The sequence below is a fragment of the Acomys russatus genome, chromosome 19 (assembly GCF_903995435.1).
Source record: "Acomys russatus chromosome 19, mAcoRus1.1, whole genome shotgun sequence".
Classification (NCBI taxonomy): Eukaryota; Metazoa; Chordata; class Mammalia; order Rodentia; family Muridae; genus Acomys; species Acomys russatus.
The window spans coordinates 11,189,550-11,250,497 of NC_067155.1; the positions used below are offsets into that span (position 1 = coordinate 11,189,550).

Sequence of the window (60,948 nt, forward strand, 5' to 3'; positions counted from 1 at the left end):
CTGAGTTAAGAGTAATTGTGTGTGTGTGTGTGTGTGTGTGTGTGTGTGTGTGTGTGTGTGTGTGTGTATCCATGCTCCAGAAGCCGGGTGCAGTAGCACAGGCCTGTAATCCCAGCACTCAAGAGGCAGAGGCAGGTGGATCTCTGTGAGTTCGAGCCCAGCCTGGTCTATAAAGTGAATCCACGACAGCCTGTCTCAAAAAACAAAACAAAACAAACATACATACATATATACAGGCTCCCCTCCACCTTTTTATTTTTTTTTAAAGGCAAGGTCTCTTTATGATAGAGAGTCTATGAAGCCCTGGCTAACCTAGAACTCACTCTATAGACCAGGCTGCTGCCTGCCTCTACCTCTGGCTAGGATCAAAGGCATACACCACTATGTCCTGGTACATGTCTCTATAATTTCATTTAGATGACTGCAGACCCTAGAAAAGCTGCTGTAGCCTTTGAGGAGAAAAAAAAAAATGTTACTAATATCAACCTTTCCCTTCAAAAATAAATATAAATATATAAACATCTGTAAGACGGCCTCAGAATCATTAGCCATGCTCTCAACTTCACAGGGAAAAAAAAAATCCAGTTTACTGTGTTGAGTCAGCAATGAACAGAGATTAACAGTACGTTGGTCTCAAAATATTTTTACATTTAATTTTTCTCCCATCTGTATGTAAGCAAAGAGTTGGGTGGAACATGGGAACATGTAAGCACTTATCTTTTGACTGAGCTACAGCCCCAGTCCATGTTTTAACTGAAAAAATAAATAAATAAATAAATAAATAAATAAATAAATAAATCTGGTAGGACAGGCATCCATCTAGCCAACACTTAAAATCGGAACCAAATGCCTGACAATGGGAAGAAGCCAATGTTCTCCAGGGATAGGTTGATCTGTGCATTGATATATACGCAAATAAAAAGGAAATTGGCGGGGGGTGGGGGGGTGGGGGGGGGTAGGGACAAGATGGCTGAACCATTAAGAATGCTTACCACCAAGCCTAAAAGCCTGAGTTGGATCCCCAGGACCTACGTGGTAGAAACCGAGGACAGACTCTGACAAGTTGTCCTCTGACGTCCACAGGGAAGTCAGGAGACAGACAGACACACACACACACACACACACACACACACACACACAGAAGCCCAGGGGAGATGGCTCAGTGGATAGAGCACTTGCTGTGCATGAGTGAGAACCAGAGTTCGGATCTTCGGCACCCAGACAACACCTGTAACACCAAGGTTGGGGAGCAGGGACAAAAAGATACACTGGGCTCAATTGCCAGCCAGCCTTGGCTCAATAGGGAGGCCCCGGTTCAGTGAGAGACCCTTATCTGGGTCTGGGCTGGGTGTGGTGGTAAACACCTTTAGTGACAGCCCTCGAGTGCCAGGGACAGGAGGATCTCTGTCAACTCAAGGCCAGCTTGGCCTACATAGAGAGTTCTAGAGCCGGGTGTGGTGGCTCACGCCTTTAATCCCTGCACTCGGGAGGCAGAGGCAGGCGGATCGCTGTGAGTTCGAGGCCAGCTTGGTCTACAAAGTGAGTCCAGGATGGCCAAGGCTACACAGAGAAACCCTGTCTCGAAAAAAAAACAAAAAAAAGAGAGTTCTAGAAAAAAAATAGTAAGCCGAGAGTATTTAGGAAAACACTCACATGTTGATGTCTGGCCTCCACAGGCAATCTCTCACATGCGCACGCACATTACACACATTGTACATACACACGCACAAACACGCTCACGCACCAGAGATATGTGCTGGGATGGGACATTCCGCTTCTGAACATGGCTCAGATTATAAAATCCACTCGCCCTGAAGCCACTTTTGGATCCGAACAACTGGTCCCCAACTGTTATGACCTCACTCCTTCTTACTGTGGTCCTGGCTGGCCTGCTTCCCAGCACACTTGCCGAAACCTCTCTACCTAAGTTAACTGTCCAGAGAACATCGCCACATCCGTCTTCCTGTTTAAACTCTACCAAGCTCAGAAAGCATAGCTAAGAAGAAAATACCCTTCCTTCTTTTCCTCTTCTCTACTCTCCCTCTTCCTTGGTCTGCTTAACCTCTCCTGCAGAGACTCACCTTTAGAAAGAAGTGGGGATCCTGCTAGTGGCCCGGGTCCTGGAGGGTTTCATCGGCCAGCAGAGACTGGAGGAAATAGGTCCCCTCACGTGGAGCGACTTTAAGCCTGAGCTGAGAGTGATGTCATGTACCGTGTGGCCTGGATCTCGAAGGGTAATCCCAGGAAAGGTGGGGGACTGAATAGGCAACAGGAGGTGACATTGGCTGGGGGAAGGGCGCCCGTCTGCTTAATCCTACATCCGCCACCCCCACAGTGACATCTTGGCAATTAGGGTTGATGAAAAGGAAAGGGAAGGGGGGCAACCAGCAGCCCTCACTCCTCAGGGAAGTCTTTCCTTAGGTCTAACAAGTGGAACTCCAGCTTCGGCTGCTATCTGGAAAGAAATGTCTCTTCAAAAGCACAGAGAGGCCGGGCAGTGGTGGCAGACGCCTTTCATGCCAGCACTTTGGAGACAAGAGGCAGGCGGATCACTGTGAGTTCGAGGCCAGCCTGGTCTACAAAGCGAGTCCAGGACAGCCAAAGGCCACACAGAGAAACCCTATCTAGAAAAACAAATAAACAATCAAAAGTTCAGAGAGAGAGGTGCCCAGTGTTCCTGGGAGACTGAGAAACAAAAGGCATGGGGCTTTCTGGATTATTCTTTGTAGCCCAGGCTGGCTTTGAACTTGAACTTGTAACTTTGAACAGCTGGAATAGCTGAATGACAGACCTTTGTCCTCTGTAGGTGAAACAGTTCAAATCTGTAGTTCCTCCTGGTATGTCTGTCTGTCTGTCTGTCTGTCTCCCTCTCTCTCCTTCAGCTCTATCTCTCTATACCTCTACTATCTCTCCATTGCTCTGAATCCTATCTACTGTCTCTAATCTCTGTTGCTATATCCTTTTTTTTTACTTTATTTATTCACTCACTTTACAGCCTGTTTGAAGCCCCCTCCCTTCTATCCTCCCAGGATCATACTCACACTCACCTCCCTCCACTCCCTGCATCCTTCTCCTCAGGGAAGGGGAGAGCCCCTCCCCCAATGGGTACCAATCCACCCTGGCACATCAAGCTACGGCAGGACTAAACCCATCCTCTCCCATTGAGGCCAGACAAGGCACCTGCGTTATAGGAAAGGGATCCAGCGGCATCTGCCTCTATAACTTTTGTGGTTGTTGTTTTGTTTTGGGTTTTTTTGTTGTTGTTGTTTTTGTTTTTTGCTTTGTTTTGTTTGTTTTTTCTGAGGCAGGGTTTCTCTGTGTAGCTTTGGCTGTCCTGGACTCGCATTGTAGACCAGGCTGGCCTCGAACTCACAGGGATCCACCTGCCTCTGCCTCCCGAGTGCTGGGATTAAAGGCGTATGCCATCAGCACCCAGCTCTGCCTCTATATCCCTCCCTCTGACCCTGTCTCTGAGTCTCTTTGTGTCTTTGTCTAAGCCTCTTCCAGGGTCTCTATGTGTCTGTCAAGCTCTGCCTGCATCTCTGTCAGACATTCTGTCTCTAAGTCTCTCTGTGTCCCCATTTCTGATTCTTTTCTCTCCCTGTCTCTCTCTCTGTCTTTAATCTCCGACTGTCCCTGTATGTCCGACTGGCTTTCTCTATTTTGTTTTGGTTTCTTTATTTATTGTATGTCTATGGGTGTAGTGTTTGCACACCTGCATGCATGCTCTCTGAGGGCCTGGTGCCTGAAGAAGCCAGAAGAGGGCATCAGATCCCCTGGAACTAGAATTACAGAAGGTTGTAAACCATTATTACAAACTGGGAATGGAGCCTGGCATGGTGGCGCATGCCTTTAAGCCCAGCACTTGGGAGGCAGAGGCAGGCGGATCTCTGTGAGTTCGAGGCCAGCCTGGTCTACGAAGGGAGTCCAGGACAGCCAAGGCTACACAGAGAAACCCTGCCTGGAAAAACAAACAGAACAAAAACAAATTGGGAATGGAATCTGGATCCTCTGGGAAAGCCTCAGTGCTCTTAACCACTGAGCCATCGTTCCAGCCCCTTACTGCATCTCCTTCTGTCCCTGACTCCCTTTGTAAAGCAATTTTGCATTCTCTCTCTCCTCTCATCTCCTACTGTATCTCCTCCCTTGCTGTCCTTCTGCCTGTCTACCTAAACCTCTCTTTGTTTCTTGAAAGCTTCCTTCACTGCTACACACACACACACACACACACACACACACACACACACACACCTTATCCCCCCCCCCCTTCCCCCCTGCCCCACCATCACCCCGCAGTAATTCCCTCCCTTGATTTTTTTTTTTTTTTCCTCCCTGTGTACCTCTCCTCATCTCTCTAGGTATTAGTTAGTATCTTCCTGGGTTCCCACTCAAATCTGTTCTGCTTCTCTGAACACTCAGCCACACACTCAAGCTCGCACAGCCAAGCTTGGCTCTGTAATCCCTGCTCGCCACTGGGTCACCGCTCGCTCCTCACGTAGGGCCCCTCCTCCCTCCCTCCCTCCCTCCCTCTCCCCAGACCCCTGCTAAGAGAGATTAGGGCCTCTGAGCCAGAAGGGGAGTGAGCAGATCTCATTAGCAGAATGACTCAGAGGAGGCCTAACAAGAGGCTCCACCCTCAGCTGGCGATGCAGATGGGGAAGAAAACAGAGTGGGACCCATTCACTTGTCTTCTCTGCATTTCTGGCATAAAGTTCATGCAGAATGCATGAGCGACAAGTGGGTTTTCTGGTTTAGTTGGGGTTTTTGTTTGTTTGTTGTGTGACCTCTGGAAGAGCAGTCAGTGCTCTTAACCTCTGAGCCATCTCTCCAGCCCTGCTGTTTTGTTGTTTGAAGCTTTGTTTTGTTTTGAGACAGGGTTTTTCTGTGTAGCCTTGGCTGTCCTAGACTTGCTTTGTAGACCAGGCTGGCCTTGAACTCACAGAGATCCACCTGCCTCTGCCTCCCTAGTGCTGGGATTAAAGGCGTGCACCTCCTTTGGTTGGTTTTTTTGGTCCTTGGTTGTTTGTTTTTTGTTTTGTTTTGTTTGAGAAAAGGGAATAGAATGCTGCAACTAAACCACCTGCCATGAGCAAGGCCCTAGGTTCAATCCCTACATTGTTGAAGGAAAAAACAAAAAACAAAAACCACTGTTTCCCTAACTTGGCTCTGGATGCCTGTATCCAAACTATTAAAATGTGTCTCCTCTCTATAAGGGCTGTCTTATCATCCACAGTTATGAAGTCATGACATGTCTGTTTTGTTTTGCTTAACTACGGCGGCCATCATTTGTTTATCTGGGGAAGCCATGGTGCTTATGTGGAAGACAAAAGACAACCAGGAGATGATGGCGCACGCCGTTAATCCCAGCACTCCAGAGGCAGAGGCAGGTGGATCACTGTGAGTTCGAGGCCAGCCTGGTCTACAAAGTGAGTTCCAGGACAGCCAAGGCTACACAGAAAAACCCTGTCTTGAAGGGAAAAAAAAAAAAAAAAAAGAAAGAAAACACCAGAAAAAAAAAACAAACAAACAAAAGACAAGCTGCAGAAACTGGTTCTGTTCTTCCAACATGAGGGTTCTGGGGATGTAACGGGGCTGACCAAACTTGGTGACATGCACCTTTACCTGCCGAGTCATCTCCTTGGCCCTGGCGTGTGTGTGTGTGTGTGTGTGTGTGTGTGTGTGTGTGTGTGTGTGTGTGTGTGTGTGTCTGTGTGTGTGTGTCTGTGTGTGTGTGTGTAATGAATGGGCCAGTAGTGAAGGAGAGAATGAATGGGGCTGGCTGGAGTAGGTGAGGAAGCCCACCCTGGTGCCTCTGGAAACTGTGGAGGAGGAAAAGCCCGGTGTGGCGGCTCACGCCTTTAATCCCAGCACACAGGGAGGCAGAGGCAGGAGAATCGCTTTGAGTTTGAGGCCAGTCTGGTCTACAAAGGGAGTCCAGTCCGGGACGGCCAAGAGCTACACAGAGAAACCCTGTCTAAAAAATAAAAATAAATAACAATAAAACCACGGAGGAGGAACAAGTGGCTGCTGAGAGAGCAGCTGTCTTTCCCACAACCCTTGCTTAGACCTTCCTGTCCTTGCCACATCCAAGGACAAACCTTCACAGATAGCGCCCTGACCTCAGAGATATCTAGAAGCACATTCCTTTGCCTCGGTTGGTGCTTAGGTAGGGTTTTTTTGTTGTTGTTTTGTTGTGCTGGGGAGCAGACTGCCAAGCAATCCCCTTTCTTGTTTGTGTGTATATTTTTTGAGAGAGTTCTCATTTATATATATGTAAAAGCACTGGCTCACCTGGATGAACCTATGTAGACCAGGCTAGCCTTGAATTTACAGAGAGCTGCCTGCCTCTGCCTCTCCACTACTGACTAACATTACAATGTGTGCCCATTACATCTGGCAAGGAAATACTTTTTCTTTTTGGGGGGAGTGAGGTGGGGGTAGGGGTTCAAGACAGGGTCTCTCTGTGTTAGCCTTGGACTCACTTTGTAGACCAGGCTGGCCTCGAACTCACAGCGATCCACCTGCCTCTGCCTCCCGAGTGTTGGGATTAAAGGCGTGAGCCACCACATCCGGCTGAAAGTATTTTTTATTACATAGAATATCATAACTATGATCTCCCTTCATTCTACTCCTCCCAGCTCCATGCCTCTCTCTTCTCATCTCATCCCCTTGCTGTTTCTCACTAGAAAACAAACAAGCTTTTAAGGGATAATAAATAATACAATAAAAATATAATAAAATAGCTGGGCTTGGGGGGCGCATGCCTTTAATCCCATCACTCAGGAGGCAGAGTCAGGCAGATCGATGTGAGTTCGAGGACAGCCTGGTCTATAAAGTGGGCCCTGGACATCCAACGCTACACAGAGAAATCCTGCCTCGAAAAATCAAAATAATGCTGGGCGGTGGTGGCACACGCCTTTAAATCCCAGCCCTCGGGAGGCAGAGGCAGGCAGATTGCTATGAGTTCGAGGTCAGCCTGGTCTACAAAGCCAGGACTACAAGTCCTGGTCTACAAGTCCAGGACAGCCAAAGCTACACAGAGAATCCTTGTCTTGAAAAACCAAAAAAAAAAAGAAAGAAAAAGAAAGATCAAAATAATAATAAAATAACAATAATAATAACAATAATAATAATAATAATAATAATAATAATAATAATAATAAAAGCTAAGCATCAGAACTGGAAAAACAGAAGAAAAAGAGACTAAGAAAGCACAAGAAACAGGTGAGTTCCATTCCCACACTCAGGAATCTCATTTTTTTTAAAAAAGTGAGAAGATGCAAAATATGGGGAGGACCCGATGCAGACCCACACAGGCCCTGTGCATGCTGCCTCGGCATCTGTGAGTTCACCACGTGAGCTGTGATCCTGTTGATTTAGAGAACCCTGGTGTCCTCCATCGCCTCAGGCTCTTAGGATCTTTCTGCCTCCTCTTCTGCAGAGTTCCCTGAGCCCTGGGGGGAAGAATTTAATGAAGACACCCTTTTTAGGGCTGAGTGCTCCAAGGACTTTCTCTCTCTGCAGAATATCTGCCTGTGGATCTCTGGCTTTGTTCCCATCTGCTGCAGGAAGAAGCTTCTCTGACTACGGCTGAGCCAGACACTGATCTTTGAGAATAACCAAATGTCTTTAGGAGTCGTTTCATTAGTATTTGGGGTTGTTTGTTTGTTTCCCACCCAAGATGACCCGACCTGCGGGGTTCGACTAAAACTCGGGAAGGAGGTCACCTGTTGAAAAACGCAAGACACAAAGAAGGAGAGCAAGTCTAATTGATCAAACTCTCAAACTTTATTAGTCAGGCAGCAGCTTTTATAAGTCAGAAGGCAGGGGAGCATATTGCTATAGCAACCCAGCTGCAAGCCTTTCTCAAAACACAGGGAATTCCAGGCAGGGTCATAATGTCCTGCCGCACAGGGTATCTGGCTCCATCTTTGTCTAGTCTAACTGCTAAACCATAACAGGGTCGCTCCATCTCTATTTGTCTTTAGTCTAACTGCTGACCCACAACAAAGTCAGCTAGTTTCTGGTGAAAGGCACAGAGACTTAAAGGTGCAAACTTGGACAAGATGGCTGAACATTGGCCATATGGCCTATCATCCCTAACACCAAGACAGGGTTTCTCTGTGTATCCTCGGCTGTCCTAAACTCACTTTGTAGACCAGGCTGGCCTGGAACTCACAACAATCCGCCTGCCTCTGCCTCCCGAGTGCTGGGATTTAAAGGCGAGTGCCACCACGCCCAGCTAACATTTGGTTTTACCCTAGGTCTAGTCTCAGGTATTTGGTTACCCGAGCAGTGTCAGGCATTGGTTCTGGCTCATGGAGTAGGCTTTAAGTCAAATCACATATTGGTTGGTTGCTCCAACAAACTTGGCGCCACCAGGGCCCTAGCATATCTTGCATGCAGGACCCCATTGGTAGATCAAAAGGCATGCGGCTGGCTGGGTTGGTGTTTACACATAGCCTTTGGTAGCGTACAGAGGACATTAGAACACAGACATGAGGATTCCATGTAGCCACCAGCTGGACATCTCCATGTTCAACGAGCTGGGAAGGTGTTGTCTTCAGCAATGGGGCTTTGCTATCAGTTTGTGGAGAGCAACAGCCCAGTTTGTTTGAAGATTCCCAATAACTCAACTAGTTGTAGCCCAGGCCTGGTACTGGGAGCTTTATTTGGTGACAAGAGATGGCTAGCTGGGACTCTGTCTCCTCCATTATTTGGTAATTTCATATATGTATATATTTTAGGAAGCTTCTAGGGTATTAGGTTTCCATACTACTCTTCCAATGGCCCTTAATTTTAGCTCTCCACTTATTCCTCTTTTATTTCCCTGTCCCCTCCACTTCTCCTTCTTGGTCTTTTTTGGTTGGTCTATCCTTGATGTGAAAGTGTATTTCTTGGGTGCAGTAGAAAGAGGGAACCCGTTTTGCCATCCATTCCGTTAGTCTGTGTCGTTTTATTAGGTGATAGACACCATTGATATTGAAGGACATTAGTGACCATTGACGGTTGATTCCTGTTATTTTGTTGTGATGTCTACGTACATCTTCCCTGTTTTCGAGATAGGGTCTCGCTGTGTAGTCCTGGCTGTCCTGGACTCGCTTTGTAGACCAGGCTGGCCTCGAACTCACAGCGACCCACCTGCCTCTGCCTCCTGACTGGATTAAAGGCGTGCACCACCAAGCCCAGCCTCGATCTACGGGTTCATTTTCTCTTCCAGTTAAAGAGCTTAAAGGCAGAGAAAAACCTCTAGAGTGACAGCAGCAAGCAAATCCTCTCAAATGCAGCAAGCGCGGGCAGAGAGAATCATCATGTCAAGAGTGGCTTCTATGCTGGGCGAGGTGGTGCAAGCCTTTAATCCCAGCACTTGGGAGGCAGAGGCAGGTGGATCTCTGTGAGTTCGAGGCCAGCCTGGTCTACACAGCGGGTTCCGGGACAGCCGGAACTGTTACACAGAGAAACCCTGTCTCCAAAAACAAAAACAAAACAAAACAAAATAAAGGAGCGCGCGCGAGAGAGAAAGAGAAGGGGGGGGGGGGTGGGAGGCTTTTATTATGGATGAGGAAGTACAGGCAGCAAGCAGACAGAGATAAGAGCCTGTGCGCATGCGGGAGGGGCCATGGGGAGGACAGGACACAGGACAAGATGGAGGGACAGCTTCTCCTTGAGGGCTATTTTTTGGTTTGGTTTGGTTTGGTTTGGTTTGTTTGTTTGTTTTGAGACAGGGTTTCTCTTGTGTAGCCTTGGCTGTCCTGAACTCCGCTTTGTAGACCAGGCTGGCCTCAAACTCACAGCGATCCACCTGCCTCTGCCTCCCGAGTGCTGGGATTAAAGGTGTGCGCCACCACGCCCGGCTTTTGTTTTGTTTTAAATCGTTGAATTGTCTTCTTTCTCTAATTTAGGATTGGTCAGCTTGAATACAAACAGGATGCCTGACTGACCCACAGCTGTGGCGTAAACCCCACCCCGCACCTGGTACTGAACCCGTTGAACCGGTCCATCAGCAGGGGCCCACCTGTGAGGAGAAAAAGCCCAGGAAGCCTTTGAGTTGAGCTATCAGGCTTTTATCTGAGGTCAGGAGTGTGGGGAAGAAGCCGGCCCTGCAGTTAAGTCACCTTTATTACCTGGCCAATGCACTTCCCCCTGTCTGCATGCTTTCGTGGGAGGGACTCTAAGTCCTACTCATCCATGTCCATACACATTAACCCAAGAAAGAAAAGAGAGAAGCTGGTTGTTAAAGGATGTAGTTTAGGCAGGTGGTGGTGGCGCACGCCTGTAATCCCAGTGCAAGGGAAGGCAGAGGCAGGTGGGTCGCTGTGACTTCGAGGCCAGCCTGGTCTACAAAGTGAGTCCAGGACAGCTAGGGCTTACACAGAGAAACCCTGTCTTGAAAACAGAAAGAAAGAAAGAAAGAAAGAAAGAAAGAAAGAAAGAAAGAAAGAAAGAAAGAAAGAAAGAAGAAAAAGAAAAGAAAAGAAGAAGAAAGAAAGAAAGAAAAAGACCTGACTGCTGCTAGGTATGGGTGGAGGAAAACGTTTATTACAGATGTGTAGGAGAGCATAGGCAGAGGCAGACACATCTGGGATGATCCAGAGTGGTCATGACTGTGGTGGGGGAGGGGAAGGGGGCAGAAAGAGAGGGGAACCAAGTACCAAGTATAGCTGCCAGGGGTCAAAGCTACAAAAGGTACAGAGGGGTGTGTAATCAGAGTGTCTGGATGATATAAGGAAGAGCTTCTGGGGAAAGGGCAGCCCAGGCCCCTGGATTGCAGAGCTCAGGGTAGAGGGTGGGGTATGCAACAGGTAGGGACTGAGGAATGCTGGGAGAACATGGGAGCCAGGTCAGCTTTGACACGTTTAAATAGGCACCTCAGCTGCCCATCTTGGGTTTGAGACTTGACGGAAGTGGTGTTCACCCAGCATAGGCACAGCTGTAAGTTATATGATCCCCAATACAGGGCACAGCAAGAGCCACGTAGCTCCCCACAACACTGGGAACAGTCGAGAGATTCGGTATTCTGCTTCAACAGCTGGTTACCAGGTGGGAATGACGTAACAGACAACCGAACCAGACATCGATGATTTTTGAATCTGTAGGGAAGATGCCCTGAGGGCTCTGGCTTAGTCATTTCTGCCTTTCTGAACTGACCTCCAAAAAAGATGAAATTATTTATTCAGTCCCTCCCCACTTGCGGGGGCGGGGGCAGGGTGTATCACCTGCAGCACAGGCTAGCCATCAACTCAATACGGAGCAGAGAATGACTTTAAACTCTTCGACTTTTTGTTGTTTGAGACAGCACAGAGGGTTTCTCTGTGCGGCCCTGGGTATCCTGGACGAAGCTGGCCTTGAACTCACAGAGATCCACTTGCTTCTGCCTCCTGGTGGTGGTGGGATTTAAGGGCATTGTACCACCACCACTCAGCATTTCTTTGTTTTTGAGATGGAAACATTTTGTGGCCCTGAGTGGTCTGGAACTTACTTTGTAGAATAAATTGGTCTTGAACTCACAGAGACTCGCCTGGGATTAAAGTTGTGCAGGACCAGCTAGGCATAGTGACACACAGGCCTTTAATCCCAGCACTTGGGAGGCAGAGGCAGGTGGATCTCTGAGTTTGAGGCTAGCCTGGTCTACAATGCAAGTCCAGGACAGCCAGGGCTACACAGAGAAACCCTGCCTGAGGGGTGGGGGGAGAAGAGTTGTACAGGACTATGCCTTTTTTTGTTGATTATGAGACAAGGTTTCTCTGTGTAGCCTTGGCTGTCCTGGACTCACTCATGTAGACCAAGCTGGCCTCAGAATCACAGAGATCTACCTGCCTCTGCCTCCTGTAGCATTGCATGTCCTGGACTTTCTTTAAAGACCAGGCTGGCCTTGAACTCTCACAGAGATCTGCCTCCCCGAGTGCTAGGATTACAGGTATGCAGCACCACACCCGGTGAGCCTTTTTAATTTTTGTTTGTTTGGTTTGGTTTGGTTTTTCAAGACAGAGTTTCTCTGTGTATTCTTGGCTGTCTTAGACTCTCTTTGTAGACCAGACTGTCCTCAAACTCACATCAATCCACCTGCCTCTGCCTCCTGAGTGCTGGGACTAAAGGCGTGTGCCACCACGCCTGGCTTCCTTTTTTTTTTTTTTCCCCCTTTTTCTTTTTTCTTGTTTCTTGTTTCTGGTTTTGGTTTTGGTTTTTTGAGACAGGGTTTCTCTGTGTAGCCTTGGCTATCTATCCTGAACTCACTCTGTAGACCAGGCTGACCTCAAACTCACAGCAATCCACCTGCCTCTGCCTCCCCAGTGCTGGGCCTTTTTAATTTTTTAAAGACAGTATTCACAAACCAGGCCGTGGTGGTGCACGCCTTTAATCCCAGCATGAATACGGTCCTGCCTAAGGTCAGGCCAAGTCTCTTTCTACCTCTACAGTCTCTTTACCACTACCTTAAATAATCTAACATCTTCAGAGACCAGAAGAGGCCATGGGAGCCCTTCAGACTGGAGTTACAGGTGGTTGTGAGCCACCATGCGGGTGCTGGGAATCTAACCTGGAAGAAGCAACCAGTGTTCTTGACCTATCAGCTGTCTCTCCGGCTCATTTAAAATCTCTGGTTTTAGGAGGGCATTGGTGGCACAAGCCTTTAATCCAAGCACACAGGAGGCATGCCTGTCTCTGAGTTCAAGGCTAGCCTGGTCTAGGGAGTGAGTTCCAGGACACCCATGGCTACACACACACACACAGACACTGTCTAATAAAAATAATTTTTTTTTGTTTTTGGTTTCTGATATAGGGTCTCACTCTGTAGCCTAGGCTGGCCTGGAACTTGAAGATCTTACCCTATCTCAGGCACCCTGGTGCCTCTAGGAATTATAACATTACTTTACCATTCATTCTATTTGTTTTTAATTTAACATTTATTTATTTTCTTTTATATGTTAATGTTTTTTGTTTCGGGTGGGGGGTCGGGGGGGGGGGTTGGTTTTTCCAGACAGGGTTTCTCTGTGTAGCCTTGACTGTCCTGCATTCACTTTGTAGACCAGGCTGGCCTCGAACTCACAGCGATCCACCTGCCTCTGCCTCCGGAGTGCTGGGTTTAAAGGCGTGCGCCACCACCACCCGGCTAGGTGGCCCACACCTTTAAACCCAGAACCCGGGAGGCACACAGAGAGTGGCAGCCAGAGACACTAGGCTGGTTCCAGGCTATGGACGAGGGACATCCAGCTTCGAGAAGGAATAAGGATGCACACCTGGGCATCTGGCTGGAGGCCATTTCCTGCAAAGAAGACCCTGGGTGGAGGCCGCCCTTCTAAATTGGAGGCTCCAGAGGGCGAAGCCAAGGCTCTGTTAGCTTCCCAGCTTTCAGTGCCAAGCAGCAGCAATAGTTAGTTTCTCAGTGAAGAGCTTAGAACCCAGCAAGGTCGCCGGGCGGTGGTGGCGCACGCCTTTAATCCCAGCAATTGGGAGGCAGAGGCAGGCGGATCGTTGGTGAGTCCAGGACAGCTAAGGCTACACAGAGAGACCCTGTCTCCAGAAAAAAAAAGAGAGAGAGAGAGAGAGAGAGAGAACCCAGCAAGGTCACACCCCAGAGGGTGCAGAGGGTGGGAATGCAATTAGGGAGGGGCAGAAGGTTGGGCGGACCAATAGTGATCAAGAGAGACAGAGGCTGCATTGTGGGAGGGGCTGCGGGTGGGAGGGTCCCAACTGGGTGGGCCCAGGAAGCAGGTGGGCTTAAATCCTAGGTTCTCAGACTTGACCTTCGAATTGAGGCTACAGACAAGATGGAAGCATCTCTGCGTTCCCTGCGTAAGTCTGGGCCACTCAAGAGCCTGTTCGAGAGCCAGGTGAGGCGTAGGCGTTTAATCCCAGCACTCGGGAGGCAGAGGCAGGTGGATCTCTTGTGAGTTCGAGGCCAGCCTGATCTACAAAGAGTGTCCAGACAGCCAGGGCTCTGTGTAACAGAGAAACCCTGTCTCAAAAAACAAACAAGCAAACAAAAGAGCCTGTTCGGATGCTGCAGAGTGGGCAAGGATGTGATGGATTTGAAGCAATGGGGCTTCCCAATGTGTGATGGTGTCCGCAACCCGGTGGGAGCACATGGCAGAAGGAGCCATGCTTCAGGCTTAAGGGAGGGAGAGCCGATGTGACAACTTGTTAGGAGGCTCTTGGTGGGGTTCCTCCACGCTGCCTGTCTGCTTGGGTTTAGGCTGCTGTATTAACCTGGGAACAGTTTGCAAACTCATTAGTTTTGATTTTTCTCTTGTGAGCTTTTTCTTTGCTTGGTCTTCTTTGGGAGAGGGTAGTAATACATAAGTTCTTTAGAGGCAGGGTGTCATGGAGCTCAGTCAGTGAGAAATGTGTTTCAAAACACGGTTTCTCGGTAGACCAGGCTGGCCTCAACTCAGAGGTCCATCTGTCTCAGCCTCCCAAGTGCTGAGGTTATGGGTAAGTGACACCATACCCAACCATCTTGAGCTGTTTGTTTGTTTTGTTTGTTTTTTGAGACAGGGTTTCTCTGCGTAGCCTTGACTATCCAGACTTGCTTTGTAGACCAGACTGGCCTCGAACTCCTCACAGGGATCACTCTGCCTCTGCCTCCCAAGTGCTGGGATTAAAGGCGTGCGCCACCACCGCCCGGCCTCCATCTTGAACTCTTGTAATGGGATCATAGGCTTTCACCCACCACATCCAGACAAACTCAGTTGGTTTTTTGTTTTGTTTTGTTTTGAAAGTCTGATCCCAGCACTTGGTACAGAGCAGCAAGATCAGCAGTTCAAACTTGCCCTCCTTCTGCCTCAGTAGGGGTTAAGGGTGTGACTCTCCACAGAAATTCAGATTTGAGGCCGGGAAAGGGTTAACTGGGTGGAGCCGGAAATTGAAGAACTGAGGTGGACCCACTGGTCTCCCACCTTGCAGTTGGCAGCCCAGGAAGAAAAACAGAGCTTGGGGATGTGAGAAGGCTTTTCTCTGCAGCGGCTTATTTTATGTGCAGGTGGGAGTGGCCTGGGTGTTTGTGTGGAGGTCTGGGAACAAGTTTTCCGAATGGGTTACCCTTACCGTGAGGTAGGTCTCTCTGGATCAAAACTCAAGTCATCCTCAGGCAAAGGCAGACACATCACCTTCCACCTTCCCTCTTTCTCTTAGCCTCCTATACCCGGGGCCTCCTTGACCAGGGCTACAGTTGGGAGCAGCTTTGGCATCTGGAGAAATACTTCAAGATGGAGCCTTACCCTGACCTCAAGGCCCGTAAGGTCTTGGCCACCAGACTCAACCTGAAGGAGGAACAAGTTGAGGTCAGATTCCCCTCCCCCCGCCTTGTATACCTCTAGGCCAGTGGTTCTTTTGGGGGCACTGTTTGTGTTGTTTTGTTTTTCCGAGACAGGGTTTCTCTGTGCAGCCTTGGCTGTCCTAGACTCACTCTGTAGGCCAGGCTGGCCTCGAACTCATAGAGATCCGCCTGCCTCTGCCTCCCAAGGGCTGGGATTATATATCTTTTGCACATCAAATGCAGTAAGATTCATAATAGTAGCAAAAATCACTGTTATGAAATAGTAACAAAGACAATTTTATGCCTTTAATCCCAGCAGAGGCAGGCAGATGTCTGAATTTGAGGCCAGCCTGGTCTACAAAGCATGTCGAGGATAGCCAGGGATACAAGAGAAACCCTGTCTCAAAAACCTAAAAGACCAAAACAAGAAAAATAAATTATTATTTTATGATTGGAGTCACCACAACATGGGGAACTGTATTAAAAAGGACTTAAAGGGTCAAACATTATGAAGGTTGAGAACCACCTAGGCACTCTAGCAGGCTGGATTCCTTGTGGGTAGGCCCTCCCCTTCAGACCCCTCAGCATTCCTTAGGGGACGTCCCTTTAGGTCCTGGATGAAAGGAAAGCCAGAGTACAGTGGGGTTGCCTAGCCTTTGGGGGGTAGGTCCCCCCTCACATCAGCACAGGACTAGGGAGCACAGGGTCTGTCCCACTGATATGTTTCTGTGTATCTTTCCTCCCTGCAGACTTGGTTCATCCAGCGTTCTTTGGAGCAGGAGACACGCCCTCCCTTTGCCCGGCTGCAGCCATCCGCCCGGGATAACACCTTTTTTTGTCCTACCCACAAAGGCCACTGCTGCCGGACACCGAGCTGGAGGTACAGGCTTGTTCCCATCAACCCCTCGGAGCCCCCCTCAACCAGCTGTGAGCACAATTCCTGACTCTCAGTTGCCCCAGTGGGGCCACTCAAACATGTAGCAAGACATGCCCCCCCCTTCCAACTCCTGGCTGCACCAAACTCACCACAATGCCTCATGCTTTCCAGAGACTTGGGGGGGCCAATGCTTCTACACTTGGGTGCCAAGGCAGGAGGCATTGGACAGAAACGGTGTTGCAGATGACGAAATCAAGCAGAATCTCCAACCAAGACTTTCTGTAGACCCTCCAGGGCCACGCACCGCAGGCTGGAAGTTGCGGTTCCAATTCTTCTAGCACACCGCACTCCTCCCCACCCCACAGAGGCCACCTGTACCGCCCAGGCTAGTTATCAACTCATTATGTAGCAACGGGTGACCCCGATCTGCTTGCCTCCACTTCCCAAAGGCTGATTACAGTCCTGTATATACCACCAGAACGGCCATTTTTCCCCCCTGGGTTCTTTTCTTTTTTATTTTGTTTTCCTGATATAGGATCTCACGCCGTAGCCCAGGCTAGCTAGGGACTTGGAGAGTCGCTTCTGTCTCAGCCTTCCTGGTGCTCAAATGAACTGCTTTACACTGCTACCCTTGTGACCTTTCTTTGTGTGATTCACTTTGTATCTATGAATATTCCTGTTTTGTTTTTTTTGGGGGGGGGGTAAGGAGGTTTACTAGTGCTTCTTAAATTGCTTCTTAGAGACCTGTTTCTGGAGTTAGATCTGAGTGGCAGAGTGATAAAGTGAAATTATTGATAAATAAAATTTCTTTTTATTTTTATTATTTTTAGTTAGTTTTGTTTTTTGAGACAGAGTCTCTCTGTGTAGCCTTGGCTGCCCTGGACTCGCTTTGTAGACCAGGCTAGCCTCAAACTCAGCCTGCCTCTGCCTCCCAAGTGCTGGGATTAAAGGAATGTGTTGCCATGCCCAGCTCCAGCCTAGCCTCTTTTTTTTTTTTTTTTTTTAATATTTATTATTATGCAGTGCTCTGCCTTCATGTACACCTGCAGGCCAGAAGAGGGCATCAGATCACATTACAGATGGTTGTGAGCCACCATGTGGTTGCTGGGAATTGAACTCAGGACCTCTGGAAGAGCAGACAATGCTCTTAACGACTGAGCCATCTCTCCAGCCCCAGCCTAGCCTCTTAACCAAGCCTTGTCTCAACTAGAGAAAACCGTGGTGCTTGAGTTTAAGGTCAGCCCAGTCTATTTCTGCAATTTCCAAGCCAAAATATGGTATGGCGCTAACACAAAGTGCTGGGGGTTCCGCCTTTAGTAGCACGAGCTCATAACTTTAAACTCCAAAGACTGAAGCTTAGACGAAATCACTATTTTACAGCGCGTGCCTGTGATTCCAGCACTTGGGAGGGTGAAGTCTGGAAGATGAGCTGTTCAAGATTAGCCTCAGCTGCAAAGTACGGAGGAGCTAGGAAGCCTTTGATCCAAGCGCCTTCCCACTTAGAGGCGGAGCACGTCGCTGGGAGTTGGGAGATCAACCTAGCTGACTTGAGTTCCTGGGCACCCCACCCCCCCACCCCCGTCTCAAATACCAATCACAACACCTTTAATCCCAGCACTGGGAAGGCAGAGGCAGGCGGATCACTGTGAGTTCGAGGCCAGCCTGGCCTACAAAGTCAGTTCAGGACAGCCAAGGTTACACAGAGAAACCCAAACTAAACAAAACAAAAAACAATCACAAGTAATAAAAAAAGGGGAGGGGGAGGTAGGTTGAGTCAACACCAGGAGACAGCAGCAGCCGTCCCCAAGACTCCCCATCATCTCTTAGCCCAGGGACAAGCAAAGCCGAGTAGCTTTCTGACTCCTGCGCCCCACACACCCGAGGGGGAACCCTGTGAATATAACGGAACAGCCCCAGGGTCCTTGGGGACCAGGAAGAGGGTGTGTGGACAAAGTGGCAGCCAGGGAGGGACACGGAACTCTACTTTGGTCCCTGGCCTTGGGGTGGAAAGGAATGAATACCAGAAGATTCTAGATGAAACCAGGGCCTTTCCTCAGGGCTCTGGAGACTTGAAAAGGTTGGAGCCAAGGCTGCTGGGGAGCGGGGTGGGGGGGTGGAGTTTCAACTCCTTTAAGCAACTGCTCAGTAAAGGACCTTAGAGGCCTAAGGCCATACCCTGGATGGGGGCAAGGGGCGTGGCGGGCAGTCACGTGAGTGGGAGGAGTTGCAGGTAGGAGGGCTTCAATTGGGTGGGCCGAGAGCGGAGGTGGATTTAAGGCAAAGTCCCAGAGGAGATCCACCCCTCCCAACCGAGGAACTGGAGTCAAGCGAGCAAGGCAGCCAAGATGGCAGCAGCTCCTATGGAGACAAATCCAACGGCGGCAGTTCGGAGGTCGCGTGAGTTTGGGCCTTCAGGAGAATGTTTAGATGATGAAGGGGTTGGGGTGGGGAGGGGGATGGGCGGGGATACGATTCTCGGGACTCGGGCTTTGCAGAGCTGGTCTGAGCCCTCAACAGGTGTGGCCAGGCCTTGTTGTCCAAGATGGGACCCGGGCGGTAGAATTGGAGCGAGGACTGAAATGGCTGAAGGAGCCCATGGCGATTTGATCTCTATAAGGGTCAGCATCCTACCTAGTCATCAGCTGAGGAAAGTAGGAGAGTGTCGGAGAGCAGGCCTGGGGTAGCAGCCTGGTCCCTGCGGAGGGGGGTAGGAGGGAGGGGCGTTTCTTCCCCAACGCCTGCATCTTGTTTGAGTTGGTTTTTTTTTTGTTTTTTTCAGACAGGGTTTCTCTTTAGCCTTGGCTCTCCTGGACTCACTTTGTAGAGCAGGCTCAAACTGCCTCTGCCTCCCGAGTGCTGGGATTAAAGGCCTGCGCTACCACGTCCGGCGGTTGTTGCTTTGTTGTTTTGTTTGTTTGTTTGTGGGTGGGACTGGGGGGGGCAAGGGAAGGGTGATAGAATGAGGGTTTCTCTGTAGCCTTGGCTGTCCTGGACTCACTTTGTGGACCAGGCTGGCCTCAAACCCAATTGGTCCCCCTGCCTCTGCCACCACGCCCGGCTAGGATGAATGTTTTTTGAGGTAGCATTTTGTAAACCTGAAAGGTGACCCTGAACTCTTCTTGCTCCTGACCTTCCAAAACCTGTGCACTGAGAGTACAAACCCTGGTCACCACATGGAGGCAACTCTTGTTATTTTTGAAATACCACCATACTAATAGCAAACTCCCCACGCCCTACCTCATGTCAGAGTGGTGGCTGCAGAGGCCTAGAGAGGTGGGCAACTTTCAGGGTAGGTGGGTTCCACTGGGGGCCTGTAGGAGCCTCGAGTGTGGAAGAAGTGAGGCCTAGCCGCGCCGTGGTGACGCACACCTTTAATCCCAGCACTTGGGAGGCAGAGGCTGGCAGATCACTGCGAAGTTCCAGGCCAGGCTAGTCTTCAAAGCTGCTCCAGGACAGCCAATGCTGCACACGGGGGTGGGGGGGGTGGGGGGGGTAGGAGGCCTAAATGAAAAGACTCAGAAGACGCTCCCCCACTTTTTGTGAACAAAAACTCGAGACAGGGTTTCTCTTTCTCTGTGTACCCTTGGCCCTTGGCTGTCCTGGACTCACTTTGTAGACCAGGCTGGCCTCGAACTCACAGAGATCCGCCTGCCTCTGCCTCCGAGTGCTGGGATTAAAGGCCTGAGCCACCACCGCCCGGCTTAATGTTACCAGCCAGTCTCCTTTAAACCCTGCCCTCTTCACACACTCAGCTGGCAAAGGAAGGAAGCTTTTCCTCTAATCTGTTTTTCCCTCTTCAGCCAAGGAGGAACACCCTGGCTTGACCTGTAAGCAGTACCAGGCCCTGGTGAAGCACTTTGAAGTGGACCGCAACCCTAGTGAGAAGACCATGAAGGAACTGGCTGACAGGTTGAAACTGACGAAAAAGAAAGTTAAGGTCAGATTCCCTCCCCTCCCCCAACCTGATGGATGGTACCACCACCACCCCTCCTTACTACTCCCAGAGATGCAGGAGGCTGCAGGGTTCCCTGGGTGCCCTTCATCCCTGTGCTCCCATAGACCCAACATCAAGATAGGCCTTAAACCAATGTGGTGGCCCACATCTTTTTGTTGTTTGTTTGTTTGTTGAGACAAGGTTTCTCTGTGTAGCCTTGGCTGTCCTAGACTCACTTTGTAGACCAGGCTGGCCTCGAACTCACAGCGATTCGCCTGCCTCTACCTCCCGAGTACTGGGATTAAAGGCGTGCGCCACCACATCTTATTAGAGGCAGACAGATCTTTGTAAGTATGAAATCAGTCTGCTCTACATGATGTAATTGAAAGTTTGCCTGGGCTACTGTTTCCAGAACAGAGGGGGGAAAAGCCAGCTGGTGGTGACTGGGCACCCCTCTTTAATCCTAGCAGGCTGATAATTTGAGTTTAAAGCCAGCCTGGTCTACAGTGCTCTGCCTGTACACCTGCAGGCCAAGAGTGGGCATTATATAGATGGCTGTGAGCCATAGTGTGCTTGCTGGAAATTGAACTCAGAATCTCTGGAAGAGCAGTCACTGCTCTTAACCTCTGAGCCATCTCTCCCGCCCCTATCCAGAACACCTTTAACCCAGTGCTGAGGAGGCAGAGGCAGGTGGAGCCAGGCCTGCCTGGGCTATGCAGCCAATGGAGAGCACCCTGTCTCAATAAGCATTCAGCCCTGGCTATAGCCTCTGGGAGTTCCAGACCTCGGCAATTACCCAGACACCCCCACCCCTCCCCCTACCTGAGTCACCAGGTGTGTGGCCCTGCCCTTAAGTGTTTTCCCCCACTCCTTCCCAGAGCCTGTGTTTTCTATCTCCTCATCCTCCTTGCATCTCCAGGCTTGGTTCCATTATCGAAGAGGCATGATGAAGTTCAGCCAGTTTTGCAAGGACAACGAACCGAAGATGATGAGGGATTTTCCTGAAGCGAATAGACACACTCGATTAACCCTCTTGTTCTACCAATTCAGAAAGATGGAGCTCGCCCAGCAGCCCTCCCAAAAGGAGGAGCCAGGGCTCCCTGAAGCTTTGGATGCCTTGGAGAGGCTCAAGCTCTCCTCTGGCTACCAAAGCAGAGATGGCGGGTCACAGAATTCCTGACTCCCTAGTGTTGGCTCATGCTTTTGTTAAATGCTTTTCAACTTGCTTGGTGGGGGGTTGGGGGGGACTGTTAAGCTTTTATGCCTGTTGATGGGAGACTAATAATAAAGCCTACTACTCACAGAAACTAAAAATGACTGCTTTTTTTGTTTGTTTTTTGTTTTTCAAGACAGAGTCTCTCTGTGTTAGCCTTGGCTTTGTAGAACTCAGACATCCGCCTGCCTCTGCCTCCCGAGTGCTGGCCTTAAAGGCATGGGCCACCACACTCAGCTTCCAGCCCTTGTTCTTGCTGAGAACCAGGGTTCCAATCCCAGCGCCCACTTGGTGGTTCACACCCACTCAATTTACTGCAGCCTTTACATGGTGCGCATATATACAGGGGAAGATGCTCAAAGCAGTCAGCTGGGCCCCATGATAATTCTAAATTTATTTGGGAGCACGTGCCACACAGCGCTTCTGTGGAGGTCAGAGAATATGACAGTTTCTTTTTCCACCACTGTCTGGAGCCCTGGGGCCCTCTGTGTCTGTTTCTCTCCCTCCCCCCCCCCCCCCCTCTGTTGTCCCCAGGGGCTATTCTGTAGTCTCCACAGCTGGTTGGTTCCCTCACTTTCCTCCTCTACTTTGGCAAATACTCAATCCTCTTAAGTCACATGGCCTCAGCAAAACAGGGCGCATTAGTGGGGATTTGGAGGGACCTGTGACAGGCTGTGCGGAGGTTGGGGGACAGATACAATGTGACAAGGCTGCTTAGTAAAGTGTCCCCTGCTAGGGACAGATAGAGAAAACCATGCAATTATCAAGGGGACTTAGAGGACAAAGGGAGAAGCCTGGGGGGTGCAGGAAACTTGGAGCATTTGCTTTTGAAGGGAGGGAGGAGACCCGTGTCTGTATAGACCAGGCTGGCCTGTCTAAGTACATGCTGGTATTAAAGGTGTGTGCCATACCCAGCTTGGGGAGGCTTCCAAGGATTTAATCGTGTGTGTGTGTGTGTGTGTGTGTGTGTGTGTGTGTGTGTGTGTGTGTATGTGTTGGGCAGTTATCTTTATAAGACAGTGCTGCATTCCCAGGAGCTGAAGTTACAGACTGTTGCGCATTCTCTGCTAAGGGTTCTGGGAAATGAGCTTGAATCCTCTGATACTACGCACTCAGCTGCCCCTACACCCCGCCCCCAAATTTTTCTTAAGAGGTTCTCATACAGCTAAGTGACCTTGAATTCGTCCTCTTTCCCCCACCCCCACCCCCGCAACCTTTGGTTTTTTCGAGACAGGGATTCTCTGTGTAGCCTTGGCTGCTCTGGCCTCGCTTTGTAGAGCAGGCTGGCCTCAAACTCACAGTGAACCTCCTGCCTCTGTTTCCCCGGTGCTGAGATTACAGGCATATAGCCCCACCGTTCCTGATTAATATGGGGCCCTTCTTAACCTTTCTCCCCGTGCCTGTATAGCCCACATAACTGGTGGAAATTGCCCAGCTTGAGAGAGTCAAGTATATGTCTCATGACACAGGCAAGTGGACAACCAGATGTACTTTGAGCTCACCCACTACTCACGGCCCCCCACCCCCCAAATTAAAGTCATTGCACCCCGGAGGATGCGTGTTTTATAACCCTCTTCAAGGGTCCCAATGATAAGAGTATTGGAAGCAACATGAACTCCTCCTCACTACCCTACCCAAGAGCCCCTGGAGAATGCGAACTCCAAAAATAAAGAACCTCTAGGTCTCCCCAGGTGGTGGTGGCGCACACCTGTAATCCCAGCGCTGTGAGTTCGAGGCCAGCCTGGTCTACAAAGCGAGTCTGGGACAGCCAAGGCTACACAGAGGATCCTAGTCTTGAAAAACAAAAAACAAAGGAAAAAAAAAAGCATTGTCTATTCTTCCAAAGGTACTGGGTTCAATTCCCAGCAACCACATGGTGGCTCACAACCATCTATAGTGAGACCTGGTGCCCCTCTTCTGGCTTGCAGAGCAGAATAGTGTGTAAATAATGAATCTTTTTTGGTTTTGGTTTTAAGATCTATTTATTATGTATACAGTGCTCTGCCTGCATATACACATGCAGGCCAGAAGAGGGCACCAAATCTCATTATAGATGGTTGTGAGCCACCATGTATGTGGTTGCTGGGAATTGAACTCAGAACCTCTGGAAGAGCAGACAGTGCTCTTAACCTCTGAGCCATCTCTCCTGCCCAAATACATAAATCTTTAAAAAAAAAAAAAAAAAAAAAAAAGAGGTCCCCGGGAAGGTAGCCAACAGCAAAGATAGCTCTACCCACTCACTGCACGTCCTTGGAGCTCTTGACGTCCCTGAAGCCGGTTACGGGCAAGCACAGAGTTGGCCGAATTGACATTGTGGACAAGTGCTTCATCGGAGTGAAGTCCCTGCCGTCCTCATCAGGGACCATCTTCTACCATGCTCATTTAGACATAGAAATTGGATTGGAAGTGCAGAAAAAAAAATCAGGCAGGGCAGGGCCCAGGCTTCAAATCTGCAGTCTACAGCGGTTTCTAGGTATTTCGCCAGCGGTTCACCCAAGAACGAACGGGTGGGATGGATGGGAAGGTGCGGGTTTGCTTCCTCAGCCAAGAGTGCCCACTGTCATCAGTACAGTGAAGAGCTGGTGAGCACCAGCAGGCATGGCTGGTTACAAGGCTGCTGATATAGCCGGCTTTGTCCTCAAACTGAAAAACTATGGAACAGACCTTCAGAAGCAAGGTCACTCGAATAGTCTGTCGGAGGACCTGGCCCACCTTTCACCCCCTCACCCCACCCTCACCCCGCTCTGCAGCTCTCCCAGGTGTCAAGAGGTAATTTATACAAAATTGTAGCTTGTTCTCCCATCTTCTGGCTAAGGCTGCTGCTGCCCTACCGCTACCACCACCTGGGAGCATTTTGGTTGGTCCTTAGTCGCCTATAGCCTGCAAAAAGTGCTCACTGAATAGAAGGGGAGGTTGGGGGAGCGGGGGTGGGGGGGGGCAGCTGCAGAGAGCAGTAAAATGACAATTAAAAGAAGTTACATTAGTCTAAAAGTTAGGGTAGAGGAGTGGTCTGCTAAACACCTCAGGCTACACCTGAATTCAAGGCCTCCATTGTGCTGGGATTACAAGCAGGCAAACCCACGCTTGGCTTCACTGAGCTCTCCTGCCACCTGGGCCCCCTTCCTTCTTTCTCATCAGCCTCTGGCAGGATGGCCAGGTAGCACACTTCCTCGGCCTTGACCCAGCCTAACTCGTCACCCAGCCCAATCCTCTTAGAAGCCAGCCAGGTCAGAGAACTGAAGCGGGATGGTGGGGGGGGCACACGGGGGGGGGGGCTCTAAGGGACACAGCAACAGATGGTGTGACAGCCCCTCCCCGAGTCACGTCCTCCTCCCATCTCCAGCCTCTTTAAGTAGCTGTGAGCAAACAGTAAGTTCACAGCTCAGGCTTTCTGCTGCCCTCCGCTCTGCATGACTGACAGAAGTGCTCTCAAGAAATAAGTGACGCCTGAGCATCTACACCAGTTCTCAACCTGTGTGTCACGACCCCTTTGGGGGGATCACTACAACATGAGGGACTGTCTTAAAGGGTAGGGGAATCAGGAAGATTGAGGACTGCTGGGCTACTGTCAGATGTTTAATGAAAAGCAAAAAAAACCCATTTGTTCGTTTGTTTGTTTGGTTGGTTGGTTGGTTGGATGGTTGGTTTTTTGAGACAGGGTTTCCCTGTGCAGCCCTGGCTGTCCTGAACTTCCTTTGTAGACCAGGCTGGCCTCGAACTCACAGCCATCGGCCTGCCTCTGCCTCCCGAGTGCTGGGATTAAAGGTGTGAGACACCACATCCAGCTTTGCTTTGTTTTTCAAGACTGGGTTTCTCTGTTAACAAAGCCCTGGCAGTCCCGGACTCGCTTTGTAGACAGACCAAGCTGGCCTCGAACTCAAAGAGCTCTCCCCACCTCTGCTGGGATTAAAGACAAGCACCAACCACCACACCCGGCTCCTGTTTTATGTTTTTTGAGATACAGTCTCATTGTGTATTCCTGCCTGGTCTGGGAGCTACATAAACCAAGTGAACTTGAATTTACAGAAATCTGACTGCCTCTGTCTTTAACCCAGTGCTGAGTTAAAGGCACGAGCCACCATGCCCCAGGGGACAGGTGAGTGTCGTGGCTCACACCTTTAGTCCCTGCTCTCCAGAAGGCAGGTAGGATCTCTAAATTCCAGGCCAGCCAGGGCCTCCTAATGGACATTGTCTATAAAGAAGATAGAAGCCGGTTAGATCAGATCCCTGTGAGTTCGAGGCCAGCCTGGTCTACAAAGCGAGTCCAGGACAGCCAAGGCTAACACAGAGAAACCCTGTCTCGAAAAACCAAAAAAAAAAAAAAAAAAAAAAAAGAAGAAGAAGAAGAAGCCGGTTAGATCCTGCCTCAAAACAAAAGCCGGGCATGGTGGCACATGCCTTTAATCCCAGCATTCTACTCGGGAGGCAGAGGCAGGCCGATCGTTGTGAGTTCGTGGCCAGCCTGGTCAGTCTACAAAGCGAGTCCAGGACAGCCAAGGCCACACAGAGAAACCCTGTCTCAAAAACCCAAAAAATCAAAGTAAAACAAAACAAAAGAGAGCCATTCAGGAAAAGCCTTGTGCTTGAGAAATGTTTGAGGGGTTGGTTGGTTGGTTAGTTTTCAGGGACAAAGTGTCACTGTCCAAGGTGGCGTGAACTCAGTACTAACTCAGGCTGCTCTCTCTTCAAATGCTGTTAATTGCTGTGTGAACTACCTGCACCTGGCGGGTATACAGCCACCTGTCTCTGCCTCAGGGGTGAGGAGATTTCATGATGGGCCATCCTGTCTGGCCTAACCCTTCTAGACCGTACTTTTTTTTTTTTTCCTTTTGCTTTTCTTTATTTATTATAATGTATTCATACTTCATCCCGATTGTTATCCTCTGGCTTGTATTTTCCCGTTCCCGTCCTCCCTCCCGCCCTCCCTCTTCTACCCTATTCCCCTCCCCTAGACCTCTGACAGAGGGGGACCTTCTCCCCCGCACCGTCTGACCACAGCACGTACCAAGGCGCAAAGCTTCAAAAGCATATCTCAGCGATAAGGCCTTAAAGGACCCTCCAGCTTATTCTGCTCAACTTAAAGTCTCAGAAACGTGATTTCCGGTAACCGCTTCCGGGGTGGAATGCGTTCCTTCTGAGCAATCGGTTTGGTTCTGTGCTTGCGTTTGTTTTGACAACGGACCCCTCTTCCCAACCCCGGGTTGACGGGATTTCGCTCTGTGTGCCTGCCTCTTCCAGGCAACCTGAGCCCCGGACCCAGGGCTTGCCCGCTCACATTTGCCTCACACTAACCTCCGCCTCTTGCTCCCTTGAGGCAGCAGCTGGGTTTTGAGCAGACAGGTTTTCCTCAGCTGGGTTGTGCTGGAATTTCCAGCCTCCAGAGAGCCGAGATTACCCACAGGTGTGCTTAGCTAGGCCCACCTGCCCGCATCTTAGCTTATATTTTATAGTATTTCACCTTAAAAACAAAAATTGAGCAGGGCGTGGTGGTGCACACCTTTAATCCCAGCACTTGGGAGGCAGAGGCAGGCGGATCACTGTGAGTTCGAGGCCAGCCTGGTCTACAAAGTGAGTCCAGTACAGCAGTCAAGGCTACACAGAGAAACGCTGTCTTGAAAACATAATAATAATAATAATAATAATAATAATAATAATAATAATAATAATAATAATAATAATGATGATGATGATGATAATGATAATAATAATTTATTTTTATGTGTACAAGTGTCTTGCCTACATGTATCTGTGTGCCATGTGCGTGTCTGGAATTTTCTCTAGCTGGCAGTAGTTTATTTTAGTTTCCTCCTTTTACTGAAAATTGATTGTTAGCCAAGTACTGCATGCCTTTAATCCCAGTACTCGGGAGGAAGAGGCAGGCAGATCTCTTCAAGTTTGAGGCCAGCCTGGTCTGCAAAGCGGGTCCAGGAGAGCCAAGGCTACACAGAGAAACCCTGTTTCAAAAAAACAAAAACTCTGTGTATGTGTGTGTGTGTGTGTGTGTGTGTGTGTGTGTGTGTTCGCGCGCGCGCGCCATTATAGTTCCTCTCTCTACTCCTAATTTTTCCCAGAGTTCCCTCCATTTCCTCTCTCTTTCTCTCATTGGGAAAGAACGGGCTCCCAAGAGATAAACAATTAAACCTGACAAAATAAAATCTGCTAAGATAAAGCAAAAAGTTATCATATCGAATTGGGGCGTGGCAGCCCAACAGGGAGGAAGAAGAGTTCCCAAGGGCAGGCACAAGAATCAGAGACCAACTCGTTCTCGCAGTCAGGCATCCCATAAAAATGCTAGCTGGTGAGTCCAGGATGGCCAAGGCTACACAGAGAAACCCTGTCTCGAAAAACCAAAAAAAAAAAAAGCTAGCTGGTGGCTATAACACATACACAGAGGACCTGTTGCAGACCCGAGTAGGCCCTGTGCTTGCTGCTTCCGTCTCAGTGGGTTTATACGTCCCTTCGTGCAGCGGCACCCACGCCTCACCTCCCTCCGAGAGAGAGGCCCTGGCATATTAGCCCAACACAGATGGCCGCTGAGAGACTCCATCAGCGACAGGTGGACTCTGGGTGGAGCGCTGGGAGTGGTATGGAAGAATTGGGACATGAAAGGACTCAGAGGGTTCAGGAGCCCCACAAGGAGACCATCAAGGCCGGGGGACCTGGACCCAGCGGGGCCTGCAGAAATATGCAGTGAACCTAGCCAACGGACAGCTCATTCTACACGGTTATGGGGAGGGGGGGAGCAGGGACTGCCTCCGACATGAACTCTGGTACCCCCAATTTGATCACTGCCCCTTGGTGGGGAGGCCCAGTGGGCACACAGAGGAAGAAGAGGCAGGCTATCTGGATGAAACCGGATAGGCTATGGTTGTACGGTAGGGGAGGAGGTCCCCTTCTGTCACAGGTCTAGGTGAGGGGAATAGGGCGGAAGAGGGAGGGAGGGTGGGAAGAGGAATACACAACTGAGGGGATAGCAATCGTGATGTAATCTGAATACATTAATTTTTTTAAAAAAGAATAAAATAAAATATAAAATAACAAGAAAAAGAGGTCCTGGCCCTCAAAACCGGCTCCCTGCGGATCTGGAGGGTCTCTGCTGCCCCCTGGTGGTCACCCCGGCCCGTAGCTCTTTTCACAGCGGGTTCTCTGATCCCGTCTGGTCCCATTTAGCAAAGGCGACAATCTTCTAAATCCAGACTGGCCTCAGCAGGGGCCAAGGGTCAAGGGAGGACAGAATTAGGTCTAGTGTGGGCAGACGTGTGTCGGGCTACTGGAGAAAGAGGGTAGGGACAGGCATCTTGAGTAAAATGCTTATATGACCTGACAGACCCTGAGATCGGCTCAGAGACAAGAAGAAATTCTACAGACGGGGCAGAAGCCCAGGGAGTTCCTTGGTTTTGCTTTTTGCTTAGATATGACCTTATGTTTGGACAGAACCCAGACATCAGAGTACGCCTTTCAAAATACCTTTATTTATTTACTGTTCGTGCGTGTGGTGTTGGGGAGTGGGGCGCACAGAAGCCAGGGCACACTTTGGACAACTTTGTGGCACCAGCGCTCTCCAAGTTTGTTAGCTCTGGGTTTGCTGAACCGTCTCACCAGCCCTCTTTTTTGTTTGTTTGTTTGGTTGGTTGGTTGGTTGGTTTTGCTTTTTCACAGGGTTTCTCTGTGTAGCCTTGCCTGTCCTGGACTCACTTTGTAGACCAGGCTGGCCTCGAATTCACTGCGGTCCACCTGCCTCTGCCTCCCAAGTGCTGGGATTAAAGGCATGCATCACCATGCCCGGCTGAATACAGATACTTTTAGTGATGGTTCTACTGTGTCTCTAGACAGGATTTCTCTGTGTAACAGTCTTGGACTCACTTTGTAGACAAGGCTGGCCTCGAACTCACAGAGATCCGCCTGCCTCTGCCTCCCAAGTGCTAGAATTAAAGGCATGTGCCACCATGCCTGACTCACCAGACCTCTTTTTTACTTGGAGTGAGAAAAAAAAAAAGCCGGGCGTTGTGGCTTCCCAGCAACCACATGGTGGCTTACAACCATCTACAATGTGATCTGATGCCTTCTTCTGACATGCAGGTGTACATGCAGATAGAGCATTCATATACATAAAATAAATAAATATTTTTTTTTTAAAAAAGAGCATTGGCTGTTCTTCCAGAGGAACCTAGCTAGGTTAAGTTCCCTGCACCCAGGCAAATGTTTATACAAGTAAATTTTACATTAAAAAAAAAAATGATTAAATTTAGAATGTAGACCAATGCTTCCCAATAGAACTTTCTAGAGTGATGTAAGTATTCTGCACCAGGCCAGATGGGTAGATCCCCAACATTCTTTAACTCTGTATTGAGATAAGAGAGTGTTAGCCTGGAGCCCAGTGCCAGGTTTGAACTTGAGGTCTTCGTCCTTTGGCCTCCCAGAGTAGATGAGAACACAGGCCTGTGCCATCAGGCCTGAGGTAAGCCTTTGCTAAATGGGAAAAGGCAATCTGAACAGATTATAGGCTGTGTGGTTACCAACTACAAGGCCTCCTGTGAAGCAGGCAAACGGGAAATGGGAGAAACTAGTTGCCTGTCTTGGTGGTGAAACTTCCAGGCCTGACCACAAGAGGGCGCTGTTAGAATTCAGGGTTTTTGGTTTTGGGGGGGGGTTTGTTTTGTTTTGTTTTGTTTTGTTTTTTGTTGTTGTTATTGTTTGCTTGTTTGTTTTGTTTTTTCAAGACAATGTTTCTCTGTGTAGCATTGGCTGTCCTGGACTTTGCAGTCCAGACTGGCCTCGAACTCACAGTGATTCACCCGCCTCTGCCTCCTGAGTGCTTGAGTGCTGGGATTAAAGGCATGTGCCACCACGCCCGGCTCCTGTTTCTGTTTTTTCCCAGACAGGGTTTCTCTGGACAGCCTTGGCTGTCTCACTCTTTTTTTTTTTTTTTAAGACTACTCTGTGTGTAGTCCTGGTTGTCCTGGCCTCACTTTGTAGATCGGGCTGGCCTCGAACTCACAGAGCTCCACCTGCTTCTGCCTCCCCTAGTGCTGATATTACAGGAGTGCTCCACAGCGGCCAGTGTGTCCTGGTTTCTAAAGACCATGGCTCATGGAGTCGAGGCTAGCCAAAAGTTCCTGATGCTCTCCTGCTGCCCTATGGATTCCAGGAAAACAAACAAACAAACGAATAACATTCACGTCACTAAGCTTGGCAGCAATCACCTTTACACCTGAGCCATCTTGCCAGCCAGCCACCTTGTTTTTTTGTTTGTTTGTTTGTTCTTGTTTTTATTATGTGCTCTGTCTGCATGTACACCCGGAGGCCAGAAGAGGGCACCAGATCTCACTATAGATGGTTGTGAGCCACCATGTGGTTGCTGGGAATTGAACTCAGGACCCTTTGGAAGAGCAGCCAGTGCTCTTAACCGCTGAGCCATCTCTCCAGCCCAGATTTTTATTTTATTTTTAACATTTTATTTATTTATTATTTATAGAGTACTCTGCCCCCATGTGTGCCTGTGTGCCTGCCCGCCAGAAGAGGGCACCAGATCTCATTATAGATGGTTGTGAGCCACCATGTGGTTGCTGGGAATTGAACTCAGGACCTTTGGAATAACAGCCAGTGCTCTTAACCTCTGAGCCATCTCTCCAGCCCCCAGCCCAGATTTTAAAAAACTTCTTTTGGTTTTGGTTTTTTGAGACAGGGTTTCTCTGTGTTATCTTGGCTGTCCTGAACTCACTTTGTAGACCAGGCTGGCCTTGAACTTACAGAGATCCTCCAGCCTCTGCCTTCCAAGTGCTGATTTAAAGGCGTGAGCCTCCACCCCCCAGCCCCAAGATTTATTATGTACACAGTGTTTTGCCTGCATGTACACCAGAAGCGGGCGCCAGGTATTGAACTCAGAACCTTTAGAAGAGCAAGCAGTGCTCTTAACCTCTAAGACATCTCTCCAATTTGCCGCCTCCTTTTTGTTTTGTTTTTCCGAGACGGTTTCTCTGTGTAGCCTTAGCTGTCCTGGACTTGCTTTGTAGACCAGTTGGCCTTGAACTCACAGCGATCCTCCTGCCTCTGCCTCCCGAGTGCTGAAATTACAGGCATGCATTGCCCACCTATAGTCTTCTTATATCTCCAATAAGTGGCATCAGGGCCACTTCGGACACAAAATTAAACTTTTCCAGTCCCCCTGCCCTTCCCGACCAGAGGAAGGGCCAAAGTTCCTCAATTCAGAAGGAAGTAAACTATACAAGTGTCCTCATGTGACCTTTGCAATGGGAGGATGGCACCACAGGCAATTCAAGGCCTTGGTACACAACAAAAGAACAGAACTCAGGTGTTTAAACAAAATGTACACCCGAAGTCACAGTAGAATGGCTGAGAAAGTGCAGCAGGTATCTGAGGAAGTGCTGTGTAAGCATCAATTAACAAGATGCTGAGGGGGGGGGGGGCATGGGGACCGATGCCAGAAGCCTGAGCATCGGATGGACAACAGAGCAAGTCCAAGGCCATCCACTTGTCTGACAGCCTGACAAAATCGAGAATCTACTGGGAGCACTTGGGAGGCAGAGGCAGGCGGATCGCTGTGAGTTCGAGGCCAGCCTGGTCTACAAAGTGAGTCCAGGATGGTCAAGGCTACACAGAGAAACCCTGTCTCAAAAAACAAAAAACAACAACAAAAAAAAATTGGTAATTCCTGTAGGAGCCAGAGGGGTTGAGGACATCCTCTCCTAATCGCCCCCACCAAAAAAAAGAAGGGGGGAAAAAAAAAAGAGGAAGATACAGAATAGACAAAGCAGGCCTCAGGGCCTCACACAGAGACTGCACTGACGGGAGGCTTGCGTGGGTCTGACCTGGGTGCTCTGCATGTGTTAGGGTTGTGCAGCTTGGTTCTTGTGGAAGAGTAGAGGGTGTCTCTGAATCCCTTACCTGCCTTTGGGACCCCTTTTCTCCCATTGGGTTGCCTCTGCCTTTGAAATACTGGGATTAAATGCCACACCCGGCCTGGAATTACCATCTTTTTTTAAAAAATGATCATCTCATGTATATGGTGTTTACCTGCATGTATACACACCAAGTGCATGCCCAGTGCCCAAGGAGGCCAGGGGAGACCATGAGACCCTCTGGAGCTGGAGTTACCGGTGGTTGTGAGCTACCACACGGGTCCTGAGACTCAAACCTGGGTCCTCTGGAAGAGCAGCCAGTGCTTTTTGTTCGTTTTTTGTTGTTGGTTTTGTTTTTTTGGGGGGTGGGGGGGGTTTCGAGACTCACTTTGTAGACCAGGCTGGCCTCAAACTCACAGCGATCCACCTGTCCCTGCCTCTCCAGGACTGGGATTAAAGGCATGCGCCACCATGCCCGGCGCAGCCAGTGCTCTTAACCACCGAGAGATGGTTCTCCCGCCAACTATGAATGGAACCAGAGTTGGGGGATCCCAGACTATATGCGCTGAGCAGTAGCACGTCTTCTTCACTCTGCTTATTGCGTTTTTACTTAGCTTGTTTGTGTGTGAGAGGGAGAGCACACATGCTTTTCTTTTTCTTTTTCTTTTTGGTTTTTCAAGACAGGGTTTCTCTGTGTAAGAGCCCTGGCTGTCCTGGAACTCTTTGAAGACCTTGCTGACCTCCGACTCACAGAGATCCACCTGTCTCTGCCTCCCAAGTGCTGGGATTACAGGCCTGCGCCACCACACCTGGCTGAGAGCACACACATGCACGTGCACACTCTCCAGGATATTTGCCAAAGCAGGCAATGGAGGTCAGAGGCCAAGTTTCAGGAGTTGGTTCTCTCCTTCCACCATGTGGGTCCTAAGGATGGAACTCAGCCATTGGTCTTGGCAGCAAGCGCCTTTACCTGCTGAGCCATCTCTTTTGAGACAGGGTTTCTCTGTGTAGCCTTGGCTGTCCTGGACTCCCTCTGTAAACCGGGCTGACCTAAAACTCACAGTGATCCACCTGCCTCTGCCTCCCGAGTGCTGGGATTAAAGACATGTGCTGCCACCACCACCCGGCCTGCTGAGCCATCTCAGGGACCCCATCTCTCTGCTTCCTGATTACAGATACAATGGGAGCAGTTTCTTCAAGTGCCTGCTACCCTGGCCTCCCTGCCAGGGTGGACCGCGGCGTGAAACTGTGAGCCAAAACAGCATCTCCCTTCGGGTGCCTCATCCAACTTTTATTCAACTGGAAGCAGCTGGCAACATGGCTGCACATCATCTTGTAGTCTGAGCTGGAGAAGGGAAACCAAGGCAAGAGGGTAGATGCACATGGTGGGGGGGGGGGGTTGGGGGAGGAGTCAGGGAGTGGTGAGGAGGGCAGAGCCTGTGCATACGTAAGATTCTGGGGAGGCACACACACACACACACAGAGGCAATCTCTGGCCAGACTTGGTGGCCGCAGGAACATCAAGGAAAGACCAAGGTCTTTGAGACATTTCAGTCCTTCCGGTCATGAAGCGGCTGCCAAGAGAGATGGCCAGGAGGTCTCAGGACTGTGGAGAGAGGGAGAAAACAGTCAGGGTTAGGGTTACGCAGGTGTTGGGGGGTGGGAACTATGAAAGGGAAAGTGAAGCCAGGTGTGGTGACACATTCCTGCAATTGCAGCAAGCCTATGTCAGCTTTCACAGGTGAGCGTGGCAGAGCTAAAACTGTAACTAGATTCTTAGTGCAAAGCATGCTGGGAATAAGCATCAAGTCCATGGGGTATGGGATACCCAATTCTAGACCAAGGGACAGGAACTAATACCAAGGCAAGAGGATAGAAGGAAGGTATCTTCTAGATTGTGGAGTCAGAAACTAGGACTTTGGGGGGCGGGGAGGGAGAGCGATGGAGACAGGGTTTCTCTGCGTTATCTTGGCTGTCTTGGACTCACTTTGTAGACCAGGCCGACCTCACAGCAATCTGCCTGTCTCTGCTTCCCGAGTGCTGGGAAACTAGAACTTGGCTCTCACTAGGCCAGCCAATGCTGGCTCAGCAGAGGCTGAGCTTAAAGCATGTCTGGAACAACTGGCAAGAAAACAAAAACAAAGCAAAGCCTAGGATCCAGTGTGAGTTCAAGCCAGCTCGGCCAACCTGATGGAACTGTCTCCAAAAAATTAAGGTAGCTCAGTGGTAGAGCCCCTGCCTAGAATCCTCCAGTGAGGGGCTGGGGGCGTGGCTCAGTGGTAGTGCCCCTGACTAGAATCCCCCAGTGAGGGGCTGGGGGCATGCCTCAGTAGTAGAGCCCCTGCCTAGAATCCTCCAGTGAGGGGCTGGGGGTGTGCTTCAGTAGTAGAGCCCCTGCCTAGAATCCCCCAATGAGGGGCTGGGGGCGTGGCTCAGTGGTAGAGCCCCTGCCTAGAATTCCCCCAGTGAGGGGATGGGGGCAAGGCTCCGTGGCAGAAGGCCTGCCTAGCGTGTGTAAGACAGAGTTCAACTCCCAGTACAATAAAATAAAACTGAGAATGTGGTGTGACTAGGAAACAGGGCTGAATTGCCCAACACACGGGACAGACACCAGTCTTTGGGATGCCCAAAGCCCACATGGCCCAATGCATCAAAAACTATTTTCTGTCAAAGGGACAAAGGTGACCCAGGGCCAAACTGCCAGGGCTCTCTAGCATCATTTTGTTGTTAGATGTATCCATTTAGAAGTGTGTTAAGTGTTTTGTCTATAAGAACCTGAGTGCTTGGTGCTCATGGAGGTCAGCAGAGTGCACTAGATTCCCTGGAACTGGACTTGGGTTTCGTTGTGAACCCCAGTGTGGTGCTGGGAATCGAACCTAGGCAAAAGCAACAAGTGTTCTTAACCCAAACCATCTCACAGCCCCAGAGGCTCTTTTAATTTAATGGTTTAGTTATTATGTATATAGTACTCTGCCTGCATGACAGAAGAGGGCATTGGATGGCATTATAGATAGTTTTGAGCCACCACGTGGTTGCTGGGAATTGAACTCAGGGAAGAGCAGTGAGTGCTCTTAACCTCTGAGCCATCTCTCCAGCCCCAGGTTTTTAAAAGACTGTCTCACATAACCCTAGCTGGCAGCAAACTCACTGTGTAATGAAGGAGAACCTTGATCTCTCTCTCTCTCTCTCTCTCTCTCTCTCTCTCCTCTCTCTCTCTCCCTCTCTCTCTCTCTCCCTCTCTCTCTCTCTCTCTCTCTCTCTCTGTGTGTTCTTTGTGTGTGTGTGTGTGTGTGTGTGTGTGTGTGTGTTCTTTTTCAAGAGAGGGTTTTCCTGTGTAGCCTTGGCTGCCCTGAACTCACTATGTAAACCATGCTGGCCTCGAACTCACAGAGATCTGCCTGCCTCTGCCTCCCTGAGTGCTGGGATTATAGGCCTGGTCCTCCTGCCTCTATCTCCAAAATGTTGGGATCACAGGCTCACAATGCCAATTCTTTTATGCCTAATTTGGTTTGTTTTTTTATGCATATGAAGTGTTTGCCTGCATGTATATCTGTGTGCTGTGTGTATGCTGTGTGTGTGTGTGTGTGTGTGTGTGTGTGTGTGTTTGCAGTCCCCTCAGAGGCCAGAAGAAGTTGTCAGATCCTCTGGAACTGGAGTTACAGATAATAACGAACCACTCTGTCAATAGTGGACCCATGGGCTAGAAAGATGGCTCAGTGGTTAAGAGCACTAACTGCTCTTCCAGAGGTCCTGAGTTCAATTCCCAGCAACCACATGGTGGCTCACAACCATCTGTAATGTGATACGGCCCCCTCTTCTGGCCTGCAGGACTACATGCAGACAGAGCACTGTATACATAATAAATAAATAAATCTTAAAAAAAAAAAAAAAACCAATGGACCCATATTCTCTCCAAGAGCAGCCAACGCTCTTAACTGCTGAGGCATCTCTCCAGCCCCACTGTTTTGTTCTGTTCAGCCATGGTCTCATGAGGCCCAGGCTGGCTTCTAACTGGTGGCAATCCTTCTGCCTCAGCCTAGGAAGGGCTCGTTCCTGCCTTCCCTACCTAGTGCTGGGATTAAAGGGTAAGTCGGAGCTCCCTGCGTGGTAGGCAAGCACTCCATCAACGGAGCCACAGCCTCAGCCACAAGCTTGATTTCCTTTAGCATCTTCCACTCCAGAATCAAGAAGGGCCACTAACGGCAAGGCAAGCCCCTCCCCACACCCCGTCTGCAGTACCAGTCTGCAATCCACCAGCTATGACTCTCAGCCCTCCTCACTCCAGGGGCCCCTGGGATGTGGCCACCTCCCACAGTGAGTCTATACTCAGGGGAAGGATACGCATGCGCGCGCGCGCACACACACACACACACACACACACACACACACACACACACACACACAGAGCAGTCCCCTTACCTCTGCCTCCAGGACTCACTGGCACTGAGCCAGGGCAGCTTTGATGGCGGTCACCAGTTTCCGGAACTTGCTTTCTGTATCCACGTAGCCATCACCTCTCTGAAGAGAAGGGAAGAGAGTTGAGCTAAGCCCCACACACCAACCTCAGCCCACCCTAGACCTCCCTCCCGGGCAGGACAAGGGCTTACCTTCTTGGAGTGAACCAACTTCCCGCCTACAGTCACTTCAAAGAACCCGGTGACCTGGGGAGTCCCCTCGCCACACTGAGGAAAGAAGGCGGTAGAGGGGGCTAAGATGACCTCTCAGGGGATACCTTGTGCGCCAAGTCCCAGGGAGTGATGAACATAAGCCAAAAAGGATGGGGGGGGTGTGGCCTAACCCATCCCGACCGCCTCCCAGTCCCAGGTGATTCTGTGCCCATTCCAAGACTCACGATGTCCAGGCATCCCGGGAACTCATTTTCTAGCTTCTCCTTGAGCTGGAGATACTGAAAACGGGGGGGGGGGGGGGGGTATCACAGCCAGGCCCAGCAAATCCTCCCCCCGCGGTGTACCCGCCCCGACCTACCTCAAGACCCTCCTGAGAAACTTCACTCACCTTGGGCTTATAGCCTCAAGCCCCACTGGTAGGTGAATCCCGGGTTGTCGCAGTCCACCAGGGCAGCAAGGTGCCCAAGGGAGGTGACAGCAGCGAGAGAAAGATAAAGAGAGATCCAGATGAGGGTGTTGAGGAGGCGGCAAAGACCCTCAGAAGAGGGGAAGACGTGTGTACCGTGCAGAGAGAAGCGTGTAACAGTGCAGAGATGCGAAGAAAGCTAAGCGGACACCACACACAAGGGAGCCAAGAGAGGGGGAGGGGAGGGGAAACAGCGGGAGAGGGCGGCAGTGGTGACAACGGGGAGGAGGTTAACAGTGACTTGGAACAAACGCTGCCTCGGTAGAATCCCGCCCACCCACTCTCTCCGGAATCCTAACTCTTCCCCAGCAGCCGTTATGAAAGACAAGCTCCCCATTTCAGGCAGGGGCCTCACGGGAGCCTCAGCGTGTCAAGGCAGGCTTTTTGAAAGACATCCTGAAAAACCAGGGACCGGTAAGAGCCCTGGAGGTGGGGCGGCGGGAGGGGAGGACCACACACAGCTGGCTGGACCAGGGGCCCTGCCTCATTCCTAGCCTTGGCTTCTTCCCCTGTAGGATGGAGATAAACTAGGCCTCCCTCAAGGGGCTTCAGGGGTGGGGAATCCATTCAGTGAGCACTCATTAAGCACTTACTGCATACCAGCTGAGTATCAGCTGCACATGAAGAAAAAGCCACCAAGAGGAAATGTCTGGCCTTTCTATGCCCGCCTCTAGCAGGGGCACCTGACAGGTAACTACCAGCAGTCACCCCACTTCGCACTACAGAAAGGGAAACTGAGGCTGGAAAGGATTGGGCTTAACAGCACCGGCACCCACGGGTGGGGGCCAGTAAGAGTTTTCTGGGATGTTTGTATTGCTGAGAACAAAACCCAGGTCCTGGTATATTTCAGGCACTGTTCCGCTGGGCTGCACCCTTGCCCCTACAACCTACCCCACACTACTTTTTCTTTTAGGGGCACAGGGTCTCACTACGTAGCCCTAGCTTCCTCTAACAAGCAGACCAGGCTGGCCAGGAACTCAGAGACCCACCTGCCTCTGCCTCCCAGTGCTGAGATTAAAGGTGTGCGCCGCTGCCACTACCACTACCACCACCACCACCACCACCACCATTCCGAGGCTCAATTCTCCCTTTCTCATGGACACACTGGGAGGTGTGAGCACTGTACCTCACACTACAATCCAGATCCAGGGCATGCCCAGACCTCCCAACAGCGCTTAGGTCTCAACCCAACACACCACACCATGTATCCTCCAGCCTTCCCTAACCCAGGGCAGCTCAGAGAGGGGGAAGGGAAACACCCTGTGGGGGCGGGGGGGGGGGCGGTTGAAGGTCCCCCAGAGAAACCCGATGCTACCCTTCCCCTCCCCTCAGCGCTGAGTCAGGTGTTCAAAGAGGACCCAGTTCGACTTTCACAGGGTGAGACGCTCAGATGCGGGGAATCTGGCTCCGAGCCCCGTTATCTCCGTCCCACCCACTTGGAAATCCCTCTCTATGAAGGGGTCTGGAGGGTAGTCACCGTTCTCAGCCACCAGTCCCGGCTAGAAAGACTGAGGAACACAGCGGGGGTGGAGGAGGGGCACTGGCACAGAGGATGGTGAGCAGGGAAGGGCGTTCCTGGCACAAAGGACCAGGAGCGGGAAGGGAGTCCCTAGCATAAAGAACCAGGAGCCCGGTGGGGTGGGGTGAGGGGACTGGAGTCATAGGGACTTACCAATACACGACTCGAACGGCTAGCGCCATGGCTCCAGATCGCATCCCCGCAGAGCGCGAGGACCCGACCCACGAGCGACAAGGACCTTCCGGTCTGTGTTTGGGGCCGTGCGCACAGCCCTAGTACAGGAGAAGACGGAGCAAACCAAGTGCGCAGGGGTGGGGTGGGGAGCAGAGTGGCGCGGAGACCGAAGTTGTAGGGCAACACGGCGGTGGCTGTGGCCACGGACGCGACCCCCCCCCCCGACGTAGGATTCCATGCTATTCCCTAGATAGCCCGGGGTCGTCTCCATAGATGGCGTCCCTGGGACCAGTAACCTGAGAGCCCTTCGCTGTCCATCCTCCACGCTACAATGGTTCAGCCCTCAGGGTGGCGGCTCGAGGCAGGGAATTGGCTGAGACCCACAAGTTCAGTTATTTTGTAGCGGGGAGGGCCTGAGCAAGGAAATTGAGGTACGCGACGCATGCGCTCCATCCTCCGGAGACAGGCAATTAGGGTGGCCCCCCCCCAGCCCACCCCACCCCCAGCCCTGGTTGATTCTGGACCCTTGGACCTTAGGTCTGAAAAAGTGAAGCTGAGAGTCCCAGCATAAGCTTCAGGCCCAGCCTAGCAGCTAGACTCCCAGCGAACCCAAAAAACCCTGCAGTCCCTTATTTTGCGCCTTCCTAACGACTCCCAGAAAAAAAAAAAGTCCATAGAAAGCCCTGGAATGGGGCTTGAGCAGTAGTTCAGTTGGTAAGGAATTTGCCTATCGTGGACGAAGCCCTGAGTCGGATCCCCAGCACCACATAAACTGAGGGCAGTGGCGCAAGCCTGTAATTCCAGCGTTTGGGGAAAGGAGATTGAAGGAAAGTTAAAGGTTACCCTTGCTACATGGGGAGTTTGGGGCTAGCCTGGACTACATGGCCAGTTGTCTTAAAAACAATACAGAGGGCTGAAGAGATGGTTCAGAGGTTGAGAGCACTGGCTGCTCGTCCAGAGGTCCTGAGTTCAATTCCCAGAAACCACATGGTGGCTCACAACCATCTATAATGAGGTCTGGTGCCCTCTTCTGGCCTGAAAGTGTACATGCAAGCAAAACACTCTATACGTAATAAATCAGCTGGGCGTAGTGGCACACGCCTTTAAACCCAGCACTCGAGAGGCAGAAGCAGGGGGAATCGTTATGAGTTCGAAGCCAGCCTGGTCTACAAAGGAGTGCAGTACAACCAAGTATACACGAAGAAATTCTGTCTCGAAAAATAATAATAATAATAATAAATCTAAAACGAAACAAAACATAGGCCTGTGCTCGGTGGCACAGGCCTATGATCCCAGCACTCGGGAGGCAGAGGCAGGGGGAATCTTTGTAAATTCAAGGCCATCCTGGTCTACACAGTGCATCCAGAACAGCCAGGGCTACACAAAGAAACCTTGTCTTTAAAAAAAAAAAGAGCCAGGTGTTGCCTTTCATGCTAGGCCAGCAGTCAAGAGATCTCTGTGAGTTCAGGCCAGCCTAGTATTTCAAGAGAGTTCTAGAACAGACAGATCTACATCGAGAGACCACCTCTCTCTCTCTCTCTCTCTCTCTCTCTCTCTCTCTCTCTCTCTCTCTCTCTCTCTCTTTCTCTCTCTCTCTCACACACACACACACACACACACACACATACACACACAATTTAAGAGTTAGGACTCCTGAGCCTCAGTTTCTCCTTCTGGAAGCTGGGCAGATTCATTCACACAAAACTTCTGTATCTCTTTCTAGTTTCTTGTCTGCCACACTCCTATGGACAGCATGGCACCTCCATCTCCTTCCTCCCATTGTTGTCCCCCCCCCCCCCCCGCACGAAGGACGGCTCACCAGGAGAGATGCTCACCTGTCACCCGGCATTCTTTAACTGACTTCACTGGTTACCCCCACCAATAGTCAACTAGGGGCCAAACAACTAGGCGTGGGGGTGCACGCCTTTAATCCCAGCAGAGGCAGAGGCAGGTAGATTTCTGTTGAGTTCGAGGACAGCCTGATCTAGAAAGCGAGTCCAGGGCAGCCAGGGCTACATCGAGAAACCCTGTCTTGAAAAACCAAAAAAAGCGAGCTGGAGAGATGGCTCAGATGTTAAGAGCACTGTCTGTTCTTCCAAAGGTCCTGAGTTCAATTCCCAGAAACCACATGGCAGCTCACAACCATCTACAATAAGATCTTGTGCCCTCTTGTGGCAGGCAGGTGCACATGTGAACAGAATACGTATAAATAATAAATAAATTAATATTTTTTAAAAAGAAAAGAAAAACCAAAACATACAAACCTAGGGGCCAAATAAGGAAATGTCAGTCTCTTCCCACCTAGCTCGCTTTGTGCTCCGTCATTACCCCACCCTGGATGCAGAGGGTAGGCTACGATGCTCCCACAGAAAAATGAAATCTGAATCATTCATTCCCCCTTGACAGTGAGGGGGAGTGAGTCAGCGATCGGTGATTCAGAGGCCGAAATCAGTAAGAAACGTGTATTTCCCTAAAAGGATGGTATGCTCATGCACTTGGATTCCTGGGGAGGATTAGAGCCAGGATCTGGCGTGTGTGTGTGTGTGTGCTGGGAGAACTCCCTGAAAACAACCAGGAGCCTCCTCTGTCCTTGCTGGGCATCTCCTGCAGGCGAAGGTCAGCGTTCAGTAGACCTGTGATCTCACTCTGAAAAGGAATAGCGAGCCAGCTGTGGAGAGCAATGGACACAGAACTGAGTCGAGTGTGAATGTTTCCTAGCTCAAGTTCTCCTGCGGTTCCCAACATCCTTGGAACAAACCCCCAAACCTTAGCATGACTCACACATGGTGCTTTGTTCTGTAGGGCCCTTCTGGCTCTTTCTCCCCAACCCTGGTGACAGGGACCATTGAGGTGCTAGCAGGGACCTCAGCTACACTCACGTCTCAGGGCTTTTGCACATGCTGGTTTAACCCTCTCACTCCTGACTCCTTTTTCTCCAAGAATCAGTGGTAACATGGCGGGAAAGCAATTCTTTCTGGGAGAGTCGGCCTCGTGAGTACAACTCAGCTGTACCAGTTTATTTGCCCTTACAAAGGGCCCTAACCCCAGTACCTTACAATGCACACACCCCTCATCTCATGCTCCTGGAGGCCAGAAATCTGAGCTCAAGGTAGCTGCAGGGATGGTGACACTGGGGACTGGAGGGAAGACTCTTGTCCACACCTGTGGTGTCACTGCTGGCCGTCACTGGCCGTCTTGGAGCTGCTCGGCTTGTAGATGAAGTGCTTGCAGGCTAAAGAGATGGCTCAGTGCTCAGGAGCACTAGCTACTCTTGTAAAGAATCCTAGGCTCAGTTCTTAGCCCCCACGTGGCAGCTCACACACCCCTGCAACTCCAGTTCCAAAGAATCTGACGCCCTCTTCTGGCCTCTAAGAGCACTCACTGCACACACACTGTGCACATGAACTCACCCAGACACACACACACACAACACACACACACAACCTTGCCAAGTAGCTGTCTGTGAGGTAGCTTACAGAGAGCATAGTTTTCTCTCTATCTTTCTCCTCTATTTTCCTCTTCTGGGTAACTGCTTGGATTTCAGTTTGCCTGACCTGTTGATTTTTTTGTTTTGTTTTGTTTTGATTTTGATTTTGGTTGGTTGGATGGTTGGTTGGTTTGTTGTTGTTGTTGTTGTTGTGTTGTTTTGTTTTGTTGTGTTGAGACAAGGTTCCTCTGGTTTAGCCCTGGCTATCCTGGAACTCACTCTGTAGACCAGGCTGGTCTCAAACTCAAAGCTCCACCTGCCTCTGCCTCCCAGATGCCGGTGTTAAAGGCGTTCATCACCATCGCCCAGCATTGTTCCTACTTTTAAGTTGTAATAAATCATCCTTGAGCTCTGAAATGAATAAATGTACAAACAAATAAAACATCAACATTAAAAAAAAAAGAGAGACAGGGCTGGGTGTGGTGGCACATGCCTTTCATCCCAGCACTCAGGAGGTAGAGGCAGGTGGATCTCTGAGTTGAAGGCCAGCCTGGTCTACAGAGTGAGTTCTAGGACAGCCAAGGCTACACAGAGAAACCCTGTCTCAAAAACAAAACAAATAAACAAACAAACAAAAAACCCCAAAACAGCAACAACAAAAAAAGATACAGGAAGATACAAGCATGGGCGTAACAATCAGGATGTGAGATGAATTAATTACAATAAATAAATTTTTTGAAAGATGCAGGGGCTAAAAAGATGGCTCTGATGTTAAGAGCACCGACTGCTTTTCCAGAGGCCCTGAGTTCAATTCCCAGCAACTACTTGGTCACTCATAACCGTCTATAATGAGATCTGATGCCCTCTTCTGGCCTGCAGGTGTACATGCAGTACAGAAAACTGTATGCACAATAATAAATAAGTAAATCTTAAGATTTTTCCCAGTGAGCCATCCCCCCTCCAACCCAGGAATTTTGTTTATTTGGTTGGTTGGTTTGGCTTTTCGAGACAGGGTTTCTCCGTGTAGGCCTGGCTGTCCAGAACCCTGCTTGCTCTTGCTCTTGTAGACCAGGCTGGCCCCAACTCACAAAGATCCACCCACCTCTGCCTCCCAAGTGCTGGAATTAAAGTTGTGCGCCGCCACCACCCAGCAGGGAATTCTTTAAAGATAAAAATAAATGGCTCATTTTTCAATAGAGTTTAAATTTTTTGCTTAATCTTTGAACTTGGTGGGTTGTAAATCACATCCTTGGAGCAATTTAACTTCCTTGGCCCCAGAACCATACTCAGAGGGGGTCTCGGGAGATTGACACAGTGAGTGAAGTACTTGCCGCGCGGCGAGCATGAGGATCTGAGCGTCTGAGCTGGCCCCCAGTGCTGACACAAAGGCGAGCATGAGGATCTGAGCGTCTGAGCTGGCCCCCAGTGCTGACACAAAGGCTAAGCTTGGGTGTGGGACCTGTAATCTCAGCACTGAGGAGGCAGGACAAGTAGAAAGCCCTAGAACTAGCTGGCTACTCAGCCTAAGCAAACCTAGAACTCTAGGTTCAAAAAGAGGCACTATCGCCGGGCGTGGTGGCGCACGCCTTTAATCCCAGCACTCGGGAGGCAGGGGCAGGCGGATCGCTGTGAGTTCGAGGCCAGCCTGGTCTACAAAGTGAGTTCACGACCGCCAAGATAACACAGAGAAACCTTGTCTCGAAACCCCTCCCCCGCACCAAAAAAATAAAAATAAAATAAAGGGCCTCATTGTACGGCCTGGTCCTCACACAGCCACCAGAGGGCACCAGGTCATATCGGTCATAGCTTGCACTCCCTCCACTGGCACAGTACTCTGGGAGGGTCCGCAATCTCAGCAGCGTCTGGTCCCTTATCTCTGATGTCATCTGCCACCCTCTCTTCACCCTGCTGAGGCCACATGGGATCCTGGCTTTTTCAGGAACGCAGCCAACTCATTCCATCCTCAGTTCCCTCCCTCTCTTCATCTTCTCCTCTCCGTTTTCCTTTTCTAAAATCGGGTCTCAGGTTGCCTAGGCTGGCCTTGAACTCATTACTTAGCCAAGGATGACCCTGAACTTCTAATCCTCCTGCCTCTATCTCGAAGTTCTGAGATGGCAGGAGTTTGACACCTTAGCCAATCTATGCAACACTGCCCCCTTTCTTCTTTTCTTTTCTCTTTTCCCCTTTGGTTTTTCGAGTCAGGGTTTCCCTGTGTAGCACTAGCTGTCCTGGCCTCCAACTCACAGAGCTCCACCTGCCTCTGCCTCCTGAGTTGCTAGGATTAAAGGCTTCCGCCACCACCACTACCACCACCACCACCACCACCACCACCACCACCGGGCCCCCTTTTTTCTTAATTGAAATAAATTCCTGAGTTTATTGTGATAATGATGGTTTTGTTTTTGGTTCCAAGACAGAGTCTCTCTGTATAGCCCTGGCTGTCCTGGAACTCGCTCTGTAGACCAGGCTAGCCTCAAACTCTGCTTCTGCCTCCTGAGTGCTGGGATTAAAAACATGCGCACCACTGCCCAGCCCTGAATTTATTTTTATGTTATGTGTATATTTTGCCTGAATTTCCATATGCACATCTCATTAGTGCAATACCAGTAGCGGCCAGAAGAGGGCAGTGGATCACCTGAGATCAGAGTTACAGATGGTTGCCAGCCACCATGGGGGTGGAGGGAAATGAACCAGGGTCCTCTAGAAGAGCAGCCAGTGCTCTTAACCACTGAGCCATCTCTCAAGCAGTAAGGTCAGGGGCTGGATTGGTGAGTTCAGGACTGAGAGGGCTTGCTGCTCTTCCAGAGAACTGGAGTTTCGTTCCCAAAAACCACACCAGCCCTTGGAGATCTTGACACCCTCTTGTGGCCTCCACAATTGCATGCACAGGTGTACACACACACACACACACACACACACACACACACACAACCTATAACATGCCTTTTGGGGATTTGTTTGTTTAAACAGTCTCACTGTGTAGCTGAGGTTCTCCTGGCCTCTGCCTCCCAAGTGCTGGGATTAAAGGTGTCACCAACTCCCGCCTTTTTTTTTTTTTTTTTTTTTTAAAGCAAGATCAGGAACACTGAAGATCAGCTAGTGTCTGAGATAGCCAACATGATCAGATTAGGGAAAAAAAAACAAACAAACAGGATTCTGGGAAGAATATCACTGGGAAGAATATCAAAGCTGGTCTATTGGGGCTCCCACTGGGCCCCGTTTAGCCCTCGTGAGGAGCACACACAGGACATCGCTGCCCTTTCCCCTGGTAAGCTCCTCAACCAGAATGTCTCCTCTTTCTCTGATTGGCTGATTTTTTTTGTTTGTTTGTTTTTGTTTTTGTTTTTCGAGACAGGGGTTCTCTGTGTGGCCTTGGCTGTACTGGACTCACTTTGTAGACCAGGCTGGCCTCGAACTCACAGCGATCCACCTGCCTCTGCCTCCCGAGTGCTGGGATTAAAGGCGTGTGCCACCACGCCCGGCTTGGCTGATTATTTAGAAACGGGGTCTTGCTGTGTAGCCCAGGCTAGATGATGGGCGCCTCGCCTCAGCCTCCCAAGCGCCATAGCGACACTTGTGTATAACATTCCTGTATCTAATGTCACAGATGTGACGGACTGAACTGTGAGTGAGGAGACTTCTAAGAAAGCCTTTGCCTACTCCAGAAAGGTGACCACCCTGACTGTCCCAGGGGAAGAAGATTGTAAACTAATACTGCTGATCCAGATGCCAACAACAGGGCCCATCCTCTCCAGCCCTGCGCTGTGGACTTTCGATTTCTCTTCTGCAAAAAATAAACTGTGACCCTTACTCTACCTATGCTCCTGCGTCAACTCTTCAGAAACAGAACAGCGTCGGTGCCTGTGGCTATTGGGGTCAGAGGGAATGTGGGAGGAGCCATCTGCCCATGGTAACTTCTGTTATTTGTGGATTGGCCCATTCTATTGGGGTCAGAGGGAATGTGGGAGGAGCCATCTGCCCACGGGAACTCCTGCTATTTGTGGATTGGCCCATTCTGAACATGTCCCACAAACGGAATCCTAAGATCCTTGACCTTTAGTTTCTCACTTAGCAAAGTAGTTTTGTTTTGTTTTTTGTTTTGTTTGTTTTTGTTTTTCAAGACAGGGTTTCACTATGTAGCCCTGGCTGTCCTGGACTTGCTTTGTAGACCATGCTGGCCTCGAACTCACAGAGATCCACCGCCTCTGCCTCCTGAGTGCTGGGATTACAGGTGTGCGCCACCATGCCCAGCCAAGCAAAGCAGTTTTTAAAATGTGTGATGCGTATCTCAATGGGGCCTGAAAGATGGCTCAGTGGGTAAAGGTGCTTACTGCCAAGCCTGAGGACCCAAGTTCAAACTCTGGAACTCACATGGTGGATTAGAACACACTCCTGCAAAAGTTGTCCATGGCAAGCGAAAAAGTAAAGCACACTTCTGAGTATGTCAGTGAGGGGTTTCCAGAGACGATTAGATCCCAAGGGTTCTCACCCCATGCATCACTGGTGTCTCAATGGGTTCACAATATGACTGATGTCTAGGAGGTAGGCAAATTTAGGGGATGGAGCCCAGCTGCAGAAACTCACCAGGCCTTGTCTTTAGCTACCTTGTCCTGTCTCCTTCCTTCCTTTGTTATCTCTGCTTCTGGGCCACCTTGACTGAACTATGCTCTTTAGCCAGGCACTCCCCACAATGATGGTTTGACTGAACCTCTCAAACCATAACCCAAAACAAATAATTCAAGGATGGAACGGCGGCTCAGCAGTTAAGAGAACTTGCTTTTCCAGAGGACCCAGGTTCAGTCCCCAACACCCAGTTCTATCCCTGAGTCACACCACCGGCCCCTCACTGGGGGATTCTAGGCAGGGGCTCTACCACTGAGCCAGGCCCCCAGCCCCTCACTGAGGGATTCTAGGCAGGGGCTCTACCATTAAGCCACGCCCCCAACCTATCACTGGCAAGTTATAGCAGGCACTCTAGGGAGTTGGCTAATTTGTTCTCCCCATAAGCGATACTCTTTCCAGCAGGGCAGTTTCTTCAGAAGGCAGTCATTATAAATCTTCCCTTTGTAAGTTTGTTCCTGGTTGCCAAGGAAGTCAAGAATCGTTTCTGGCTAGGCATGTTGGCATATGCCTTTATTCCCAGCACTCAGAAGACAGAGGGCAGAAAGATCTCTGTAAACTCTGGATCAGCCGGGACTAAGAATTTCTCCCTGTAGTTACTGGCCAGCTGTATTTTTATGCACCTGGCTCAAATCTTTAGACCACTTTTCTCCAGGAGTGTTTGTCATTTTCTTTGTAGCAGCTCTCTGTGGTGGATCTGGTTTCTGTCACAAATGCTACAGTCCTTCAGGATGCTTCAGGGCTTTGGATGGAATCTTGTGGGGCAGAAGTGTTCAGTGGTTTTAGATTCTGTGCCTTCTTTTTCAAATGACCTTTGGAAAGGTTTCTCCAGGATAAGAGCTTCAATTAAATAAAAAAAAAAAAAAAAAAAAAAAAAAGAGCAGGTACTTTATAAAATAAGTGAAGGGAAGAGGCCAGGGTCAGATTCCCACACACTTACCCCATAAAGCCTATCCTGTAAGCTATTCTTGTCACACCCCTCCCCCACCTATCCTAGAAAGGAATGTTCTGCAGACTAGAAAACAGCTTTATGTGTGGGTGTGGCAGGGACAGAAGAGGTAGGAATGAAAGTTGCAGGAGTACATTTAAAAAAAAAAAATTAAGTGATGCTTTCCAAGTATCTAATGAGTCTCAAATGGTGGCCTCTGACACAGAATGTTTATACTGACAGGGAATCTAGGAACTCGCTGGAGGGAAGGAGGAAGCTGGGGGTCAGAGGAGGCCACTGGGTCACCAGGGGATGGCATGGTTTGGGAGGTATGGTCTAGATCAGCAAGCCTGCAGCCTAGCTCTGGCCCCTCAAGGTGAACTCTGGGAAATTCTGTGAGCCTGCAGGAAATGAGTGTGTTCCACACGCAGTAAACGGCCCATGCTCCATCTGGCATTGCCATCAGAGCAACCGAGGAGGGAGGGAGCCTGGATAAGAAGCCCAGGCTGCAGACCCATGTTCAAATTTCAAACCTTGGCCCTGGTGCGAGGCTGCAGGTAAAGTAACAACCTCTGTGCTTCTAGTACAGCATGTCACTGGATAAACCCCCACCTGCCTGTTACATCAACACTGGGCCCTCCTCTCCTGCTGTCTTTGCAGGCTGCTAATACAATGGGTGGAGGGGGCGGTGAGGGAGACAAACAGAGCCCTTTTCACAGGCTGATCTCACTCCTGGGGGCTGTTAGGAAACGGGGCGATCTGGGAGAAAGCTTAAGGCCTGGCGCTGTGAGAATGGGAGGAAGCGTGTGCTGGCCAGGGGGTTTTGTGTGCTGGTGTTGCGTAGGACTGACCAACCACTCTGGCATGCGATCAGCAAACTCCGTGCCAGGTTGCAGGGGCAGCAGGATTCCAGCAAACTCATTATCTTTCCCCAGTGGTTCCAGTTTTCCTGTGCTGAGCTTTTGTTTTTTGTTTTCCTTTTAAGAGTCTCAGAACTGTGGCTGTTGGTAGAGTGCTCGTTTAAGGTGCACGAAGCCCTGGGTTCAAACCACAGCAACAAATAAAACCAGGCAGGGTAGTGTATAGCTGTTGATTCCAGCACTCAGGAGATGGACACAGGAGGATCAGAAGTTCAAGGCCCTCCACTGTGACCGTGGAAATTCAAGGCTAACCTGGACTACTGGAGACATCATCTCAATTTTAAAGAGGTGGGGGACTGCTTGCTGATTTTTTTTTAAACATGTTTTTTTTTAAATATTTATTTATTATGTATACAGTACTCTGCCTGCACGCACACCTACACCCCCAGAAGAGGGCATCAGATCACTTTATAGATAATTGTGAGCCACCATGTGGTTGCTGGGAATTGAACTCAGGACCTGTTGGAAGAGCAGTCAGTGCCCTTAACCTCTGAGCCATCTCTCCAGCTCGCACTGCTTGCTGATTTTAAGAGGACAAGAGTTCAGTTTGGTAGTGTACAAATGCACGTTATCTCCTTCCAAAATATCAAAGCCCTCTCCGGCTTCTCTGACTACATGAACACACACACATACACCAAAAAAAGAAAAAAAAAAAAAAAAGAGATGGCTCAGCCGCCAAGAGCACTGGCTACTCTTCCAGAGGGCCATGTTCCATTCCCAGCACATGCTGTCTGTCAAGCACGGCTGGATCTTCTTACCCTTCCTCAGGGTTACACTGTAGCAAGCAACAGCCCAAGGATGCGTGTTTTCCAAGTGGGCACATGGAAAGGTTGTGGGGGGGTGGGGTGGGAGACTTTCCTAGAGACCCCTTTCTAGGCTGGCCCAGGCGGCTTCTGGGTTAGTTCACCACAGCCGGGAGGTCAGAGACACTTGACATACTGGTTCCAAATCCATTCCACTGTAGAGCAGGAGTTTCCGGGAATGAGGTGAAGAGTATCAAAACACACTATACATGTATGAAAACCTCAATAAATTAAAATATATAAAAAACCAGCTGAGCAGGGAAGGCCTATTGTTCGAACATTCAGGAAGACGAGGCACCAAGGATCACAAGCTCAAGGCCATCCAAGACTATAGTAAGACCCTGTCTCCAGACACCAAAAACCAGGAATAGGGGAGACAGTAAAATACAGATTAAGGGCCAGGAGAAGCCATTGGTTGCCCCAAGCCTGACTTTACAGGTAATTTTGAGGACTGGCTATTGTGTGCTGGGTGGCACTAACCCAGGTCTTCTGCCAAAGCAACCAGCACTCTCAACTAAAGTGTCTTTCCAGCCCCATTTCTTTTCCCCTTTCAGGATGTAGACTTGGTTCTTTGCCAAAGGTGTTTGTTTCTACACAGGAAATGAAGAGGGGCCCCTGCCTGATGGCCTAAGCAGCTCAGATCAGCCCTGGACACTTGCTGGAAAGGAATGAGTCTACCTGAGTCACTTAGCTTGGCTACTTCACAGAGGCCTAACTCAGTCCACTGTCCCAAGTGTTTGACATCTGGACAACTCACCTGCTGTTTGACAGATACTGCTGTAAAATTAGTGGTACTTAAAACTGCATCTATCATACGCAATGGCAAGGCGTGGTGGTGCTCGCCTGCAATCCCAGAATTGGGAGGCAGGAGGAGGGGGTGACCCTAAGTTATACAGAGTGTGAGGCTACATGAGACTCTATCTAAACAAACCAAACTACAGAGAAGATAAACAGAATGCCAAGGGTGACAAATGCCACAAGGGAAAGAGACTACTGAGTACTAGGAAGGGCTACAATTTACACCAGGACAGATGTTAAAGGAGACTGCAGTGAGACCTGAAGCTTGAGCAAAGATCTGAAGAAACTGAAGAGGAAACCCTATGATTACCCACAGGAAGAGCTTCCCTGGAGGTGGATATGAGGACACAGCTCAGCAGCACAGCCCCTGCCTAGAACCCCCCAGTGTGGGGCTGGGGGCGTGGCTCAGTGGTAGAGCCCCTGCCTAGAATCCCCCAGTGAGGGGCTTGGGGTGTGGCTCAGTGGTAGAGCCCTTGCCTAAAATCCCCCAGTGGGGGGCTTGGGGTGTGGCTCAGTGGTAGAGCCCCTGCCTAAAATCCCCCAGTGAGGTCTGGGGGTGTGGCTCAGTGGTAGAGCCCCTGCCTAGAATCCCCCAGTGAGGGGCTTGGGGTGTGGCTCAGTGGTAGAGCCCCTGCCTAAAATCCCCCAGTGAGGTCTGGGGGTGTGGCTCAGTGGTAGAGCCCCTGCCTAGAATCCCCCAGTGGGGGGCTGGGGGCGTGGCTCAGTGGTAGAGCCCCTGCCTAAAATCCCCCAGTGAGGTCTGGGGGTGTGGCTCAGTGGTAGAGCCCCTGCCTAGAATCCCCCAGTAAGGGGCTTGGGGTGTGGCTCAGTGGTAGAGCCCCTGCCTAGAATCCCCCAGTGAGGGGCAGGGGCGTGGCTCAGCGGTAGAGCCCCTGCCTAGAATCCCCCAGTGAGGGGCTTGGGGTGTGGCTCAGTGGTAGAGCCCCTGCCTAAAATCCCCCAGTGAGGTCTGGGGGTGTGGCTTCGTGGTAGAGCCCCTGCCTAGAATCCCCCAGTGGGGGGCTGGGGGCGTGGCTCAGCGATAGCAATAGAGCTGTGGTCTCCACACACTCAACACCGGTAGCAGGCTTTGGTGGAGAGGACTATGCTACCAAAGTCCTGGGCAGCAGAGGAAGGGCAGAAATGGGGTGGATAGACTTCAGGTGAGACACGGCTTGTAAGAAGAAAGTATCAAGACCCCAGGGCTGGTCACAGCACTTTATTGAGGGGCAGGGCTCCGACATCTGCACAGCTACAACCTGAGGACAGAGGTGAGGTGGATGAGTGGAAGGCTGTGCCCCAGCCTTTTGCACCTAACACCCCTTCTAGTTTGGGACTTTTGTCTCCCTTGGGTACCCCCTCCACCCCCACTCCAGATTCCTCCCTCCCCCCAACTGGCCGACCAGCCATGGGGTTTGCAAGGGCCCTGAAACTGGCAGCTTTCAAAAGGAAGGAGGCTACTATGGGGCGAGGCAAACCATGGCTCACAGGATGCCAGCAGCGTGTGGGAGGCTGTCTCACTCACTGCGTCTCACGGAAGGCGCGCCTCTCCACCAGCTTCACTTTGTATTTGCGCTTGAACCTGGAGAAGGGGCAAGCAGGGTGATCATCCCGTAGCTCAGCACGCTGGGGCGTGTCCTTAACCCCCTCCCGTCTCCTTCCCACTATGGCAGGTCTTACTTGGCTCGTTCCCGGGGCTCAATCATATTTCTCTTCTGGAAACTCTTGAACCTGTCTCGGAGTATGTTACCTTCTGGCTGTGGGACAAAGGGACAGAGAGAGACTTTAGCAGGACCTGTGAGAAAGAAGCCAAGCCCTAGACAGCACTGGGGTCCAGACAGAGCTCAGCAGCCTCCACAGAGGACCCCAGGACACCCTGCTGAGTCCCAGGTGCCCTGTACTATACTAAAGTCAGTATGTGCTGACCTGGCTAGGCTCAGAGGACAAAGGCGAAGACTGCAAAAATGGGATGCCCAGTGCCAGGCCACGCCCCAGATATGCACAGCTTGAGGAGACCCACTAGGACTGACACAAGATAGGCTGTGACAAAAGGCCTTCACATCAGCACCTGTCCCCTAACTTCCTGACCCTGTGCCCTCAGTCCCCAGGCAATGGCCCAACTGGCCCAGCCCAGGGCAGCCATGGTGTCGCCCATAGCCCCAGAGGGCACGGGGAGCAAGGATGGTTATCATCATTGGGCACAGAGTCCCCATAGCACCTGCCACCCACATGACAAGTACCTTCAGTGTTCTGAGAGAGCCAGACAGCTCAGAGCTGAGCTGCACATCAATGTCAGGGTCCTGGTACCTGCAGAACATCGGGTTGAGGACACTCAGAGGAGTTTGCTCTCAAAGGCCCAGGAAGTACCACAATCTCCCCCGCAGACCTCCATTTCCTGGAGCCCTAGCCCGGCCCTTACTTAAGGCGGCCCAGCCTGCGGGGCTTGTTGGCCTCTGCCAGTCGCCGCAAACGCCGCTGCTCCCTCCGCCGTGCCAGCTCTGCCAGCCTCTGGGCCACCTGGGTCTTGATCCCACGAAGCCTGAAGAGTTCTTGGTGCTGAAGCCGGGCTGCCCGCAGTGCAGCTTGTTGTACCCGCTGTGGACAGAGGGTAAGAAGAGCTCAACCCAGTGGCCCTCTGCCCAGCCTTTCCCACCCAGAGCCCCACAAAGCCACGACCTCCCCTTTGGTAAGCACTGGTATCAGGTCACTCAACAGCTGTGTGCTTTGTCATACACCTCAGTCTGAGGACCATGGATGGTGGTGCTGAGTTCCCTGTGTGGCCACATGCGCCCGGAGTGAGGTGCTCACCAGCTTGCGAGCAGCCTTCTCCCGCCGCCGCTGCTGTTCCGTCTTCTTCTCCATCCTCTTCTCAGGACCAGCAGCACAGGTGGGTGAGGTCCCAGCAGCTCCATCATCAGCCTCTGGCTGCTCAGCACAGCCTGGCTCCTCCTCACCATCAGACTCCTCCAGCAGGCCCTCGCACATCTCCCGAAACACAGATTCCTAGGGAGCAGGGTGGTCAGCAGGCAGGGGCAGGTGGGGTCACAGTGGTGACAGGTGGTGGACAGGGCTCACCTGGGTGGCCGCTTGCTCTGCGGTAGGCAGAGCCAGCTGTCGCTCCAGCTTTACCGCCTCTTTCTCACGATGCAGCTCCACCTCATGGGCTTCTCGAAGCAAGGCCTGGGCAGAGGCGACAGTTCGGGGAGAATCTAGTGTCAGGGCTGCCCTTCTGATCCCATTACATGCCTGAGCCTCCACAATGGTCCCAGCTCATGGCTCCACCCTTTCCACACACCCAACGGAGATGCCTGAGCTACTGTCACCCTCACACCATGCTGGGTTCTGGCTGGATGCTATGGCCCTTGAACAGACAATTTCCTGGGAAGGAAGCAGCTGGGGCCGAGCTAAGGGGAAAAGGGACTATAAAGGAGGCCTGAAAGGACAGTGAAACCTGCACCTGGTTAGGCCAGGAGCCCCCTGCACACCTACCTGGTGATCTTCAAAGGTTGGGTTGTAGGAAGCTCCCGCAGCAGTCACCTCCACTGCAGGCACCTGGGAGGGCTTGACGTGGAGGCGTGGTGGCCGCTAGAGGAAGACAGGGCCAGGGAGGCAGGATGAGCTCCATGCCATGACCCATCAGTGTACCCCTAAAATGCCTACACTGAAGCTCCAAGGCCAGTGTGAGACCGCTAAGAGGTGGGGCCTGACAAGGTAGGCCTCAAGAGGACTGAAGGCTTACTAAAGGCTTCACCTGTATCCTTTCCTGTGCTTAGCTTTCTACCATGAGGCACTGACACAAGGCCCCTCCCCTCACCCCGATTTCTGGCTGGCGTATGGGAGCAAAAGCCCCCGCAGAAGTGAGGTCACCTTCCCAAGGTGAGTCATCATGGAGGCTAGGACCGGGACACACGCCACTTGGAGGACAGGCACGAGGCCCTCCTACCCCACTGCCCATCTGCGCAACCTTACCCTCACGCCCTTCTTCTTGGTCTGCTCCAGAAAAAATGCATCCTGACCAACCAAAGGTTTGTCCAGAGGGTCTGCAGGGAGAGGAGAGCAACCGCAGTGGGCTTTCTAGTAAAGGGAGAGGTTTGTGCCCCAAGGACTGTATTGCTAACAATGACACTGAAATCCAGGGAAGAAGATGCTCAGACCCCAAGAAACATAAAAGGTAGCACTGAAGACCTCAGACTCCATGTTGGAAGTCTACCGACACCTGCAGTGTTGGGTACCCTTGGGGACCACATTCTTGGACAGCCACCCAGAACAGTCCCACCCATCTGCAAGTGAGAGCAGAATCACTCACTGTTTGGGTTCCAGAGGTCATAGAAGGGCCGCTCAATGATGTCCTGTAGCTCAGGTTTGACCTTTGGTGCAGGAGGACTGAGGAGCCGGGCCTGTGCTTTGCACACCTCCCTGGGCAGTTGGCCCTGCTTTGCCAGCTTCTCCCATAGCTCCTCCTTTCGCCTGAGCTTCTTGGCATTGGGGACCTGGTGTGCGAGGATGCTGGGTAAGGGCAGAGTGGCAAGCGGTAAGGCGACAGGTGAGCAGTGACTGGCCCCTTCCAGATGAGCTCTTGCTGCTCAGCATCCTTTCTCCTGCCTACCTCACTGTAGCCTCCTCGTGAACTGACTCAGCACAGCATCTCATGCCCTCTACTGCAGGTGGATCTAAGCATCCACAATACCAGACCTCACCAGACTCCCCCTCACAGCAGCCTGGCCTCTCCTAGGGCTGACACTAAGCCCATCACACCTGTGCCCAGAAGGCCCTCTCTCCCGTAGCCCTAGTAGGTCCAGGCTACCATGTTGCCTTGGCACCAAGGCTGAATCCTCTTAAGCCACTCTCCAGAGACTTGGCTACGCCCTAGTCTGCCCTCCCAACTGCCCCCATCACTCCACCTTTCCGCAGAGAGTCTTCAGGGACCAGGGCTGGAAGGACTCACTCTTTGGGAGCAGGGACCTTAGAATGATTCTCAAGGGCAAGGTCAACCCGCAGGGGTTTCTGGAGACGCTGTGACTTCTTCTGGACCCAGGCCTTCTTCTTGCTCCGCTCTGCAGCAGGGGGAAGAGCCCTCACCTTAGTCCCCTCACTTTCACACACCAACCCTCCACGTCAGGTCACATAGGGCCTGAGGGCCTGCAACCCAGGTTATGCAGCACATGTCCTAAGGGTCCCAGACAGACCTTGTTCACCTACGGGGGAAGAGGAAGATCCCAGAGGCCCAGATCTGACTCACCCACAGCCTAGGCCAACAGGAGACAGGCCTTGTCATGGTGACTAAACCCCCAAAGAGCCATCTGAAGGGACTCACAGACACAACAGGGAAAGGACCTCAGAACAGGGAAGAGGACAGGCACCCAGGGGTACCGAGACTCAAGGGGGAACAGTGGCGGCCATCTCAGCACTCTGCTCTCTACTTCCAAAGCCTGCCAGGTGAAAAAAGGATTCTACTGTAGTGCTGGGCAGTGGTGGCTCACGCCTTTAATCCCAGTACTCGGGAGGCAGAGGCAGGCGGATCACTGTGAGTTCGAGGCCAGCCTGGTCTCCAAAGTGAGTCCAGGACAGCCAAGGCTACACAGGGAAACCCTGTCTCGAAAAAACAAAAACAACAAAAAAAGAATTCTACTGTAGAGCACCCTAAAGGAGGCCAGATACGCTCGCTGGTGCACACCTGTAATACTGAACTCTGAAGGCTGAGGCAGGAGGATTGAGTCTTTGGCCAGCCTGAGCTAAACAGAAAGAACCTAACTCCAAAAAGTTAACATGGTAGAAGAGTGCCTGAGGCTCACGGCCCTGGGCTCTACCTAGGACGGCAAATAACAGCAGCAGCAGCAGCCATATGCCATGGAAAACTGAATGCTGAACTGCAGGATGGCTCAGTGGCAAAGGCTCTGGCTGCCAAGCCTAACGACCTGAGTTCAATCCCAGGAACCCACATGGTAGGAAGACATATTGTCCTCTGATCATATGCGCATGCGCGTGAAAACACAAACACACACACACACACACACACACACACACACACAAAATCAAAATCTGGGGGGCTAGAGTGATGGCTCAGAGGTTAAGAGCACTGACTATTCTTCCAGGGGACTCAGGTTCAATTCCCAGCACCCACATGGCAGCTCACAATTGTCTGTAACTCCAAGATCTGACATCCTCACACAGACATACATGTAGGCAAAACACCAATGCACACAAGATAAAAATAAATACATAATTTAAAAAACAAAAACAAAAACTGAATGCTAACTCCCTTTAGGAATGAAACTTTATAGCTTGACTTGTTAGCTCCTACCTATAATCCAAGTACTTAGGAGGCTGAGGCATGAGGAGGTGAGTCCCAGGCTAGCCTAGGTTACACAGTGACCTTTCAGCTAGGCTAGGTACAGAATGAGACCTTGTCTCACAACAAAACAAAACCTAGAGATCACTAATTAAGCAAAACTAAGCCAAACTCAGGAAAATGAACACTATGTTTTCCCTTGTATGTAGAACGTAGACTTAAAACTACATGAACTGGCCTGAGTGTGGTGGCACACACCTTTCATTCCAGCAGAGACAGGCAGATTTTTGGTGAGTTCAAGACTAGCCTGGTATGCACAGCAAGTTCCAGACCAACAGGGCTACAGAGAGACCCTCTGCTAAATAAACAAACCAAAACAAAACATAGCTGTCATGTGCACGACAGAGCTAAAAACGGGACCGCGAGAACAGGAAGGAGATGGGACAATTAAATAAGTGTAATAAGAAAAATGGAGGCTGGAGAGATGACTCAGCAGTTAAGAGCACGTAGTGCTTGCAGATGACCAGTTCCCAGCAGTCCCATGGAGGCTCACAACCATCCATAACTCCAGTTCCGGGAGATCTGACATTGTTTTTTGATCTCTGGGGGCACCAGGCACACCGATGGTGCACAGACAGGTAACTCTAACAAAAAGAAAGAGAAAGCAAAAGAAGGTAACTATCAGAAGAGACTCTCCCAGCGGTGATGAGGAGGGCAGAGGGGAAGGGACTAAGAGAATAAAGCATGGTGACATTAAGACATCGGGATGAACCCTATACTTTATATGTTAATATGGGAACAAAAAACAAACCAAAACAAAAAAAAGCAAGCCCGGTGGTTGTAGCACACGCCTTTAATCCCAGCACTCAGAGAGGCAGAGGCAGGAGGATCTCTGTGAGCTGGAGGCCAGCCTGGTCTACCAAGCAAGTCCAGGACAGGCTAGGCTACACAGAGAAACCCGGTCTCATAAAAAAAAAAAAAAAAAAAAAAAAAAAAGTTTAAAAAAGGCAACAGTCCCTGTGCAGCTTCCCTGGTTCCTCCAGACCTTGTCAAACAGGTCTTGTTTTCATTAGCAGGACCCTCTGACTAGTGTCCTACATATTAAGGTACCTGGCTGTGAGCAAAAGCTCCCAGCTTGCTCTGAAAGCCACTGGTGTCCCAGTCCTTCTGGAGCAGGCTTGGTTGCAGTACCTGTTGAATCAGGCTGCCGACTTTGCTTTCCTACCACACTGGTGACAACCCAATTGTTCATCAAAGCAGTCCCTAACTTGCCCTTGCCTTCGTGTCCCAGCAGGTCCAAACCCACGTTCTAACGGAGTCAAGCCAGCTTGCCGAGACATGCTTCCTTCCTGCTGGCTAAAACAGACCCTCCCCTTTGTTTTGAAAGGAGGTCTCACCATGTAGTCCTAGCTGTCCCGGAGCTCACAGTGTAGACCAGGCTGGCCTCTAACTCAAAGAGACCTGGCTGCTTCTGCCTCCCGAGTGCTGTGGTTAAAGTTGTGGGTCACCACACCTACCATCACACTCTTTTGAAAAGAGAACTGGGGAGCATACAGCTCAGCAAAACAAAACAAATGCCAGGTGTGGTGGCGCATGCCTTTAATCCCAGCACTTGTGAGACAGCGGCAGATGGATCTTTGTTAGTTCGAGGCCAGCCTGGTCTCCAAAGTGAGTCCAGGATGGCCAAGGCTACACAGAGAAACCCTGTCTCGAAAACCCCCACCACACAACAATAATAACAAAGACTGCTTTTCATCACATAATCTTAAACTTGCTCTCCACACATTCAAAGTAATCCTTTATGCTAAAGATGGCCCCTTCTAACCTCCATAGTGGAGGATGCCTATGAGGCAGAAGCAAGCAGATGCTTAAGTTTGAGGCCAGCCTGGTATACATGGTGAGATTGTCTCAAAAAAGAAAAAGTTTTGCGGGGCTGGAGCGACGGCTCAGTGGTTAAGAGCACTGTCTGCTCTTCCAAAGGACTAGGGTTCAATTCCCAGCAACCACATGGCAGTTCACAACTCTCTGCAATTCCAGTTCCAAGGCATCTGACACCTACACACCAATGCATGTAAAATAAAAAATTAAAAAAAAAAAAAAAAAAAAGCCCTCCTCACCTTTTCTCTTGGATCCAGTGTCCACAAAAAAGAGCTTTTCATTTGGGGCCTCTGCCAACAAGCCACTGAAAGATAAAAATGCAGCCCATTAGCCAAAGAGATGCTGGGGAGACAACAGGCGCTGCTAAGAGGGAGCATAACTCTTTGGGCCCATTCCACAGTTCCTCAAACCATGGGGTCCTCCTAAGTCACCTCTGGCGCTTTCACATCACATCACATGGGATTCAAAACACAGCGCGATGGGGTGACCGTAAGTTATTCTCATTCGTCTGTAATTCAAACGCTGAGGCACAAAGCTTTAACCCAAGCACTCGGGAGGCAGAAGAAACTGAAGAAACTGAGTTCGGGGCCAGCCTTGTCTACACACCCAGTGCCAGGCCATCCAGAGCTACCTAATGAGGCCGTTTCAAAATTTAAAAAAAAAAAAAATTTTTTTTTCCCGAGACAGGGTTACTCTGTGTAGCCTTGGCTGTCTCGGACTCGCTTTGTAGACCAGGCTGGCCACCGCGCCCAGCTCCGTCTCAAATGTTTAAGAAGCCTAAAAGAAACTTTTAAACCTTGTTGGGATTTCTGCATACTTCTTTGTTAACGACAATACTAAAACGTCTTCTACCCCGAGACCCGGGGTGCCGGAATTCACGATAGGTCTTGGGCCTGGCCATAGTGAAAGGGGGTTGCAGGGAGTGTGGGGGGGCGGGGAGGAAGACCACGCTACCGGAAGTCCCGCCCCCACGTACCCGGCCGTGCGCTCCTGCAGCCGTACGTCTTCCAGGAACTGGTCTACCTCTATCCCGAGCGGCTCCTCTGCGAGCCTCCTCCAGCCGCGCTTCTTGTTTCTGGGGCCCCGCCGCCGCCGCCTCAGCGCGGGGTTCACGGAAGTGGGCCGCAGCCCTAGGAAGCCAGAGTCCGCGTGGCTTCTCGAGCCACGCTCCTCACCGCCGCTGTTACTTCCCGCCGCCATCTTCTTAAAGGAAGCGCTTAGTCGCTCAAGACGTTGATATCCGGTTCGGAGCGTGCGCAGTTCGCGCGACGTAGTCGTGACGCACTTCCTGTTTGCGGCCATCTTGCTAAAGTGTAGCATTGCAAAGAGGCGAAAAGGCCATCTTAAAAAAGTATAAATGATGTTTCTTCCAGACTTTATTATATTTTGTGCGGTTTTTTTTTTTTTTGAGACAAGGTTTCTCTGGGTAGCCCTGAAACTCACTCTGTAGACCAGGCTGGCCTCGAACTCAAAGAGATCTGCCTGCCTCTGCCTCCCAAATGCTGAGCTTAAAAGCAGGTGCAACCATCACCCGTCTCTTTTCTCTTTCTTTCTTCCTTCATTCTTTTTAAAAAAAAGAAAGGGTCGCAGGTAGTCCATGAAGGCCAAGAACTCGACATGTAGTACAAGATGACCTTGAATTTCTGATCTTTCTGCCTTCACCTAACGCCACCATACCAAGCTCCGATGTTTGCAGCTGTGACCTGCAATTTCCAACTAGTCGGGAGTGGGCTGTCTGGCTTCTTGGTTCTCACTCTGAGCAATGTACCCTTCCTTCCGACCTGAAATTTTGCTCAATCTATTTTTTTTTTTTTTTTTTTTGGTTTTCCGAGACAGGGTTTCTCTGTGTAGCCTTGGCTGTCCTGGACTCACTTTGTAGACCAGGCTGGCCTCGAACTCACAGCGATCCACCTGCCTCTGCCTCCCGAGTGCTGGGATTAAAGGCGTGCGCCACCACGCCCGGCTTGCTCAATCTAATCTTTGACAACTTCAAACCTGCCTTGGCCATTTTTGCTTTCCACTACCTTTTCACTCCTCCTGAACCACCCTTTTCCCCAAAAGCTTCCCCCCCCCCCCCCCCCGTTTTGTGTCTTTGCGGTTGTTTTATTAGGCACTGGATTTATTAGTATTGTTTGCACCAACATGAGATGAGTGAAGAGTTAGTTACTACATCAGAGGCAATTGACCAGTGCCTATGCCACTGAAGGACACCCCTAAACAGTAATGCTATAGGGTGTTTTTTGTTTGTTTGTTTGTTTGTTTGTTTTGAGACAAGGTTTCTCTGTGTTAGCCTTAGCTGTCCAGGACTTGCTTTGTAGACCAGGCTGGCCTCGAACTCACATAGATCTGCCTGCCCCTACCT

General features: G+C 50.6%; 3 protein-coding genes and 1 non-coding gene across 4 annotated transcripts; 1 reads left to right on the plus strand and 3 right to left on the minus strand.

Moving 5' to 3' along the window:
* Positions 1 to 13,766: 13,766 nt before the first annotated feature.
* Positions 13,767 to 16,197, plus strand: LOC127203187 (homeobox protein goosecoid-2-like). The gene is made up of 3 exons (XM_051161983.1): positions 13,767 to 13,791; positions 15,130 to 15,278; positions 16,003 to 16,197. The coding sequence occupies exons 1-3, from the start codon at positions 13,767 to 13,769 to the stop codon at positions 16,195 to 16,197; spliced, it is 369 nt and encodes a 122-aa protein (XP_051017940.1).
* A 17,389-nt stretch (positions 16,198 to 33,586) lies between these two features.
* Positions 33,587 to 38,931, minus strand: Selenow (selenoprotein W). Its single transcript, XM_051161984.1, has 7 exons — positions 38,903 to 38,931; positions 38,721 to 38,839; positions 37,153 to 37,166; positions 36,989 to 37,042; positions 36,744 to 36,818; positions 36,556 to 36,654; positions 33,587 to 33,742 (listed from the first exon to the last, which is right to left on the minus strand). Exons 1-6 carry the CDS (start codon positions 38,929 to 38,931, stop codon positions 36,571 to 36,573), a joined length of 375 nt encoding a protein of 124 aa, XP_051017941.1. The 3' UTR covers positions 33,587 to 33,742; positions 36,556 to 36,570.
* Positions 38,932 to 51,931: 13,000 nt separating this feature from the next.
* Positions 51,932 to 59,798, minus strand: Nop53 (NOP53 ribosome biogenesis factor). The gene is made up of 12 exons (XM_051162440.1): positions 59,563 to 59,798; positions 58,826 to 58,890; positions 55,365 to 55,473; positions 54,726 to 54,925; positions 54,389 to 54,459; positions 53,909 to 54,004; positions 53,495 to 53,599; positions 53,228 to 53,422; positions 52,839 to 53,014; positions 52,660 to 52,726; positions 52,100 to 52,176; positions 51,932 to 52,001 (listed from the first exon to the last, which is right to left on the minus strand). The coding sequence occupies exons 1-12, from the start codon at positions 59,784 to 59,786 to the stop codon at positions 51,941 to 51,943; spliced, it is 1,446 nt and encodes a 481-aa protein (XP_051018397.1). The 5' UTR covers positions 59,787 to 59,798; the 3' UTR covers positions 51,932 to 51,940.
* LOC127204050 (small nucleolar RNA SNORD23) lies at positions 52,512 to 52,620 on the minus strand. The gene has a single exon (XR_007832406.1). It is a non-coding gene; the product is annotated as a small nucleolar RNA SNORD23 (small nucleolar RNA).
* Positions 59,799 to 60,948: the final 1,150 nt, after the last annotated feature.

Coding starts and splice junctions, on each gene's coding strand:
- LOC127203187 (XM_051161983.1), top strand. CDS start 13,767: ATGGAAGCATCTCTGCGTTCCCTGC. Junction 13,792..15,129: donor AGCATCTCTGCGTTCCCTGC/GTAAGTCTGGGC, acceptor TCTTTCTCTTAG/CCTCCTATACCCGGGGCCTC. Junction 15,279..16,002: donor TGAAGGAGGAACAAGTTGAG/GTCAGATTCCCC, acceptor TCCTCCCTGCAG/ACTTGGTTCATCCAGCGTTC.
- Selenow (XM_051161984.1), bottom strand. CDS start 38,931: ATGGCGCTAGCCGTTCGAGTCGTGTATTG. Junction 38,840..38,902: donor GCCGTTCGAGTCGTGTATTG/GTAAGTCCCTAT, acceptor TCTTTATGCTAG/GGACTCCCTTCCCGCTCCTG. Junction 36,655..36,743: donor AGTTGGTTCACTCCAAGAAG/GTAAGCCCTTGT, acceptor CCTTCTCTTCAG/AGAGGTGATGGCTACGTGGA.
- Nop53 (XM_051162440.1), bottom strand. CDS start 59,786: ATGGCGGCGGGAAGTAACAGCGGCGGTGAGGAGCGTGGCTCGAGAAGC. Junction 53,423..53,494: donor CAGAGCAAGCGGCCACCCAG/GTGAGCCCTGTC, acceptor CCTGCTCCCTAG/GAATCTGTGTTTCGGGAGAT. Junction 52,727..52,838: donor CGCAGGCTGGGCCGCCTTAA/GTAAGGGCCGGG, acceptor GATGTTCTGCAG/GTACCAGGACCCTGACATTG.